Source organism: Carya illinoinensis, chromosome 16, assembly GCF_018687715.1.
Source record: "Carya illinoinensis cultivar Pawnee chromosome 16, C.illinoinensisPawnee_v1, whole genome shotgun sequence".
NCBI lineage: Eukaryota > Viridiplantae > Streptophyta > Magnoliopsida > Fagales > Juglandaceae > Carya > Carya illinoinensis.
This window is the reverse complement of record NC_056767.1, coordinates 2,733,126-2,805,214: the sequence shown is the minus strand read 5'-3', so window position 1 is coordinate 2,805,214 and position 72,089 is coordinate 2,733,126. Positions and strand designations below refer to the sequence as shown.

The 72,089-nt window shown below is 33.5% G+C and overlaps 6 protein-coding genes and 1 long non-coding RNA gene across 7 annotated transcripts; 6 read left to right on the top strand and 1 right to left on the bottom strand.

Moving 5' to 3' along the window:
• Positions 1-18,353: 18,353 nt before the first annotated feature.
• Positions 18,354-20,381, bottom strand: LOC122298371. Its single transcript, XR_006239398.1, has 2 exons — positions 20,017-20,381; positions 18,354-18,603 (listed from the first exon to the last, which is right to left on the bottom strand). It is a non-coding gene; the product is annotated as an uncharacterized LOC122298371 (long non-coding RNA).
• Positions 20,382-31,927: 11,546 nt separating this feature from the next.
• On the top strand, positions 31,928-45,707 carry LOC122299909 (basic form of pathogenesis-related protein 1-like). Its single transcript, XM_043110392.1, has 3 exons — positions 31,928-31,938; positions 40,006-40,009; positions 44,813-45,707. The coding sequence occupies exon 3, from the start codon at positions 44,834-44,836 to the stop codon at positions 45,311-45,313; it is 480 nt and encodes a 159-aa protein (XP_042966326.1). The 5' UTR covers positions 31,928-31,938; positions 40,006-40,009; positions 44,813-44,833; the 3' UTR covers positions 45,314-45,707.
• On the top strand, positions 39,540-40,451 carry LOC122299623 (probable serine/threonine-protein kinase dyrk2). Its single transcript, XM_043110011.1, has one exon. It carries the CDS (start codon positions 39,540-39,542, stop codon positions 40,449-40,451), a length of 912 nt encoding a protein of 303 aa, XP_042965945.1.
• Positions 41,691-43,098, top strand: LOC122299908 (pentatricopeptide repeat-containing protein At3g13160, mitochondrial-like). Its single transcript, XM_043110391.1, has one exon. The coding sequence runs from the start codon at positions 41,789-41,791 to the stop codon at positions 42,926-42,928; it is 1,140 nt and encodes a 379-aa protein (XP_042966325.1). The 5' UTR covers positions 41,691-41,788; the 3' UTR covers positions 42,929-43,098.
• Positions 45,708-60,789: 15,082 nt separating the features above from the next.
• Positions 60,790-61,656, top strand: LOC122299750 (basic form of pathogenesis-related protein 1-like). The gene has a single exon (XM_043110180.1). The coding sequence runs from the start codon at positions 60,835-60,837 to the stop codon at positions 61,312-61,314; it is 480 nt and encodes a 159-aa protein (XP_042966114.1). The 5' UTR covers positions 60,790-60,834; the 3' UTR covers positions 61,315-61,656.
• A 3,523-nt stretch (positions 61,657-65,179) lies between these two features.
• LOC122299744 (basic form of pathogenesis-related protein 1-like) lies at positions 65,180-66,106 on the top strand. Its single transcript, XM_043110176.1, has one exon. The coding sequence runs from the start codon at positions 65,225-65,227 to the stop codon at positions 65,702-65,704; it is 480 nt and encodes a 159-aa protein (XP_042966110.1). The 5' UTR covers positions 65,180-65,224; the 3' UTR covers positions 65,705-66,106.
• A 3,451-nt stretch (positions 66,107-69,557) lies between these two features.
• LOC122299748 (basic form of pathogenesis-related protein 1-like) lies at positions 69,558-70,316 on the top strand. Its single transcript, XM_043110178.1, has one exon. It carries the CDS (start codon positions 69,604-69,606, stop codon positions 70,081-70,083), a length of 480 nt encoding a protein of 159 aa, XP_042966112.1. The 5' UTR covers positions 69,558-69,603; the 3' UTR covers positions 70,084-70,316.
• The last annotated feature ends 1,773 nt before the right edge of the window (positions 70,317-72,089 follow it).

Sequence of the window (72,089 nt, the reverse complement as noted above, 5' to 3'; positions counted from 1 at the left end):
AGTGAATAAAAATTCCTTAGAACCAGAGGACCACAATTAATAGGGTGAGGAAAAATTGTTGGTTTCCTAATAACTATTTTTTATGTCACCGTCAATTTCTTAACTAAACCAAAAAGTTTCAAAGAACTAAAAACTTTAAAAGATAAGGAATTAGTACTATATATTAACAGATAAATAATAGTTATAATTATGAGTGTATAAATGTTGCATAATTATTTTGAATAAATAAATAAATATAAGATTCATATAAAAAATATTAATTTTTAATAATAAATTTCACTATTTTTTAAAATAATTATATGATAATTACACAATTTATAACTGTATGTAATATTACTGATACTAACGTCTTCCCACTAAACAAAAACATATTACTAATTACTGCATGTTTTGATTAGCCAGCTAGCCTACTTTGATTGAAAACTTAACATAACTTGTTATTTGTTATCAATTATTTTCTTTAAAAATAATCATTTTTATAAATGAGTTTTTTATATCATTATAAATAATCATTTTGATTGTAAACAATTGGACATAAATATTATTTTTCTTATCGTGAGGTAGAATGAATTAATACTAGCTAATCTTAATTAGTAGGCAAAAAATTTAAGTTTTTCCTTTCTTTTTTTTTTTTTTTTTTCTACCAACGGATCTCCTTTCTTTTGGTTGACAATAAGATCTAATATATTGGTAATTTCTCCCTAATTAATGTGAGTATTAATTAATTATTGTGCTAGCTAGAAGCCGACGAGAGAAAGGCTGGCTACCTTTGTTGCTGCTGCTGCTGCTTCTGAACCGATTCAGAAGGAGTACTTTGGAGTACTTGGGAATCTGGGATAAAGGTTATCAATAAGGAAAATGTTAGATGAATAGATAAAAATGGTTAATAAAAATAATGGATTAAATTATTCATTTATTTTTAAAACCTTTTTATTAAATATTTAAGAAAGTAATTATTAATAAATTAATATTTTTTATTTTTTAAAAATATTTGCAATTGTGTAAAAAATAATTAAAATAAAAAAAATATTTTTACACATCGATTCACTTTCATATGTTATGTATCAATTCCGTAGCACTGACCAATCAAGAGGGAGGCTAGCTAACCAATTAATTAACAATTATCTCGCCTAATTCATTATAGATAATCTGGGAATTGGTGTCTTGATGATTGACCTATGTCCGTCGTTATTACGTACACGTGCATGCATGGGACCATTAAATTCGACTAATTTAGGTGGTTGAGAGTACCTCAACATTTTTTAATATATTTTACTGTTATTTATTATTTTATTATTATTTATAATTTATTTTTTATTATTATCTATTACAATTCAATACTATATTATTATTTTTTACTTAATTTTTTATTACTATTCATAGTATATCTCAACACTTCTTGACACCCAAACTCAATCTTATGTACCCACTGGCTAAATTAATTATACATACTAGCTATCCTGTTTGTATTCAGAAAATATTTCATTTTATTTTATTTTATTTTATTATTATAATTTTTTAAATTTTTACATAAAATATAATAAACTATCTTTCATGTTTAATCTAAAATTATATCGTATTATTTCATCTAATCTTATGTCTAAATCTAAACTAGCCCTTAGTCGACCAAAAATACAATTTCTTCCTTTGCTTACTCCCAATTAAGGTCCTTAATTTACCCCTAATTAATCATTTGAGTATTAATTAATTTTTGTGCTACAAGCCGACGAGAAAAAGGATAGGATCAGTGAAATGGCTACCTTTTCAACTTATTCAAAGGACTTTGGAGTACTTTGGATAAAGGTCTTTAGTAAGCGAGCTAGCCAATTAATTAACAGATTATCTCACCTAATCCCCATTATAGATATCTGGGAATTTTCTTGATGATTCCTTATGTCCGTACGTCGTTATTACGTACACGTGCATGCATGAGACCATTAAATCGAACAACAAATAATATATGTAAGATTATGGGAATTAAGTTGTTGGTCTTGTCCGAACATATATGACCATCATAATTAAATAAAGTAATAGGATTTTTTCCCCGTAATTATAAACTTACTATTAATAACCCGACACTTGTATATTCTATTACATATTTCTTGCTATAGAAACGATCAATGATTTATATAAATTTTAAATAAATAAATATTGTACATTTCTTTTATAAACAAATAAACTATATCGTAAAAATATGTAAAAAAAAATCTTTTTCCTTCTTAGTAGAATCAACTTTGACTTATTTATTTTGAATTTATATCTAGTATAAATCGATAAATATATACCGGCCTCCAACTGAAAAGGACGACTATAAGAAAAAAAAAAAGCATTGTAAAATAATTAATAGTCTTTAAACTAAGTAGTGGTGATTAATTACTTGGTGGATCGCGAAATTATGGTACGTAACCTCAAAATATATAGTTAGATTATGTTCGGATGTCGAGTTGAATTTAGCTGAGCTCAATTTTTTATGAATAGTAGTAAATTGAGATGATGAAATAAGTTTTGTGGGCCCATCTAAGATGAGTTAATATGTATTTAGATGTTAGTATGAGTTTAGTACTATTTATGAAAAGTTGAAAAAGATATAACACATTCCAATGATTGAAAAGTTGTTGTAATGATTGAATAATTAATTTATTAAATATTTTATTAATAAATAACATAAATCTAAATTGCAACAAAATAAAAATATAATATTCCTAGTGCTATAAAAACAAAACTTTCTTATTCCAAATTTATAAAAATAAAATAATTATCAATAAAATTACATTCTTATTATGTCCACATTTTATTCTATTATTTATTTATATATTATTTAATCAGGGTTAAAAAAATGCATTAAAAAGCCAAAATAAAATTTGAGTTGCCCAACGCTGGAAATATTTGTCAATCTCTCGAGCGTCGACTGACTTGAGCTGGCTTGGTCTGGTTTGCTACGAATGAAAAAAATTGGAAGTAGATGTTTTTGTTTTTTTTTTTTGTACTTTTTGCTTGTTGAAAGGAAATAGGAAGAGAGAGAGTGGTATGGTCGGATGGTTTTGACTTTGTCAGTTGTGGCTTAATTTTTGAGATAGTTATTTATAACTTTTAACGCTTCACTAATATTAATCCAAATAACACCAAAAAAAATAAAATGGATATATATTAATTTCTGCCATATAAAGCTTACTGATCTGCTTTTCATTAATAATAGATGGTTTTGGTGGTGGAAGGTTGCTTTTCAACAGAGGGAGAGGTAGCTAGGTATTCTGAGGACGGAAAATTTTGGCTAGGGTTTGCATAAAGGACTCAAGCATTAAGCTCTTAACCAACCTTCTTTTCTTAGGGAAAACGCTTCCAGCTTTAAGCTGCTGCAGCTTGAACGACCGCGGCTTCATGACCTCCAGCTTTAGGCGGCATACCCGGATTCCCGGTCCGGAATCCGGATGAACAGTCCGACAAAAAATCCCTTCTTTCCTCTGAGACTCTGAGTCTATAGTCGACATCAGTATGGTCTTTCGACAGATCGAGCCTCTAGGTTTCAAAAAACCTTGCCCAACTGTCGTGGGTAGGTGTTCTTCATCTGATGGAACGCCTCCCAAGTGACGTTGCATCCTCATAAGCTTAATATCCCACCTGCCAACGAACTAAGACTTGGTTGAGCGGTAAATTTCCTTTCTTTCAAACTCATCTGTCAAGCATGGTTTCTGGCTCTGGTTTTATTGTTCCCAGGGAGTCTACCGGTGGTAGATGGGTCATCGGCTTAATGCTTCGCCCCACTTTCTTATTCAACAAGCTCACATGGAAGACTAATTTGACTGGTTAATTTTCTTCAACATAAATCGTACCTCTATGACCAATTAATTATTTCCGAATTTAACCGAGTCCTACGTACGACCTCCATGATGCTGAAATATTGTCACCAAGCTATGTTTTTTCACTGTTTTTTATTTCATAAATATTTTGTTTTGTACGAAGAAGATGATTTTGATTTGGGTGACCATTATAGGACGGACCACGTTGTCACGTCCTCATCCTAACTCCTTATGAAGGACCATGGAATAACAATACTTTATACCTATCATCCAAAAGTTAAACCAGACAAATCGATCTAAAGAAGAGAATCGGTGAAAATCGAGAAGCGAATAAGAAAAAATTAAAGATAGTACAAGGTTGCTTTAACTTAATTGGTTGGAGGTCCCAGCTAGCCGGAGTCGCCATGAATACCCCTCCATCTCTCTCTCTCTCTCTGCTTCTTGTATTTCAGTATTAGGTCGCTGAACACAAAAACGGAACAAAAAATCTAGATCGTTCGGATCGTTGCCCAAAATGATTTATATCAAATCCCAAACCTCTCACAAACTACTCGGAGTCTGTATAGACAAGCAAAAAGAAAAGTCCCGGCTTTAATCCAGGCCGATCTGAAACAGCACATGGAGTCCCGTGAAGACTTGATTATTTTAACTTCTAAGACCCATAAACCGAAACCCATGAAGACAGATTATTCTAACGTCCAAGACCCAAAAACAAACCAAACCAAATAAGTATATAAGCAAAGAGCACATGATGTTTATAATACAGTGAGAATTACAGAATCACAAGACGTCAGGACTAGCCGTCGTCTGCTACTCGGCCGGCACGACAAGTGTTGGTAAACGATTGGATCATGTCATCAAGCATCATACGCTTGACCAACTTCCTCTTCTTCGGAAAGATGCTTCCGGCTTTAGGCTTGAACCGAGGCTCCGTCTCCGTTCTGGTCACTTGATCTCCATCTGGGTTTAGCTTTCCCACCTCATCCTGCTTCTTCAACACCTTGTCCCCTACCTCTTTCCCGTCATGGTTATGTTGCCTTATCGCCATCTCTCTCTCTCTCTCTCTCTCTCTCTCTCTCTCCGCGTTTTCGACATCATTAATTGGGAAAGTCCAGGTTTTCCTTTATCATTTAACAGCGGCAAGTGGGAAACGAACCTTGTTGGGGTAATATTCTTGCTGGTGGGATTTTTGCGATTTTATTTGTAATCTATCATAGATATTTTGTTCAAGTTGTTGGTCAGTACAAAAGTTAGGGCAATGCTTGGAAAATAGAGTTTTAAAGCTGGAGTTTGAAATTTCACCATTTGTTGGAAGAGGATACTCGTGTCAATCCTTATTTATTAGAACGGTAGATGTCCAGTTAATGACGCATTGAACGTAAGCCGAACCTTTTATTTTTTTAGAAATATTATTTGTCTCGAATTTTTTTTTTAATTTAATGATTAAAAAAGTATTTTTAAATAATATTGTAATTTTTTTTAAATATTTATAATGATTAAAAGAATGAATAAAAAGAAATAATAAAAAAATAAAATATACCTTTTGAGACAGTTTTTGAGTACTTTTTTGGATAACTGCAGAAGAAATCTAGTCTGGACCGTCGTGGTTCACATTCAAGCTAGGCGGCAAGAGCAGATGTACTTTCCTTTTCGGTTTCCTCGTTTTTCTTTAGGAAAAATCTATTGGTCAGTCTTCCTGTATTCTTTTCACTTCGACCCGAGCTTCTGCATTCAGACCGACCGTTATGGTGGTTGGATTATTTAAAAAAAAAATAATAGAATAATTACTACTATACGATTTGTTTACAAATATGTATTAAAATAGAATATTTTTTAAAATTTTACTTTGACTTTTATTTTAATTTGATGGATTTAAATATTAAAAAAATATTATATTATTAAGAATTATAGATAAATAGTAATTAGTTGGAAGGGTATCACTTCTCTAATTTAACTATTCTCTCAGATTTGATTTTGACTTATTTACAAGTTTTGTTCTAGAAAAATGATAGACTCTTTTATTATTTATTTACTATTTTTTTATTTAATTTTTTTATTTTCCTTAATCATTAAGGTAGTAACTATTAATAAAATTATATATATATTTTCAACTTTTTCTTTGTGATCAAAGATGTTAAAAAAATACTTAAAAAAATGATAAATAAATAAAAAACTTCAAATCTTTTATAAGTAGTAAATAGGTAGTAATAAAATAATAACCCTATCACTATCCTTTGTTCTAATATAATTTTTTTGTTAGTCCTACGTGGTAAAGATAAGTAAATTTTTAATGATTTATAAATGAATGAGTTTCACAATATATAAAATAAAATATAAGGACAGACACACCATAGCACTGTCACCTAATTGGAAACATTGACTGCACACGCATGCGATGCATTAACGCTTTAGATGCAATTAGCACGTAAGTATCATTGTACGTGACGGAATTAATTTAATTCAAATGAATTGATGTGTTTTTTGAATTTTTGATAGTTATTCTTCAATTTTTGGCAGTTATTAATAACTTTTAATGAGAATTATTTTCACACATTTTCTAATATAAACTGTTTTATTTAAATTCAAATGAAATATTGTTTCTACTGCTATTACATATGTTCATTCTAAAATTAGTATTCAGAATTTACAATTTAAACATTATATAAATAGTATTGTATCTTGAGAATATAATTGTCAGATTCTCTTTTGTAGAACTCAATTCATGAGTGGGAGGTAATATTTATCTAAAAAATAAATTAACATTCGTATCACTGTTTGCAATTTTTAATCTCTATTTTCTATTATTTTTTCTAACAACGGCACTACCATTCCACTTGCTATCTTTTAAGAATAATTCTTCTTAGTATTACACACGCCATATATTACATCTTTTTTGGTTAAAAAATTGAGTTATAATAGAAAGGATGATAATAAGTAATATGTTTTAACTAGGCAGCTCTCTTTTGGCAGCAGATTCCTTTAGCATGAGCAGCTCTCGTATAGCCTTTCCTCAAGTTTTCCAACAGATTAGGTTGGTTATCTTTGTCAACTTGTTGCATGCCTATTATCGTTAATTTCCTCGAGTTTCTTCATGTCTTCAAAGTGTTTTATTTTATAATATGTCATTTATTGAATTTTAATGCTTTTATGGGTTTTAATCAAATGCATGTATCATGTTAATTTTTAATGTATGCGATTTGTTTTATACATTTTTTTCCCCTCCTTATATATATAAGACTATTTGGGGCGATCAAAGTGGGAAATTGGTGGGGGAACTGCTTTGAATGGAGGCTCTTATATTGTGCATAGGATGTACTTGCCAGAAATCTCTCCGGTTCTTTGGCGATCTTTGTGCTCTTGTTTATTCTAGTCGAGGATCAAGGTCAAAGGATGGGTAAATCCTTTTTCTTTCCACTATCTAGCTTAGATGATCTTCATCTATCATCAAGCAATTAGCTCATGCAAAATGCAAAGTTTGTCTTTAGGTTATGAAATGTTGAATTCTCTTCTTTTTATGGCTGCTGTCTTCATGGGATAAGTTCAACTTCTTCAGTAATGACCTAGCTAGGCCTTGTTTAGATTCGGAAATAATTTCATCTCATCTCATCGTTATAATTTTTTTAAATTTTTCACACAAAATATAATAAAAAATTCAATTTTTTCAAATCCCAATTTAATTTTTTCAACTCTCAAAACAAAAATAACAATATTTTACTCTGCTTTAATCTAAAACCATCTTATCTCATCTAATCTCATCTCATCTTTAAATCTAAACCAGGCCCTAGTTTAGCATGTATATTGAATCAAGTGCTTTAGACAGCGGCATTTCTCCCTCTGTTTTAGGATAAGGGTAATTTTGCACATGGCCTGCTGCTATAGGAATTAAAATTCTTGTATGTTGAGTGTAATTAATATGATTTTTTTCCTGTTAAAAACTAATGCAACTTCTTGGGTAGGGTTGCTGCTTTTACTTATAAAAAAATACTCTGAATAAATACAATTGCAATAATATGTTATTCTATTTTTTAAGCTTTTCATGAAGAATTAACATATTATTGTATTTTTTAAGGAAACCTTTGTTGTTAGGCAAGACCAATCGACATGGGAATATATACCACAAGATTTCATGCAGCTGTAGATTTTTTAGAAGATTATTCTTTTATCACGGTCTTCAATTTATGAAATTAATGTGTTATTTAGGTTTCTTATATGTTATTATTAGCACAATTTAACATTTGTGAATTATTTTATAATTGTGAATTTGTATCCAGGGTTCGTATATTTATGTTTCGGCATATATTACTACATTAGGCCATTTCTTTTAAACATTTTGGACTCATTTTCATTTTCATGATTTTACAATTAAATATATGTGTTTTGAATTTTCTAGATTTTGCAGCGTATTTAACTCGTAGCAGATACTTTTTTTAACTCAAATAATTATTTCAGCCAAATGAGTTATTCGCAAATAGACGTTTGCGATGAAAGCCTTCACCGGAATGACTAGTTTCCAGTGAAACAAGTTGGCTGCAAATAATTCTTTCTGGCAACTTCATGTAACCTCAAATAAGGTTTTCCGACCACATATACCATCACTTGAGGTTTTTCGTGACCAATATTTAGGTTTTTGCCGCGAAAACATTCCTCGGAAAAATCAGTATTTGCCACCAAGACAACATGAGTTCGCGAGAAAATGCTTTTTGCGCTAACAACTTGCACGTACAATAGTTATGAGACAAAAATAATTGCTGGGTGATATAAAAAAGGTTCATGTCGATCACATACACATCATAGAAAACTAATCTATCACCTCATTTCCTTTTGCCGCAATAATATTTGTGGCTCAATTATTCTCAACTCGAGTATATGCAATTTTCTGACCCTTCCTAGGTGTAAAGTGACTGTTGGATCAATTGCCAAGATCGAGATACGTGATATGACATAAAAAGATAAAATATTCTCTTTTTTGGTTCTGTTTTTGCCCCTAAACTATTGTTGGCCCAACAAAGAAATATTTTAAAAGTAGCTTTCATGCTTTCTTCTTTGGGGTAAAGTGATTGATGGAAGTGCCAAGTCGACATACTCGATACGATAGGGAGTGATAAAAATTACCAATTCCATTTCAACTAAAAAACAAAGGAAAAGAGAAGCAACTTTTGACAAATTGGGCAAAATTTGAAATAAAATCGATTTAACATCATCACAAATGAGCAATACTATTATATTTTCAATTTATACTATTTACTTTACATTACGAATATTTTTATTGCTCAACAAGCTTTATAACATCTCTTAAAATATAATCGATTGAATGCAAAATAGAATTTTTTTTATATCCATAAGATTCTATTGTTGAGATAAAGCTTTCCAAGTAAGAAAATGAGCTGCTTTATTGCTAATTCTTCTAATGTATTTAACAGATCAATATGCAAAAGAATTAAGCAAAGCTATGGTATCTTATATTAACCAACTTGCTTTGATCCGATTTGTGTATGCACTTGAAAGATTATTCAATACTTGTAAATCATCTCCTTTTAAAATGAGAGAATGAATATCCTTGTCTTTACAAAAGTTGGTTGCCACCATCATCACTATAGAATCAGCAATCTTGGAGAAACATCTACATCTCTGGGAGCACAAAGAGACCCAATCACTTGTCATCCTCTATCTTGGATAATGACCTAAATGTCAATATTTTCATATCCCTTATTGGAAGTAGTATCCCAATTTTTTCATTCTCCAAGGATGGTTATAGAATCAGCCATCCTCGGAGAAACATCTACATCTTGTGAGCACAAAGAGACCCAATCACTTGTCATCCTCCACCTTGGATAATGACCTCAATGTCAATTTTTTCATTTTCCTTATTGGAAGTAGTATCCCAATTAGCTTTAAAAACTAGATAAGGAGGTTTCATCGATCTTTATTGGACTTGTGCATGTTGTTGTGGTGGAGGCTTGTTTGGGATTTGGGCATGTTTAAAAGATTGCTAGTTCTCCATTGCCTTGACGTGATATACCATCACTTTGCATGACGTGATTCCACGTGACTTATTAAAAATATATATATATATATATATATATTTATAAGAAAACAGTACTAAAAAACACAAAAAGAAAAAGGAAAAATTCTAGATTTGCTCTATTTTTTTATGTTTATGTTTTTATTTTTTTTTATGGGTCAGATGCACCAAATTATAATATCACATCAAAAGAATAAAATGAATAATATAAATTAAGAGGCATAATGAGATTTCTCATCACAAGGTGATACTTTATGGGAAAGGCAGATTTAAATCAGTTTCAAATTAATTATTAAGTTCAAGGTCTAGATTAAAAAAAATATTCCAAAGTGTGCTCAATTGACCATCAAACACGCCTCAACAGTAGAAGCATGTCACGTAAGTTAAAATAATAAAATCATGTATTTTAATATCTTTTAAATTACATAATAAAGAAAAATTCTACTCATCAATTTCGCACACCATATATATTTTTTTATTTTTTATTAATTTTTTTCTCTTACCAAATGTGAAGTGTATGAATGATGAATAGGAGACTTCAATTAGTTTAAGAAGAAAAAAAATTAAAAAATTAAAAAATTTAAATAAATATGATGTGTGTGGATGATGAGTATCAAACATAATAAATGACGTGCTTATCCTCTTAATTCTAAGCTATGGAACTCTTTTAAAATAAAATTTTTAAAGGATATACTTCTTGTAGCGTAAGAAAAATGATATGTACAAGTCTTAAATAGATAAGTATCGTATAAATATTTATAAAAAAAAATAAGTAGATCTCATCTTGAAAGATTGTAAAAAAACTATTTATATTAGTGTAATCTATTTTTTTGTATAAAGAGCTAAAATAAAACTTGTCAATTTAAAATTTATATTTAATATTACTCGTAATGTAATAACGTATAGATCCCAGGTGCCTGAGCTTATGTGCACACATGGACTGGACTTGGGAAGGAACTGACATCAGCCCATCAAGCCCACACCATGTGGTCCAATTTCACTCTTCTGAACTTGGGTTGGGCTCGAACAAGCCCGTAACTTTTCAAAACAATCAACACGAAGGGATGGTTAAAAAACATGGCAAAAGTGAAGCCATACAGGCTTATAGTACCAAACCTTGGCCATTAAAAATTTTTATTTCAAATTTAAAAATTTTATCTTATTGTTATAATTTTTTTTAAATCACTTTACAAAATATAATAAATATCTAAATTTTTTCTTAATTTTTAAAAATTTTTAAATAATAATATTAATATTTTAATATTTCATCTTAAAATTTAAAATTCTCATATTAAAATTCGCAATGACTAAACCGAACCTAAATCTATAAACTGACGTAGTTTTATATGATATGTTATATATATTTTATAATAAAAAAACTGACGTAACATATCAAATTACATTAATTTATAAATTCATTTTTAAAAAATTTCTTTATAACTAAAATATTTCCATCACAGAAATTTGATAACACGGACAGAAAATGAAAAAAAGAAAGAAAAAAAAAATACATCAAAGGATTAAGGGCTTAGAATTCTTAGGATATAATAACAGTACGTAGTGCATATTTTTTGTCTCAAATCCCAAGTTTTGTTTCCAAATTCATCGTAAGGACTCACTTGGGCTCCACCATTAGTTATGAGCTCGAGTGTTCACAAAAAGGAAAGTTTTTCCTCTTGCCTTCTTCCTAAAAGGCTTTTAATCAACTAAACGCAGTTTCCTCTATGTCAATTTCGTCGTTTTGCGTCTTTTAGTGGCAAGCTAATTTAAGAGCAAAACTTGAGTCAAAATGGGTACGCCTGCCAATATTGATTGAAGAATAAAATCGTCAAACTATATCTTGATGTAATCTCATGTGGATCTCACAGAATAAGGTTGCGTTTAACACTACACTACCCAAACTAGCTGCATCATATTCTGATATTCCTTCTCGATTTCTTATGAATGGTACCTTCCTTCTCGAATTCCCTCGATTTCTTATGAATCAGTTTGGACCGTCGTTTTCCTGGTTCACATTCAAGTTAGGCAAAAGGTGATCATGATGTACTTTCTTTCTCGACTTCTTCGTTTTTCTTTATCTATTGGTCAATCTTCCTTCATTCTTTTCACTTCGACCCGAGCTTTTGCATCCAGACCGACCACTACGGCACTACCAGTCCACTTGCCAAGAATAATTCTTCTTAGCATTCTATATACCATATATTACATCTTTTTTTGTTAAAAAATTGCAGTTATAACAGAAAGGATGATAATAACTAATATGTCTACTATGTTTTAGCTATCTTTTAGCAGCAGATTCCTTTAGTTTACCTTCCATAACTGGGGAAGCAGATGATTTCACAGGTTTTTTTTATAGCCTTTCCTCAAGTTTTCCTGCAGATTAGGTTGGTTATCTTTGTCAACTTATTACATGCTTATTATCTTTCCTCGAGTTTCCCTTGAGTTTTTTCATGTCTTCAACGTGTTTTATTTTATAATATGTCATTTATTGAATTTTAATGCTTTTATGGGTTTGAATCAAATGTATCATGTTAATTTTAATTTTAATGTATGCGATTTGTTTTCACACAATTTTTTTTTTCCTTCTATATATATAAAAGACTATTTGGGGCGATCAAAGTGGAAAATTGGTGGGGGACTTGCTTTGAATGGAGGCTCTTATATTATGCATAGGATGGAGTTGCCAGAAATCTCCCAGGTTCTTTGGTTATCGATCTTTGTGCTCTTGTTTATTCTAGTTGAGGATCGAGGTCAAAGTATAGGTGGTAAATCCTTTTTTCTTTCCACTATCTAACGCAGATGATCTTCATCTATTATCAAGCATAGCTCATGCAGAATGCAAAGTTTGTCTTTAGGTTATGAAATGTTGAATTGCTTTCTTTCCATGGCTGCTCTCTTCATGGGATAAGTTCAACTTCTTAAGTAATGACCTAGCTAGGCCTCGTTTGGATTCGAAAATCGTTTCATTTCATCTCATCATTATAATTTTTTTAAATTCACATATAAAATATAATAAATAATTCAATATTTTTAAATTCTAAAATAATAATAATAATATTTTATTCAACTTTTATTGAAAACTATCTTATCTCTGAATTCAAATCAAGCCCTAGTTTGGCATACATTGAATCAAGTGCTTTAGACAAGGGCATTTCTCCCTCTGTTTTAGGATAAGGGTAATTTCGCACATGGCCTGCTACTATAGGAATTAAAATTCTTGTATGTTGAGTGTAATTAATGTGATTTTTTAGCTGTTAAAAACTAATGCAACATATTGGGTAGGCTTGCTGCTTTAACTTATAAAAAAAATACTCTGAATAAATACAGTTGCAACAATATGTTATTCCATTTTTTAAGCTTTTCACGAAGAATAACATATTATTGCATTTTTTCAAGAAACCTTTGCTTTTTAGGCAAGACCAATCGACCTGGGAAAATGTACCACAAGATTAGAATTAGCCGGCATGTAGATTTTTTAAAAGATCATTCTCTTATCATGGTCTTCAATTCTGTAATTAATGTGTTATTTAGATTTCTTATTTGCTGTTATTTTGATAATGTTGAGTTGGTAAGCATGTTGGCACAATTTAACATTTGTAAATTATTTTATAATTGTGAATTTGGATCAAGAGTTCGTATATTTATGTTTGGGCATATATTAGACCATTTTTTTTAAACATTTTGGACTAATTCTAATTTTTATGATTGTAAAATTAAATATATATGTTTTTTGAATTTTTTAAAATTTGCAGCGAATTTAACTCGTACACATACATTTTTTGACTCAAATAATTATTTCAGGCCGAAAGAGTTATTCGCAAATAGACGTTTGCGAGCAAAAGCCTTCACCGAAAATGCTCGTTTTTAACGAAAAAAGTTGGCTGCAAATAGTTCTTTCTGGCGACTTCATGCACCCTCAAAGTTTTTCCAACTAAATATAAGGTTTTTAGTTAAATATGACAATATTTTTACTTTTTGCCGCGAAAATATTCCTCGGAAAAGTTAATATTAGCCACCAACACAACATGTCGCAAGAAAAGGCTTTTCGCGATGACAACTTGCACGTACAATAGTTATGAGACCAAAAGAATTACTGTGTAATATAAAAGTTCATGTCGATCGAGATACGTCTGACCCGTCTTCTTTGGTGTAAAGTGATTGTCGAAGTGCCATGATCAGGATACGTGATGCGACATAAAGAGGTAAAATATTCTATTTTTTGGTTCTCTTTTCGCCCCTAAAATATTGTTGGTCCAATAAAGAAATATTTTTAAAATAGCTTCCATCCCTTCTTTGGTATAAAGTGATTGATGGAAGTGCCAAGTCGAGATACTCGATTCGACAGCAAGTGATAAAATTACCAATTCCATTTCAACTAAAAAAATAAAGGAAAAGAGAAGCAACTATCAACTTTTGACAAATTGGGAAAAATTTGAAATAAAATCGATTTGACATCATCACAAACGAGTAATACTATGATATTTCTAATTTATACTATTTACTTTATAATACCAATAATTTTATTGTTCAATAAGTTTTATAATATCTTTTAAAATATAATTGATTAAATACAAAATAGAATTTATTTTCATATCTATAAGATTTTACTGTTGAGATAAAACTTTTCAAATAAGAAAATAAGCTGCTTTATTGCTAATTCTTTTCATGTTTAATAGATCAACATGTAAAAGAACTATTAAACACGAAAAGAATTAAGCCGATCAACATGCAAAAGAATTAAGCAAAGCTATAATATCTTATATTAACCAGCTTGCTTTGCTCTTTGTGTATGCACTTGAAAGATTATTCAATACTTATAAATCATCTCCTTCTAAAATGAGAGAATGAATGTCGATGTATTTACAAAAGTTGGTTGCCACCGTCATCGCAATAAAATCAACCATCTTTGGAGAAACATCTATATCTCTGGGAGCACAAAGAGACTCAATCACTTGTCATCCTCCATCTTGGATAATAGCCTCAATGTCAATTTTTTCATTTTCCATATTGGAAGTAGTATCCCAATTAGTTTTAAAACTAGATTAGAAGGTTTCATCCATCTTTATTAGACTTGTGCATGTCGTTGCTGTGGAGGCTTGTTTGGGATTTGAGCATGTTTTAAAAATTGCTAGTTCTCCATTACCTTGACGTGATACCATCACTTTGCATGACATGATTTCACGTGATTTATTAAAATAAATTATAAAAAAAAAAAAAAACTAAAAAACACAAAAAGGAAAAGGAAAATTTCTAGATTCACTCTATTTTTTTTTATTTTTATGTTTTTATTTTATTTAATAGGTCACATGCACCAAATTATAATATCACATCAAAAGAATAAAATAAATAATATAAATTAAGAGGCATAATGAGATTTCTCATCATCTTTATGAGAAAGGCAGGTCTAAATTAGTTTCGAATTAATTATTAAGTTCAAGTTTCTAGATTAAGAAAAATATTCCAAAGTGTGCTTAATTGACCATCAAATACGCCTCAACGGCATAAGTATGTCACGTAAGTTAAAGTAATAAAATCTTGATTTTTAATATCTTTTAAATTACATAATAAAGAAAAATTTTACTTATCAATTTCACACATCACATATAATTTTTTTATTTTTTTATTAATTTTTTTCTCTTATCAAATATGTAGTGTATACAAATAATGAGTAGAAGAATTGAATTATTTTAAGAAGAATAAAATAAAAAAAAAATTAAAATAAATGTGATATGTGGAGATGATGAGTATCAAATATAATAAATGACGTGTTTATCCTTTAAATTCTAAGCAATGGAACTCTTTTGAAATAACACTTTTAAAAGATATAATTCTTGTAATACCGTAAAAGAAATAATTTGTACAAGTATCAAATAGATAAATTTTATATAAGTTTTTATAAAAAAGTAGGTAGATCTCATCTTGAAATATTGTAAAAAAACTATTTATATTAGTGTAATCTACTATTCTTTTTAGAAAGAACTAGAATAAAACTTGTCAATTTAAAATTTATATTTAATATTACTCGTAATGTAGTAACGTATAGATCCTAGATGTCTGAGCTTATGTGCACGCATGGACAGGACTTAGGAAGGAACTGACATCAGCCCATCAAGCCCACACCAAATGGTCTAATTTCACTCTTCTGGACTAGGGCTGGGCTCGAGCAAACCCATAAGCTTTTCAAAACAACCAACACGAAGGAATGGTTAAAACAAACGACAAAAGTGAAGTCTTACGGTGTCATAAGAAAATTTTATAAAATTAAATTTATAAATTGACGGAGTTTTATATAGTATATTAAATTTATTTTATAATAAAAAAAAATGATATAATATATCAAATGATGTCATTTTGTAAATTTAGTTTTATAAAATTTCTTTATAATTAAAATATTTCCATCACAAAAATTTGATAACCCATAGACAGTAAATGAAAAAAAAAAAAAGAATAAAAAAAAAAGTACATCAAAGGATTAAGGGCTTAGAATTCTTAGAATATAATAATACTACGTTATTTCTTGTTTTGTGTAATGTTTTTATTTCATGTCTTGTCTTTATTTTTTAAAAAATAAAAATTCAAAAAATTGGTACCTTTTAGACCTTAGTCGGAATGGAGTGATCCCTCCCTCCACTTGGCTGTGCATATGGTGGGGTTGGTGCTCCATACTCTGCTTAGTCAGAATATAAAAATTTGATAACTCTGTCATAGATAGAATTTTACTATCTCTCTTAGACTTAGGTCTTTAAAAATCTATTATCTGAATTAGACCATACCAATCACGGAAGTGTATTAAAAAGCTACTATTATTTGTAACTAATTTGTTGTTAAGTTAAATTGATCAAATGTAATCCGTTATTATATATATATATATATATAAAAGTAGGAGACAAAAAGAATTGCTGCCTAATATAAAAGTTATGTCCATCACATACACATCATAGAAAATTAATCAATCACCTCATTTCCTTTGGACGCAATAATATTTGTGGAGTACCATCCTATTACTAATCATTTATTACTTATAAGATTTTAAGATTTTTTTTTTTACTTTTTTTATCATTTTCTTTTAATTATTTATTTAACATACTTAATCATTAAGAAAAAAATTAAAAAAATATATAATTTTACTAATAATTACTTATTTAACTATTAAATAAAATAAAAAAATTAAATAAATAATAAATAGACAATAAAATAGCAATAACCTTATCAATTTTTTATATCTGTGGCTCAATGATTCTTAACTCGAGTATTTGTAATTTTCTGACCCTTCTTAGGTGTAAAGTGACTGTTGGATCAAAGGCCAGGATCGAGATACGTGATACGACATAAAGAGATAAAATATTCTCTTTTTTGGTTCTGTTTTCGCCCCTAAAATATTGTTGGTCCAACAAAGAAATATTTTAAAAATAGCTTTCATCCCTTCTAGATGGCTTTTCATCCCTTCTTCTTTAGTGTAAAGTGATTGATGGAAGTGCCAAGTCGAGATACTCGATACGACAGCAAGTGATAAAACTTACCAATTCCATTTCAACTATAAAATAAAGGAAAAGAGAAGCAGCTTTTGACAAATTGTCCAAAATTCGAAATAAAATTGCTTTAACATCATCACAATTGAATAATATTATTATATTTCTAATTTATACTATTCACTTTACATTACAAATAATTTAATTATTAAACAAGCTTTACAACATTCCTTAAAATACAAATGGATTGAATACAAAATAGAATTTTTTCCATATCCATAAGATTCTATTGTTGAGCTGCTTTATTGCTTCAAATGTGTTTGACAGACAAATTTGCAAAAGAATTAAGCAAAGTTTTAGTATCTTCTATTAACCAACTTGCTTGGCTCTAATCAGTGTGCACATTTGAAAGATTATTCACTACTTATAAATCATCTCCTTTTAAAATGAGAGAATAAATGTCCATGTCTTTACAAAAGTTGGCTACCACCATCATCGCTATAGAATCAACCACCCTTGAAGAAACATCTACATCTCTAGGAGCACAAAGAGACCAAATCACCTGTCCTCCTCCATCTTGAATAATGACCCCAATGTTAGTTTTCTCATTTTTCTTATTGAGAGCAGTATCCCTATTAGCTTTAAAAACTAAATTAGGAGGCTTCATCCATCCTTGTTGGGCTTGTGCATCCTTCTGTTGTGGAGGCTTGTTTGGCATTTGAGCATGTTTAAAAGATTGCTAATTCTCCATTACCTTGACGTGATACCATCACTTGATGAGATTCCATGTGATTTATTATATATATATATATATATATATCTTCTATATATAAAAAGCATCTATAAAATGGAATTTCTTGTTTTAACAGAAAATCTTATTTCACCGTTAATTTTATTGTTTCCGTTAAATATCTATTAAATCACCGTTTTTGACCATTTATATTAGTTTTATTGTTTCCTTAATTAGCTATTAAGCCACCGTTTGTGGCCATTTATCTTGACTGCTTGCATTCCATTATCTAATAATTTAAAATTTGAAAAAAAAAGTACCCAATTACAAGTATGTCCGTGGCCATTTGTGTATGTTTGAATTCTATTACATAATAACTGAAAATTTTGGAGAAAAACTGTGGCAAATTAAATTCGCTGACTCTAAGCAGAGATACTATTGTCTTTTCCTATACATTATAATGGCAAAACATTATAATAAGTTATAATTTGGAAAAACTAGAGTCCTATTTGCTCTTATTTTTCCCCTTTTGTATGTGTGTCAGCTATTGAATTTTTGAATATTGTCCATGCATTGGAATGGAAGCTGCCAAAAAAGAGAGAATATAAATTATAAATATGTGAAGGCAGATTTTAATCATGTAATAGAAATTTATAACAAATTTTTATAATATACAATATAAGTTATAATTTATAATAAGTTACTTTTTATGTCCATACGTATAGGCATGGATAAATTAGTAATTTCAATCACTTGATGAGGCAGCCTAATGGCCAAGCAGTGTAATAGTCATGTTCAAAGTTTGAATACCAAGAGACATTTCGTAGGAACTCAAGAGGCATTGAATGGGGTTTAAGAAAACCGTTCTATTACTTTCAGTGCAGTGGTGCAAACATTTAAAAAGTGACTGATACCTTCTATTAGTTTCAATGCATTGGTGCTACAGTTTCAAGAAAGATTGAAAAGTGAGTAACTTTCTTTTGTGTGTTTATAGTATAAGGCTATCTATGCATTACATATGTTTGTTCATGTTTATTCATGCTCTGTCTCTCTCAAATCAGGTGTGAAGTAGTGCAGTGGTGCAAAGGTTTGAAGATACATTAAAAAGGTCAGTCTTACTGCCTTTTGTGTGTTTATATTATATATAGTCTATCTATGCATTTGATATGTTTGTTCATATTTCTAACAAATTAAACAATTAATATCATAAAACTTAGAGATCCATAAAATTTATTAAAAAACTTATACAAAAACTCAAGAAGAAATAAAACCTAATCTCTATAGTCAAGCAATAATAAGAAGAAAAATGTGACAGAAATAATCATAAAATCAAGCTCAAAAATTGAGGTAATAAAAACTCAAAAAGTATCTGGAGAAGTGGTTCATCCTATAGTGATAGATTGTAGAACCATGAAAATAGCACTATTATCAACAATATTATTTGCAAATTAGAATTTGATGTTTGGAATCTGGCTCAAAAGTCAGCAACTTAAATACTTATTTATACATGCTCTCAACAGATTATATTCTTAATCAGCATATATACTGTTGTGTCTTTGCCCAGTCCATGTGCCAATCAACATTTCAAGACTTATCAAATTATTAGTTTAGGATACAAAGATAAAAAAAATCCAAACACACAGAACTCACAATATGCAAATCCACAAAAGCAAAAAATAAAAATAAAAATAAAAAAACCCCATCAAACGACCACAAAAATTATATATTTTAAAAAAAAAATGAAATGAGAACCAAAAAACATCCAGTCAATCGAACGAAAAATGTTAAAAAAAAAAACCCAAAGACAAAACTCAAAACATGCAAACCCATGTTTAACATAAGAAGCTCTAAGATCTAAAAAATAAAATGAAAACTAAAAGATCTAAATGAACACATATAGATCTGATGTTGTTTGCAAGAAACCAAAAAAAAAAAAAAAACAGAGAGCTTCTAAGCGGGAGAGAAAGAAAGAGGTGTAAAATAAGTTAAGGTTTTTACCTTACTTCTTAACTCCTTCTCAAGATGAAAAATGGATGGCCGAAAATGGGTTTAGAGAAAAAAATACAGTTTGCCATCGAGATTATTGAAATACAAGAACAAAGAAAGAGATTTGGACGGAAGTTGAAGTTGTTTGAGAGAGAGAGAGAGATCGAAAGAGAGGTGGGGAGGGAGAGGAAGAGAAATCAGAATCGAAGAGGGATAGAAATATATGTGGGCGTAAAACTTATGTGAGAAAAACAATCCCTGTCAAGATATCACATCATGCAAGCTGTAAAGCACCTTGAAAACGACAATATAGCTTTAAACCTATGGTTTGGGTCTTGTTGTCCGTGGTTAGATGCTAATTGAGACTACTTAAACAGCAGTCCCAGTTTATTTAGAAATTTTAAAATATCCTTTTACTTTTCTACTTGCTTGTGGATCTATGCCACCTTAGAATCCATTTGAAGACCTTTTTGTTCCATTGAGTTATGGTTTCGGAGTTACTGTACTCATTTGCTTCGTTACATGTTAGAAGCGATTGTCCCAAGAAAAGCCTTTTGCATTCTGGAGAAGATTATGTTCGGAACAGTGTTTTTGTTTTTTTTTTTAAATTTACTTCTGAATAGATATTAGCCTGATTGTTCTTATCATATTTTTTTCATAGATTTAAAGGTGTTAAATAACCAATGTCTCAAAAAATTTAAATAGTTGGGAAATGGACGATTTTAATATTTAATTAATATTCACACACTGCCCCTCACTTATAGCTCTAAACTTTCTCTCAACAAGTGAGGTTGGACACGTAAAATATTTAAATAAAATGCAGAATGAAGAGCGGAGACAGTTTGAACTTCAACTGTTGGAAATGAGTAAATGTTATCATATGAGAGTAGCAGTCTAACAAGATATCACATCATGCAAGCTGTAAAGCACCTTGAAAACGACAATATAGCTTTACACCTATTTAGTTTTACTCAAATTTCATACATGGTAATTATATGGTGAAAAAGGTTGTATGCGTACGTGTGCACGTGAGAAAATGCACTGATCTCTCGCTGACATCATTTCTTGTAAGCCTCTCCCACCTTGCATGCTCCAAAGAAAATATAATTTTCTTTGCTACTTCAAGTGGTAAGTATTTAACTAGCTAGCTACATGGGGCTTCCGATTATTGAGTCGGTTGTGAGTCCGCTTATTAGAGCACTCATAACGACTATTGTAAAATAGGTATTTTTTTTAAATATAAAAAAATGTGTTCAAAAGAGGCCTTCATTAGATTATGTACTTTATTTCTAATATACATTTTGTTACAGTAATTCTTTCACATTTATAGAATACTATTCACATTTTATAAATTTTTAATTCATTTCTCTTTCTTCTTTTTACTTTTTATTCATTTCTTTTTTTATTTTCTACTTTTTACTTTATTTGAAATGAATAAAATATATTAAAAAGTATAATATTTAAATAATATAAAGAAAAAATAGATAAGCTGATATATGGTATATTGTAAAAGTTAATATGTAAAATAGAAAAAGTATATTTTGATGATATATTTTAAAGAATAGGATGAAGAATCTATTGGGAATGCTCTAACACCACACGTTTTTTGCCCTTCGGAATTCAGAAACAGTAAATAATAAATATCATGCATCATGCATATAATTACTTATAAATCATTGAAATTCTCTATTTTTTGCCATTTAAACTAAACATCAAGTGCCCTGCATAACCTATATTTGTTGACATGATGAGATCACATTTGATACATGGCCAAATAATGATGGAATTAATATTAAATTAATTCCAAATATGAATAATATTGGTCGACACTCATGAAGCTTAACTGCATAAATCTAGCTACTACATGTGCATGGTTACTGGGTTTATTAATAATATTCCAGCAACATATAATTATATATATATGGCCCTGCCCTGTTGATTCCAATCTTAATTAGGAAAAGGGATGTAAAAAGAGGAGGGCATTAGCACATATTCTTCACTACTTTGCCTTTTATTTTTATCTTTCTAATATTCTCTACATCACATCAGGATAGCCACCACACATGCATGCATGTCATTTCTCTAAACTACTAAATAGGTGTAAAACTATATGCACACCTATTTCGATTTGGTATAATTAGCATTTATTACTATACATTATTTATTTGTAATTTTTTCTTTTTTCATATTTTTGCTCAGTTGAAGTGCTTTGAATTTTTAATTTCATTAAATAACATATTAATGTCTTCACCAAAATAGGTGTAGTGAAGCAGTCCAGTGGTGCAAAAGTTTGAAGGTATATTAAAAAGGTCAGTTTTACTGCCTTTTCTGTATTTATATTATATATAATCTATCTATGCATTACATCAATCTCTAAGTTTCATGAATTCATAAAACTTACTAGAAAAGCCTATACCAAAAAACAGAATACAAAACAACAAAATTGATGTTGTTTTTCAGAATTGAGGCATAAAGCAACTCATGGGTAATTAGAATTGAAATCAATATAAAACAAATACAGTACTATTATCAATAATATTATTTACCAAATCCACCTATTTTTTTGCTTTTACATTCTAATTGGTATATTATAATTAGGCATAGATTCAAACAATGCAAACACAAATGCATTAAATTGGAGAAAAAACTGTCAAAAATTTTTTAGATAGTCTCTTTTTTTAAGTCTTGCAAATAGGTTGGTTTGGTTTAGTATACTCAAGGTCTAGGACTGATAAAAAACTTAGCTACATCAAAATAAATATCAACTGAACAATTTCAGTAAGAAAAATTTGCCTACCAATGAAAAAATAATAATAATAATAACATGCAAACCAATGGCTAGCTTTTTGCCAACTCACTACAACTTTTGAACAAATTATGGTACGTATGTGTCATGGCTAGCTTTTTATTAATTAGGTGAATATGTGTGGTGTAAAATTTTGAAAATATCAGATATTATTGAAGATAAGCCAATAATACTTGCAACAAAAATATCTGTTGGATCATATAACGGTATTTATAATAATAAAACAGTTTAGATATTTTTTCATATCATATATACCAGCACTAATATTGATCTCAATTTCAACAAAAGATTGTCTCTACCATCACGTCTATCGAGTACCTTTATAATCAATCCTCTTCTTCCTGAGGCAGCTGCAATGAAGCAATGGTAATTCTTGAAAATTAACAATTACATATTAATGCATTTTTATTAGAGTTATTTATGTGATTTATGTAATTTACATGTATATTTCATTTCCTTACATTATTATTCTTTTCTGAATTTTAAGAGCGGAGAATAACGATTTGATAATTAGAAGTATTATTGCAAGATCCTTGACATATCCATCTGCACCACTGTCATCTGTTGGTATTCGGGAAATTGTGAAGAATTGTGATATTGCTGGGTTGATTAAGGGTTTACAACCCATGGCGGTAAATATTATTTTATTAGTAATAAATTAAAATATTTACACAAACATTCATTCTAAAAATTGATTATAATTTAATGCAGAAAGCAAAATTCTAGATAAAGGCGAAGGTAAATGTTATTGACATCACCCAAGTTTTTTATTACATGTCATGCATTGGCTGTAATAAAGGAACTGGATATAAATACAATGAAAGCTTCGTTTGTATGTATTGCAAAAACCAAGGGGTCTGCAAACCACGGTACGAATCTTACAATTTTATTTTAAAATTGATGTCTGATTTAATTCATAATTTAAAACTATTCAAATTTAAATTAATATATTAAACGCATTTAAAGTGTTAGGGCATATGTTGAACTGGATGATAACACTGGAAAGCTAGCTGCTACTATGTTCGGTGAAGGAGCAGAACAGACACTTGGTTGTTCAGCAGTTGAATTGATGGAACGTGCTGGAGAGGTATCTCTTTAATTTTTCTTCAAAAGTTTAGTTTTGTTATAATGAATTAATTACAAATCCACCGTATGTTAAACGCATTGCGGACAAATTATCAAATAAATTTTGGAAGATTCAAGTCTATGCAGATCCAGAGAAACTAAAGGAGAAAAAATATAGGCAATTTAATGTCCTCTCTATTGAAGCGGTGGAAGATGAAGAAAATGCTGGGTCGTCATGTTAGAATCAAAATGATCTCAAATAGCTTTCATAGAACTATGAGTGATGTTTATTTATAGTTTCATGTTATAGATTCTATTAATGCTCTTATTTTTTAATATATCACAATGTTTCATTATCTATCAATTAAATATAAATTAAGTAAACGTGCATTGCACGTTGCTTTCACCTAGTATATATATATATATATGTAAACAGTAAAAAACACAAAAAAGAAAAGGAAAAATTCTAGATTTCCTCTATCTTTTTATGTTTATGTCTTTATTTTTTTAATATGTCACATGCACCACATTATAATATCACATCAAAAGAATAAAATGAACAATATAAATTAAGAGGCATAATGACATTTCTCATCACAAGGTGATACTTCTTTATAGGAAAGGAAGATCTAAATTAGTTTCGAATTAATTATTAAGATCAAGTTTCTAGATTAAAAAAAATATCCCAAAGTGCGCTTAATTGACCATCAAACACGCCACAATGGCAGAAGCATATCACGTAAATTAAAATAATAAAATCGTGTTTTTTAATATCTTTTAAATTACATAATGAAGAAAAATTATACTCATCAATTCTACACACTAAATATAATTTTTTATTTTTTTCTCTTATTAAATGTGTAATGTATGCATGATGGGTAGAAGAATTCAATTAGTTTAGGAAAAATAAAACAAATAATAATAATAATAATAAAAGTATAGTGTGTTGGGGATGATGAATATCAAACATAATAAATGAAGTGTTTATCCTCGAAATTCTAAGCAGCGAAACACTTTTAAAATAAAACTTCTAAAAGATATAACTCTTGTTCCGTAAGAGAAATGATTTGTACAACTCTCAAATAAACAATTTTTGTATAAGTATTTATATAAAAAAGTAGATATCATATTGAAAAATTGTATAAAGCCTATTTATATTAGTGTGATCGACCATTTTTTTTTTAAAATAAAGAGCTTGAATAAAGCTTGTCCATTTAAAATGTATAATTAATATTACTCGTAATGTAATAACGTATAGATCCTAGGTGCCTGAGCTTAAGTGCATACATGGACTGGACTTTGGAAGGCACTGACATCAGCCCATCAAGCCCACTCCAAATAGTCCAATTGCACCCTTCTGGGCTTGGGCTCGGCTCGAACGAACGATGATCCTTTGTTAAAAACCCATAAGCTTTGCAAAACAATGAACACGAAGGCATAGTTTAAAAAAAAAGAAGACAAAAGTTAAGTCGTACAGGCTTATAGAGTCATAGGAAATTTTTATAAAATTAAATCTATAAATTGACATAATATATTAAATTTATTTTATATTAAAAAAATCTGTTATAACATATCAAATTATTTTACTTTATAAATTTAATTTTATAAAATTTCCTTATAACTAAAATATTTTCGAGACAGAAATTTGATAATGCATCTACAGAAAATGAAAAATAGAAAGGAAAAAAAAAAAAAAAAAAGGTACATCAAAGGATTAAGGGCGCAGAATTCTTAGGATATAATAACAGTACGTGGTGCATATTTTTTGTTTCAAATCCCAAGTTTTGTTTGCAAATTCAACGTAAGGAATCTCACTTGGGCTCCACCATTATTCATGAGCTCGAATAGTTACAAAAAGAAAAGTTTTTTCTCTTGACTTCCTAAAAGTTTTAATTAATTAAATGCAGTTTCCTCTCTGTCAATTTCGTCGTTTTGCATATTTCAGTGGCAATGGAAGCTTTAAGAGCAAAACTCGAGTCAAAATGGGTACGCCTGCCAATAGTGATTGAAGAATAGAATCGTCAAACTATATCTTGATGTAATCTCATGTGGATCTCTTTAGATTGCAAAAATCTTTATTAGAATGTATATAAAACCCATGCGAATTTCTATTAGTTTGGAAGATTCTTTTTTAAGGTAATCTCATGAGAATCTCTTACTTTGGAGGATACTTTCAAGGTAATCTCACTATTATCTCTTACATCTTTTAATAATGTGGTCTCATGTTGATCTCTTAGTTTGGAAGATCCTTTCCATGCCAAACAGTTTGTTTCCCAAAAGTCTTTGGTGATAGGGTTTCCCGAGCACGGTAAGTTGTGAGGTCGTGGGTAATACTGTGGTTATTGTTTAAAGAAAAATAATTTGGTATACTCAGAAGGATTGATAGTATGGTATTAAGCATTAGTTTTGAATGACATGTCATATTGTAATAGGATGAGAGTATAGTATTTTGAAACTATTTAATAATTACCCTAGTTCCAATTTGGTGCGTGCTTTTAATTGACGAAACACTTTTAATGTTTGGACAATTTTGATTAAATGATCTCAAGATTATGCTTGGTTTGGACAGCAAAATCCTCTTAATTCATCTCATCTTAATATCCAAATATCACGAAAATAAATATTTTTCATTTACGAATTTTTAACTTTTTCATTTACAATTAATTAAGTATTATAATTTTTTCAAGCATCCAAATAAAACACAAAAAAGAATTCAATTTTTTCAAATAAAAAAAAATTATAGTAAAAAATTATCTTATAATAATATTTAAACTTTATAATATTTTTATTCAACTTTTTCTTTATCCTTTTCCAAACCCCATAAAACATATTAATTCAAACCATTTCACTATTATTAAAAAATCATCTTATCTCATTTTACCATCCACATAAAGCAGCTCCGTTTGGATACAAGAAGTGTTGATGGGCTCCAAGGTATTGGGGTTCACATCAAGTGTTTTATCTCATCTCATCATATTATTGCAATTTTTTCAAATTTTCATATAAAATATAATAAACAATTCAACTTTTTCAAATCTTAGAACAATAATAATATTAAAAAATAACATTCTAATAATATTTTATTCAACTTTAAACTTTTATGTCAACTCATCTTATCTCAATTTACTATCCTAACAGCACCTAAATCATATCAAACTTTTGATAATATAAAATATGATCATCCGTTTAGGGATTAGAATGAATTAAGCATTTTGACACTAGATAATGATAGGCTTATTATTTCCTACCACTTATTTACTGCTCTTTATATTTTTTTAAAATTTTATTATTATTACTTATTATTATTTTTCTTAATGATTATGAAATTGAATGCGAATATTGGTCATGTGTGTCAATTATTTTACCATCGTTATATTACTCTAACTGATGTATATGCAGCCAATAAAAGTGGGACGTTTGGTGATAAGCAGCAAGCCTTATCTCTATGCAGTGGTGTGGACGTGCTGGGCACGTGAGGATTAAACGATGGCATCTCTGATATAGATGAATGAGAGCCGCTGGATCAAGACACATGTTGTAATTTGTTGGGCATGTATGTATATGTAATGTTGCTATGTTAGGATAAGCGTGGTTTTCATTTTTGCATCCTGGTTTTGTGAGTTTAAGAGAGAGGTGAGCTAGGGTTTTATCGAGGGAAGAAGAAAGCCATTTCTTTTGGCTCGGTATTAATTCAATCTTGTATATGAGACATAGGCTTTGAAGATTCATCAATAAAGAATGATCTTTGAGGCTGTTCCTACCGTAGATGTAGACCATTAGGGCCGAACTACGTACTATCTATGTGTATTTCTGATTTTTCTATTCTTTTCTTATTTCTTGTTGATTTACTGATTGATCTTGCTGATCTTGTTATCTTTATCTCAGTTAATTGTATTTCTTGAATTGGATTTCGGTAGTGAGTCCTTTAGGCTATAAGAGACTCTGGTTGTGTTTCTAATAGTGACTACTAATGAAATCATATATATATTTTAATTTTTTTCTTAATAATAAAAGATGTTAAAAAAATATTTAAAAGAAAAAAAAAATTCAAATACACAATAGATCAGTAATAAATGGGTAATAAGAAATAATAAGCTGATCATTATCTTTCTGCACCTACTCATTTGAAACCACAAAAGGCCAGCACAAATTTCTCCAATTATATAGTCTACAACTTAATCAATTAGAATCTTTAACGTCTTTCTATCTTTCAACTACAAAAGCCTTTCACTATGTTATAAAATATTCTTGTTCAAACATGGCTGAAATTTGTTTTATTCTCAAATACAGATTTCTAATATCTTAGGAGTTCAGAATTTTTAATGATGTTTGCGTCTTAATTTCATGTGGATATAAATCTAATTCTTAGATAATGCATTAATGCCATGTTTGTGGATACAAGAAACGTTTCATTTTATCGTTACAACTTTTTCAAATTTTCACATAAAATATAATAAACAATTCAATTTTTTCAAGTTCTAGCTAAAACAATAATAATATTAAAAAATAATATTTTATTTAACTTTTAACTTTCATTTCTATTAATTTTATCTCAAGTCATTATTCAAACCGCACCTAAATCTAACCTACAATTTATCCCTATGACAATTTTGTAGTATCTTGGTATTGCATATCATTGAAAAAAAAAATTATTTGAAAATCTGCTAATTGTGATATATAACAAATTATTATTGATGTGGAAACATTCCACTTATAAAAAATGTAAGAGATCTAGTGTCCATTTGAAATTGTGTTATGAGTATTAAAAAGTACTTAAATAGGATTAAAACCTCTTTAATAGAAAAATTGGATTATTTGGGTGTTACATATTAGAGTACTTTTTATTCTCAAATAAGCTAAAAAATACATTTTAATGCTTTTCCTAAAATATGATTTTCTAAATAATGCAGAATGTAATTTAAATTTTAAAAAGACTATCATTAGACAAAAATACTCATACAACTTTAAGATAATTACAATTTTCAAACTTTCAATGATATGGTCATAATTTTTAAGAAATCAAATAATTATCATTTCTATCTTAGAAAATATTTTTTAATTTGTTCCCAAACAAATATAATGTGTTTAAAAGTGTTTTAAACATATTGTTATCAAATAATAAATAATTTTTTAATAATAGAATTTATTATTTGAGCAACTTATATTTCACACCGCAATTCCAAACATGCTGATGCACTTAGTCTTTTTATAATTATAATTTGTACCACAAGAAATAATGTATTTACAATTCCAATTAGATGTAGATAAATTATGTCATTAATGTTGTTATCTACCCTAACAACGTTTTTGTGCCAGCAAATCATTGGTAATTTGCGATCATTGGTCATAAAAAAAAAAAAGAAAAAAAGAAAAAAAACTGTTCCAATGAGTATTACTTTATTCTGTGAAAATGTGGATTCTATGATAAAAAAAGTGAAAAAAATAGTTTTTATTTTATTTTTATGAAAGAATATCCATTTTGTTATGGCAATTTAGTTTTGACTTTGGGGCCGGCCTTAACGGTGACAATGTGATTTCTTTTAACGTAAAATTATAAAATAGTTGTAAATTTATAATCTGAACATATATGTCACATCTATACATGTCTTGTCTCATATACACCCCCCCCAGAGTAATGGACACAATTAGAAATTAAGGGTGATAATATGTTACATGACTTGTTAATCCAATACGAACACAACACGATAATAGCGAGTTAAGGTCAAAACGGATTTACCCATTAAGACATGATTGCTTAATGGGTTGATAATGGGTCAACTCATTTTGACCCGTTATGATACGTTAAGAAAGTTAAAGTTACGATTATACCCTTCTACCCAAAAGTAAAATTGTTAGAATTTTAATTTCGATATTTTTATTATTTATATTGTAATTTTAGATTTGTAGTTAGTTTTATAATTTTTATAGATATTGTGATTTTAACATTTATAGAAAAATTATGTTAAATTTAATCAACTCAAATAGGTTAAATTGAAACGGGTCGTATTGTGTCGTATCAACCTATTTAGTAATATTCATTAATGGGTCAAAACGGGTTGACACGACACGACATATTATGTTAATGGGTCGTGTTAGGGGTTGAGATTTTGACACGATAAGCTTAATGGGTCGGGTTAGGGTTTACCTATATAGTATAATATACATGCTTTGACACGACATGAACATGACCCGTTGACACGATTTGACACCCATACTAGGAACTACAGCATGCTTGAAAATTTCATTTTCTTTACAAAATTTCTATGTCTAATTATTTTTATATAATTCATTAATATAATTAGTTGAGTATTAAAAAATATTAATGGAGTTAATCATATCAGTGAATTGTATATAAAGTATATAAAAGTGACTATATGTAATATTACTCTTTTTTTTATAAGGATATCAATAATCTATTTTGCAAGGCTTCTATTTTTGAAAAATATTATTTGAATTGATAAAAATGATCTATAAAAGTGATTGATTGTAATTTTTTATTTTTTTATTTAATGATTAAGAAAATGAGTATTAGTGAATTGATATTTTTTTATATTTTTTTAAAAGAATTTAAAAATATATAAAAAATAATTGAAATAAAAAGAAAAAATTTAAAAATATTAAATTACACTCATCGGTCAGATTTCATCGGTCATTTATCTGTTCTTGTCGCATCACCTTTTATTTTTATTTGGTGCTCTTTACTTTTGTTATCAGTTTTGGTGGACTGGCCAGGGTGTCCTATGATTCTGAACTGTCAAAAAGACCGAGAGTTTATCTGTCTCTGAGTGTTGAATTTAAAATGTCTCATCTCATGTCTGCAGAAGGCTACTTCCCTTTTGTTTTTTTCTCAGCAGCTACTTCCCTTTTGTTACATTCATTAAAAAAATACGCCCCCCTTTATATAGAAATTACATAAATCAAGCTTGTTGAATGCTTAGAGAGGATTATAAGTAAAAGATAAATTACTTTTGAGTTTTTTTTTCACAATATATAATTGTTAATTATATATAAGTAAAAGATAACTTTTTTTTTTTTACAAAAGAATTATATATAAATAATCTGATATAATTTAATATGATTTATTATATATTTTTTATGAATTTATTTTTGAATATTCTATTTGTTACTGAAGTATTTTTCAATTGCCAACTGTGGAGGATGCTTCGAAACATTTGAAGGTAAAAAGCCAAGCCATGAATTATAAACGTCTAAACACTATAAGAAAACTATTTAGTTATGATTAGTTATAAAAATGATTATTTTCTATTAAAATAAGTATGTTTTGATCGTAATTTTCGTCCTCTATAGACTATAATGGTTCACAAATGGTAATTTTTTTTTTTTTTTTTGTAGTGATATCCATGCAAAAAGATGTTAAAGCAACCTGATTTTCATTGAGGTGCCCTATCAATGCCTAATCCACTTTATATTCTTGATTTTGTCCGCTTCTAAACGACTTTGAATCTCTTACGCGTTATCCCCCCCCTTCTACGCGTTTTTCATGGCTTGAAAAGTTAACGACTATAAGTTGAAGCATAAGGTGATAGGGGGAGAGAGACAGAGAGAGAGGTTTAAAACTTTGTAAGAGTCTTTGAGAAGAGGCCGAAGATAGGCAGAGAAAAGCCAGGAGAGAGACTGTTGGTGAAGCAGAACCAGAGTGAGGAAATGAAGGCCAAGACAACGGGAGAGGTGGTTGAGGCGGTGAACTCAAGTAATCATGAGGAAGAAGCGGTTGTGGCCAAGACACAACCATGGTTTACACCAAAGAAAGGAAGTGTGATTCCAGCAAAGAGGAGGTTAGTTAAAAGAATGATGTTTGATTCCATTGTCCAGTTCATTGCCTCTCTTCTCTGTTCTTGTGGTGGTTCTTCCTCAGGAGTTTCCATTACCAAGCCTAAAAACTACTCTAGCATCTCCTCAAAGATTGTGGCACAACCCAATTCATCATACGGCAGAAAGAATGCAGGCATGTAGTACGTACCACCGTTGCCTTGGAATCCACCATCCTCAGAGACGATCTTACTGTTGGCAATGCATTTAAAGCTGCCTCCTACGTGTTCTCTGTTGTTTCTGTCATGTTTTTCGTCATTTTCTTGTTATGGTAGATGTTGCTGTTACTAGTCATTATAAATGAATTTCCTTAAAGTTTGCTTGGATTTTGATGTTTGATGTGTTTTTATGGCAATTCAAGGGTCCTATTGTCAGATTCATTTACTTAAAATTCTTGCACTGTTCATGAATATTATAAATTAAATACACATGAGACACCATGGTGTGTGTGGTTTATGCACCATTACTGTGTTCGACAATTGGAAAAAGAAAGTCTAGTGTGTAAAATGGTAATTATATAATCATCCTCGATTGGTGTGACACATGGAAGTAATTTTTAATTATGCCCATATTCGTGTTATGCCCATATACGTGTTATGCCTGTTGGACTTTTTGCTCCTTTGGTTAGTTCCACATGGATGGAAAATGGGAAGGAGTAAGCTCTCAAGGTTTATAAATAAAAGGCTTAGTCTCTTAATTTAAGTGCACCAATCAAATGCTTAGTTAGTAACTTTTGACTCTAGTTAAATTCCTCTGTTGTCCATTTTTGTAAAATGGGAAGAGCTGTGAGTTAAAGTTTTTCTAGTGGGGAAAGCTTTGTGGGTGTGTTTGGGGTGAGGAGAGAAATTATGTGATTGTAACAATTTTTTGCATAGTGAATTTTCTTCTCTGGGTCTAGTGGTTTTTCTCCTGTTTTGGAGTTTCCACGTAAAAAAAAAAAGTTTCCACGTAAATTTCTTGTGTTGTTATTATTTCTCTATTTTTTTTTGTTACTCCTGCAAAGGGTAGATCTTAGGGGAGTGAATTTGGAAGGTCCAAATTCCTAACAATGCCCATATAGGTAAACGCAATGCATATATGGGCATTGTCATATAATTCAAGTGGTCCAAAACTCTGGTGGTCCTCCAATAGTGACTTAACTCCTCAGTTTGTTGTGGGGCCATACAATCTTCTGCGAATCCTAAAGTGTCGATAGGGACAGATATAGAAAGGGAATTGAAAAACTTCGATCGATGTAAACACATGTTTGGGGGGGGGGGGGTGTGGCGTGGGTGAGGGGGGAGGGGCATCTTCAATAGTTCAACTGATGTTCACATTTACTCATATGGGTGTGTTCACATTTACTCATGTGGGGCACTGAGAAAATGAAACCCTAGGGTTATGGTTTATTTTCATCTGATACCACGATGAAAGAAAGGCAATATTCAGTATAGAAGAATCGAGAAAGTGAAAATTGAGAATATTATTCCATCATAAAAATAAAACAAAGTATTTATATTTACAGTGTTTAACATCTTAACTATGCTGCACGTACTTACATGTGATCAAGAAGATTTAAAATAATCTTATACACTAATAGTTATCAGAGTTTGCACCCAATGTTCTTCACCAATGATTTGTGGAAATAGGAGCCAAAAGGTGAACATTCTTGATGATGGCATACTTGCACTGCCAATTTCGAGTGCCTTTTGTCCTGCAACTATTTCCAACCATGTCATATTATTCAGGACGTGATATGATGAAGAGAATATATAAAAATAAATTTACGAAAAAATGTGATTTGATGTAATACATTAAATTGTAAAATTATTTTTATTATAAAGTAAATCTAACGGATTATATGAAATCATGTTAGTTTGTAGGTTTATTTTTATATAATCTTTTTTATATTTGTAGCAATTCTTATTTAAAATCTCAACATGATCATTGAGTTAAACACATATATGCATGGTTAGTTCCATGGATTCCACATGATATGAGATCAAACCTATTAATGCACTCTCTCTTTCATTACTGAAAATATGTCAATCGTGATCTGTTTGTAATAATTTCGAGTCATGATTATGGGCTTATAGTCGTATTTTTGCTGCAAATTAATTACTTGCTTTGTTTAGTTAACTATCTTGCATAAACTTGGAATAAGAAATCTAATGACGAATGTAATGAGGTTGAAATCGTTTGCAAAGTAGGACGCACGTGGGCTTGCTCATGTTTGAGGTTGAAATCGTGTTCGAAGTTGTGACATTTAGACGCAAGTGGGCTTGTTCATGTTTACTAAGGTCTTCTGGACAATGACATTGGAGATGCCATGAGACAGCAGCCCATGGTTGGACCACCTGAAATCTTACTATCAAATCGGTAAGTGGTGTAACGATTAGCTGTAACACTGCAGGAGAGAGAGAGAGAGAGAGAGAGAGAGAGGCCAATGGGAGTTTGAGCAGGATACGCACAAGTGGCAGAACAAGTTAATTAGCTGTAACACTGCAGAAAAGAAGCAAAAGAAGAAGATGAAAAGAAAGAAACAAGCGGGCCCAGCTTTTCAAATCTCATTCTATAGATCATGCCCAAGAAAGGACGGCAGTAGGATAGATACCTGAGACGAATCAAAATCCTTTTGGACCCCCCCACCAAAAAAAAAAAAAAAAAAAAAAGAATCTAAATTTCGCCAAAAGATAAGATTGATTAAAAAAGTCTCATGGGCATATAAGATTGTATTGATTACACTGTCCGTTTAGGCGGTGAGAATGTTTCATCTCATCTTATTATTATAATTTTTTTAAATTTATACATAAAATATAATAAATAATTTAATTTTTTTAAAATTTAAAATAATTTAAAATAATAATAAATTAAAAAATAATATTATAATAATATTTTATTCAACTTTTAACTTTTATCTAAAACTATCTATCTCATTTCACTATCTAAACCACACCTAATTGTCACTTTTCTGCCTCGGAACAAACTAGATGATGAAAAAAACTAGGTAATCCCAATAATCTAAAAACCTTTTTTTTTTGTTTTTTTGGTCAAATTGAATAGAAACATGTCATTTTGTTAGCACCAAACCTAAATAATCAAAATCTATTTTTTTTCCCATTAGTTTAAATTTTTGAGACATAATTATTTTATATAGTACAGGAGTAGAGATTTTTTGAATTAACTTTAGAGATAAGTGCTAGTTTAACATGTTTTTTTTTATCTGTAAATTTAAAAGAAAGATATTTAAATTAAATTATACTATGACAGTAGCAATTGCATATTATTTGTGCACGCCTAGGATGTGCAAGCCATTTATTATTATTATTATTATTATTATGAGTTTCATTTCTTTTCAAAAAGACTGAGAATGTGATTTGCACATTTTATTTTTTTAAAAGAAAAATGAAACATTTTCAATACGATGAAAGCTTATAGTTGGCATTACTCTTCTCAACATCCAACCATTTTACAGGTTAAAAAAATTAAATATCATACTAAAAGGCCCGATTGGGATGTTAAGCCTGCAGCAGAACGGGCTAAGGTTCAGTTATCATGAGAAATGGGCTGAGGTAACAGTTATAATGAAACATAGCCGAACCCTTGATAAAGCCCACATCACATATACGAAGCCTCTAAAACAATCTATATATTTAGCTAGTTTTTGTTTTTATTTTTAATTTCTAGGCCCATAAACTTAGAGATATGTGCATGGACCATAGTATTTTCTGATAAGGAAGCCTTCATTGAAAAAAAAGGAAAAGAAGAGGAAAACGAGTCAAAATATTGCAATTCAAAAGAGAAAGTGATTTGGCACACCAAAGTGTCGAGACTCTAAACAGATAATCGTTTGCTTGCTTCTGCATATTTCATCACTGAATTGGGTCATAAATCTAGGTTCTAATTGGTTGTAGGAGTCTTTGAGAAGAGGCCGAAGATAGGCAGAGAAAAGCCAGGAGAGAGACTGTTGGTGAAGCAGAACCAGAGTGAACAAACGAAGGCCAAGACCATAGGAGAGGTGGTTGAGGGGATGAACTCAATTGATCATGAGGAAGAAGCGGTTGTGGCCAAGACGCAACCATGTTTTACACCAAAGAAAGGAAGTGTAATTCCAGCAAAGAGGAGGTTAGTTAAAAGAATGATGTTTGATTCTATTGTCCAAATCATTACCTCTCTTTTCTGTTCTTGTGGTGGTTCTTCCTCAGGAGTTTCCATTACCAAGTCTAAAAACTACTCTAGCAGCTCCTCAAAGGTTGCGACACAGCCCAATTCATCATACGGCAGAAAGAATGCAGGCATGTAGTACTACCACCATTGCCTTGGACTCCACCATCCTCAGAGACGATCTTACTGTTGGCAATGCATTAAAGCTGCCTCCTACCTGTTCTCTGCTGTTGCTATCTTGTTTTTCGTCATTTTCTTGTTATGTTACGTAGATGATGCTGTTACTGGTCATTATAAATGAATTTCCTTGAAGTGTGCTTGAATTTTGACGTTTGATGTGTTTTTATGGCAATTCAAGGGTGTCTTGTTCAGTGTTTGTAGTTGTTTCTCAGGCTTTTCCACAGGACAAATCCTTGTATAGTTTGTGTTGTATAGAATTGGCATTTTAATGATTTGTTGTCTACTGCTATTGTCAGATTCATTTACTTAAAATCCTTGCACTGCTCATAAATATTATAAATTAAATACACATCATACACCATTGCGTGTGTGGTTTATGCACCATTACTGTGAAAATGGTAAATTATATAATCATCCTCAGTTACGCCAATTGGTGTGACACGTTGAAGTAATTTTTAATCATGCCCATATACGTGTTATGCCCATATAGGAAAACGCAACACACACCCACAAATATATATTTTATATATATATGGGCATGTCATTTAATTCAAGTGGTCCAAAACTCTTCTGGTCCTCCAAAAGTGACTTAACTCCTCAGTTTGTTATTGGGCCATACAATCTTCTACGAATCTAAAATGTTGAGGGCACATAGAAAAGGATTTGAAAGTTAACCGATGTTCATACTTTCATGTGTTTTGTTTTTTGTTTTTTTGGGCGGGCGTGCCCCGGGGGGGGGGGGGGGGGGGGGGGGGGGGTGAGGAGGGAGGAGGGGGGGTGGTGTTTGGGGAGAGGAGGGAGGAGGGGCATCTTCAACAGTTCAACTGATGTTCACATTTACTCGTATGGGTTTGTTGGCAGTTGTTTGTTCATTATCACAGAGTTCGCACCCAATATTCTTTGTTAATGATTTGTTGAAATAGGAGCCAAAAGGTGAATCTTGATGATGGCATACTTAGCCTGCCAATTTCTATTCCTTTTGGACGTGATGTGATGAAAAAATTATATAAAAATAAATTTACTAATTGACGTGATTTGATATAATACATTAAATTGTAAAATTATTTTTATTATAAAATAAATTTAACGGATTATATAAAATTATATCAATTTATAAGTTTATTTTTATATAATCATTTTGAGTATGTAGCAATTCTCATTTAAAATCTTCTTTTGAGTTATAACACATATGGTTAGTTCCACGGATTCCATTTGACATGAGATCAAACCTATTAATGCACCCTTCCTTTCATTACTGAAAATATGTCAATCTTGATCTGCTTGTAATCATTTCGAGTCATGATTATGGGCTTATAGTCGGTATTTTTGCTGCAAATTACTTGCTTTGTTTAGTGAACCATCTTGCATAAACTTGGAATAAGAAACCTAAAGACGAATAGAATGAGGTTGAAAACTTGAAATCGTATCCGAAGTAGGACATGTTAGACGCACGTGGGCTTGTTCATGTTTGAGGTTGAAGTCGTTTTCGAAGTAGGGACATGTTAGACGCAAGTGGGCTTGTTCATGTTTGTGGTTGAAATCGTTTTCAAAGTAGGGACATGTTAGACTTAAGTGGGCTTGTTCATGTTTACTGAGGTCATCTGGACAATGACATTGGAGATGCCACGAGGCAGGAGCCCAAGGTTGGACCACCTGGCATCATACTATCAATCGGTGGTGACATTAATGCCTATTGCCTAATTTGCCTGTGGTCTTTTTTTTTTTGTTCTTTCCTTTCTTCTTTTCTTGTTAACCATTTCCAACGTGAAATGAAATGGGTATCTTTGATCAGATTTTGGATACCCTCATATGCATTTTTCGATCAATGTTTGGCAAAGATTACATCTACTCAGAATTAAAAGGTGTTCCATCTTAGAGAGAGAGAGAGAGAGAGAGAGAGAGAGAGAGAGAGGGAGGCCAATGGGAGTTTGAGCAGGATACGCACTAGAAGTGGTAGAACAATTAATTAACTTGTAAAACACTGCAGAAAAGAAGCAAAAGAAGAAGATGGAAAGAAAAGAAGCAAGCTGGCCCAGCTTTTCAAATCTCATTATGGCTCATGCCCAAGACAGGACGGCAGCAAGATACCTGAGAAGAATCGTACTCCTTTTGGTCCCAAAATAAAAAACAAAAGAATCTAAATTTGGCTAAAAGATAAGATGGATTTTTTATTAAAAAAAAAAAAAAAATCTTGTGGGCAGATAAGATTGTATTGATTACACTAATTGTCACTTTTCTGCCTCGGAACAAACCTCAGATGATGAAAAAAAACTAGGTAATCCCAACTGAAGTAATGTAAAAACCTTTTTTTTTTTTGTCAAATTGAATAGAAACATGTCATTTTGTTAGCACCAAACCTAAATAATCAAAATCTTTTTTTTTCCATTAGTTTAAATTTTTAAAATAAATAATTATTTTATATGATATAAGAACAAAGATTTCGAATTAACTTTTGAGAGAAGTAGTAGTTTAATATGTTTTTTATCAGTAAACTTAAAAGAAGGATACTTAGATTAAATTATATATGACAGCTTAAATTGCATATTATTTTTGTACGCCTATGTTGTGCAAGCCATTTTTTTTATTGTGAGTTTCATTTTTTTTCAAAATGACTGAATATAATTTGCACATTTTATTTATTTTTTAAATTAAAAATAAAAATTTTCAATACGTTCTTAATTTATACATAGCATTATTCTTGTCAATATTCAACCCTTTTACCGGTTAGAAAAAACTGAAAAATTAAATAGCAAACGAAAAGGTCCTATTTGGATGTTAAGCCTGCGGCAGAACGGGCTAAGGTTCATTTATCTTGAGAAATGGGCTGAGGTAACAGTTCTAATGAAACATAGCCGAAGCCTTGATAAGCCCACATCACATATGCGAAGCCTCTAAAACTATCTATATATTTTGCTAGTTTTTGTTTTTATTTTTAATTTCTAGGCCCATAAACTTAGAGATATGTGCATGGACCATAGTATTTTCTGATAAGGAAGCCTTCATTAAAAAAGAAAAAAAAAAAAAAGAAAAAAGAAAAGGAAAACGAGTCAGAATATTGTAATTCAAAAGAGAAAGTGATTTGGCACACCAAAGTGTCTAGACTCTAATCAGATAATCGTTTGCTTGCTTCTGCATATTTCATCACTGAATTCGGTCATAAATCTGGGTTCTAGTTGGTTGGTGCAGAAGGCTAAGCTCAAAGGAAAGGTGGCTCTTACTGAAATACAATGAGCCACCCTTTAATCTTCTATTCCCACTGGGAAATGATGAAAGTTAAGAAGCGAGCATCATTTCCCCTTCACAAGACAACCGTTGTGCAACGGGTTTCATACCCGGCAATCAAATTCAAACTGTCTGAAAAGTAAAAGCCATCCTTCCACTTTTTTTTCCCTTTCCCTTTTCAAATACAAATCCGGGCTTTTGTATATATAAATTTGTCACTTTGTTCTACATGCAGGCCTGCGGTACTCATTTTTCTCGTTTGCTAGCATCTGAATCAAAATCCATCAAAATGGGTTCTTGCATTAGCACATGTAGACCCAAGAAACATTCCCTTGAAGAGTTCAAGCATGTCCAAGACAAGCTTGTGATCTCACAAGCTCCTAAAACTCCCATTCCTCATCAGTACTCTAACAAGATTTCTCCGTCTCCCCCTTCCCCTCCTACTTCAACATCTTCCACTTCTTCCCTCTCTTGCACCGCCGGTAGCACCACTGCCAGCTCGTGCTCATCGTTGTCATCGAGTGCATCTTCGGTCTTGAGCTCGAAAGACAGATCGTTCTCCAGCGAGTTCTTGTGGTCGTGTGTTAAGGCGAACCCACATATTGTACGTATCAATTCAATCAGGGAAAATGCTATTTTGTTCTCGCCTGCTAAAGTTTATGCCCAAAAGCCAGACTTGGTGTCAAAACCAATGGTGGCACCGGTGAAACATTCAATCCCAAAGAAGGTTGCTAGCTCTACACCACAGAAGAGAGTCCGGTCAAGCTCACCAACACCTCTACCCCGGCAGAAGAGTTTTCGGAGGGAGCCCGAGGGGTCGAGTCCTGCATATTCTGTACCAAACAGAATTCAGAGGTCACCCTCTCCAAGCTGGAGATACAATGGTGATAGATATAGAGCTTTTTTGACAAACACCTCTATAGAAAGTCATTCAAAGCGTATGGTTGGCTTGAGGTCTAACACTGTGAGTTCTGTGCCATCATCTGTGAGGAATGAAACACTTAGGCCAGCAAGTCCAAGCAATTCAAGCCGCCGACGCCCTTATTTGAGGAATAGGGAGATGCAAATCCACAGAGTTGGTTCCAAAATTGATGAGGTTGCAGTTGGAAAAGCAGTCTCTGATCATGACATGGACTCCATTCCCATGGAGGAGGACATTGACAATCCTCTTATCTCCTTGGATTGTTTCATCTTTCTGTAGATTTGAGTGTGTCAGCATATAGCATGGTGTTCATAGCATTCTTTTTCTCTCTTTCATCACTTATCTTCTGCCTTCATTCATGATCAGGTTTTGAAAATGATCAACTGGATCAATTTCCCCATTTTGTCTGTGGTTATGGGTCCCTTTTTTCCCCTTTGTATTTTGTTTGTTGTGTATGAATTTGTTATTTTCACACCAATATATAATTAATGAAGTTTTAAGTCTTGTTGTTTGGGAGCAATGGAGCATGTTTCTGGGTAAGCGCTGGGCACATGATGGCATTGGTTTGGTGTTTGTAACTTCGTTATTACCAACTCTAACTCTGTTTCCCTGTGTCTCTAGTCCACTTAGCCCATCATTTTTGTATAAGAACTACTACAAATACAAAAAAACTATAAGAAAGTACATTCACAAACTAATATGATTTCATAAAATTTGTTAAACCTAGTTTACAATAAAAATAATTTTACAGTATGATATATCATATTAAACAGTTTGTGGTTTACTTTTATGCAATTCTTTTGTGATTAAAATATTTCTCTTTTTATCCATCTAAATATATAAAAATTGATTTCGATAATATTTATAATTATTCTAGTAATTTTCTTAGATTTTATTAATTGGTCAATAAATATTATAAAATCTTGTTAGGTACTAATTTATTTAACTCTAGAGTTACAATATTTATAGATCAAGTTGATCTCAAGCATATATTGCCACTATAAACAGCCTCTAGGTTTGGTTTGGATACTTAGGTGATCTCAGATGATTTGTAAATAGTAGTATTTTATAAATCCTATTAAGATATGTTTGAATGTATAAAATAATTAGAGATATGTGTTTGGATGTATAAAGTAGGTTGAGATAGGTTTAACTTTCAACTGTTGAAGATTATATTAATGATTGGTTTGAGATTAATTGTGATGATTTTGAAATTCAACATAGTTAGTTTTTACTATTTGAAGAGAGGATTTTGAATTGTAATTACATATAGATTAGAGAAGTGGTGAAGAGAGTGAAGTATAAATAAATTTCACAAAAGTCAATTCTTAAGTTGATATTGATTTCCGTAATATATTAAATTTATTATATAATAAAAATTACTTTATAATGGTAATATGATGTACAATATTAAATTATATTAATTTATAAATTTATTTTTATGAAATCGTTTAGATTATTTTTGTGAATTAAAAGTATTTATCCTTGGATTATATAGCTAAGAGAATCGTGATAAAAAGGAAAGAGAGAAATAGCCGAAATCCTTGCCTCATTTTTAGCTCCTTCCGTCCGCTTCCTGTCTTCCAAACCCCAAAACTCCCCAACAAGCATGAACGATGTGGTTTTCTGGCATTGTTCGCCGCTCTTTCTCCACTTTTCTCCAACCTGAATCAACAACTAGCATAAAATCCATTGCAAATGATCTCTACAGAGAACGCAACCTCGAGCTCCTCGTCCACAAGTTCAAGAAGTCCTCCGAGCTTCGTCGTTTTCGCACCCGAGCTGGTATTTATGAAGACATGGTCCGCCGGCTCGCCAAGGCAAAACGCTTCAGATGGATCGAGGAGATCCTTGAAGACCAAAAGAAGTATGAGGATATCTCTAAAGAAGGTTTCACGGTCCGGCTGATCTCATTATACGGAAAATCAGGCATGTTCTATCATGCCAAAAGACTGTTTGATGAAATGCCAGAGAGAAGTTGCAGCCAGACTATTCTTTCGTTCAATGCACTTTTAGGAGCTTGTGTGAACTCGAAGAAGTTTGATTTGGTTAATGAGCTTTTTAAGGAGTTGCCAACGAAACTGTCCATAGAACCAGATTTGGTCTCCTATAATACAGCTATTAAGGCATTTTGTCACATGGGTTGGTTTGATTCGGCCGTTTCAATGCTGGATGAGTTGCAGACGCATGGTGTGGAGCCAGATTTGTTTACTTTCAATACGCTTTTGAATGGGTTATACGGAAAGGGTCGTTTTTTGGATGGTGAAAACATATGGGATAGAATGAAGAAGACTAACATTGATCCTGACATTAGGAGCTATAATGCAAAGTTGATTGGATTGGCATCACAGAAGAAAACCATAGTGGCAGTCGAGTTAATGGAAGAAATGAAGACCAGAGAAGTCAAGCCCAACGCGTTTAGTTTCAATGCTGTGATTGAAGGATACGTTAACGAGGGAAACTTGGAGGAAGCTAAGTGGTGGTACGATAATATAGGAGAGAGAAAGGGTGCCCCAGGTAAAAGGACTTTCGAGATAGTTGTTCCCTATATTTGTGAGAAGGGTGAGCTGGGCCTCGCCTTTGAATTGTGCAAGGAGATTTTCAGAAGAAGTTTCTTGGTTGATGTTTCGTTATTGCAGCTGGTGGTGGATGGACTGGTTATGGAGTCCAAAATGAAGGAAGCTAAGAAGCTCGTGCAACTTGGAAAGACAAATAGTTACTGTCGGTATGACCTGACATTGCCTTCAGTTGTTTAGTGCTATGGCTTTCCTATGTTTATGTGAAAATTGCATCCAGGTGAAAGCGTGCAGTTGTTTTCCTGTTCATGTATATCAGTTCAGCAGCAAGCAAATCAAGAACCTCAAATCGCTGCAGCATAATTCCCATTACAGTTTTAACATATATATTGAAATTCTTTAAATCATAAGTGAGAGGAATCCCACTACTCGTAAAAAAAAAAAACCTAAGAAAGAAAGCAGCTTTATAAGGTTTGAAGTTTTGCAACTGATCTACATATGAGAAACCTATGAAGCAGGGCGACTCAATACAAACTGAGGCCTAAGGCAATTTTTCTTTTGTTGAAAAGTAACCTCGTATATTCATCAAAATTAAGAATCACCAGTACAATATGACTCCTTACAAACTTGTATAGATATAAAGTTTGGACACTCATCAATCCAAATCTGATCCTGCTCAACTAATAAAGCTTTTTTTGCTAACAAATGTGCAACTTCATTTCCTTTCTCTTTTTATAAACTGAATCTTCCATGGCCTTCTTTCTCTTAACACAGCTTTGACATCCTCTACTATATGCCCACCAGGCGAAATTTAAGTTAGTCATTCATAATTATAATACAATAAAATATAAATTATTATATAGAATATTTTCAAAATTTTCAACAAAATGAGATTTTATTTAAAATTTTTAAATAAAGTTTTTTTTTGAATTTATATTTAATACAACAACTTAAAATGAGGTCTCAATGTAAATTTTGTACCTCAATTTAGCAAGATCTTAAAAAATATTTAAAATAAAAATAATTCATTGTATTAAATATTAAATTTAGTATTATGGGGGCCTGCACACATTGAAAAATATTAAAGTTATTTAAAATTTTATTTAATGAAATGGTTTTAAAAAAAAAAAAATCTCATTTTTAATTTTGGGGGCCTTACATAGGGTGAGGGCCTTAGGCAATGACCTAAATGGCCTTACCATTGAGCTGACCCTACTATAAAGATGAGAGAATTAAGCACTTCGCATCCCGGTTAGATCTCTGCATGTGACAGACCATCAAGATCGACAGCCTTAAGGCAGGTAAACTAGTCTAACAAAGTCGTAAGCTGCAAATTGCTCAAGGAATTGTTAAATTTATTAAATAAAAAATACTTTATGTAATTAAATTAGCATAGTCTCATATATTATGCAATAAATAAAATTTTGGTTGAGCAACTCGATCTTCTATCCCTTACTCTCCTTTATTGCTTATAAGTTATAACGCAGATTCATAATCTAGTTTGATTGCTGATGGGGTTGTGGTTTTGCTGAAATGTATTCTCCTGATCAATGAAGGTAATTGCATCTTTTACTTGGACATCATGAACCTGTACCGATTTATTCTTGTATGCGATTTCCTAAATATCACTCTTGGATTTTGAGTGAATAATTTGTTTATGAGAAAAGGTGTTTAATCATGGTACATCACACAAGCAAAACCCTACGTAAACTTGAAGGGAGAAAATGAAAAAAAAAAAAAAAAAAAACTGTTTTTAAGACACCTGATAAAGCCTCGAATAATCCTATCTAGCTTGAAGTTAGCTTTTATTTGCATTGTACATAATTAGAAGTCTGGAACAGTATATAAGGGATAAAAATAGCTTGGGAGATAAGGTCATCAGACAAACCATTTCCCATAAATACGACGATGATATGACTATTTCTCCCCAAGAACCTAAAATCCTGAATCTGGAAGTGCCTTCAAAATGCCTATAATTAGGCTAAGGCTTTTCTTAGCATTTGCATTGTGAATAATTAGAAATTTGTGACACATTCGGGAGAAAAATAAGGAGATAGCATTTACTAGATATTGCCTATAAATACCGCAACCAACCATATGTTTCCATTCAACCTAATAAACAAGACCCAGTGAAATACCTTTGAAATGGGGTTTTCAAGCAAGATTTCTCTGTTCCTATGCCTGGTGGGGTTAACCCTAGCTCATGTTTCTCTAGCTCAAAACTCTATCCAAGACTTTGTGAACGCACACAATGCGGCTCGTGCCGAAGTGGGTGTCGGTCCAATTTCTTGGAACAAGACCCTTGCAGACTATGCTCAGAATTATGGTAACAAGAGGAGGGACTGCGTGTTGGAGCATTCAATGGGGCCGTATTCAGAGAACATTGCTTCAGGCTGGAGTGGCTTTACAGCATTAGAGGCTGTGAAGATGTGGGTAGATGAGAAGCCATTCTATGACTATAAGACTAACAAGTGTGTGAAGGAAGAATGCTTACATTACACTCAGATTATCTGGCGGGACACGACGAGTCTGGGCTGTGCCAGGGTAAGGTGTGACAGTGGTGGTATATTTGTGACTTGTAACTATTCTCCTCCAGGAAATAACGAGGGGGAAAGGCCTTATTAGGTCTTGCTCAGATACCCAAGAATACTCAAATTCCCCGCTGATTATGCTACCAAGCTACAATATAAGTTGAATTTGTCATTATTCTCAATGACATTCTTTTGTTTTTTGAATTTGGCATTATTCTATTCCCAAATTTCTCATAATAATTTTATGTAGTCTTTTGTTTCTAACATAAGTACTATAAATTCAAAATAATCATGCAAGGCAATCGATTATTTATATAAGAATTGCTATATTATATAGCAAATTTGAATGTGCCATAGCATGTGTCTTGATCGAGGGATGTATATAAAGGTTTTGGTTGTGTGGGCTATATTACAATGTTAGTGAGCTTTGACGTGCGTCCTTGTTGCCCTATGAATATAGATTGAATAATATTACTTCTCATTCTAAATCTTGTTATATATAGTCATATTAGTCGGTAATATGGTACATTTTGAATAATTTCATATGCCAACTAATTAACTATGTAGTGTGTGTGTATATATATATATATATATATATATTTATGTGGAACTCAAAACAATTATGACATTTATCATGAATTCACGAGTAGTGGAGAAAGAGAGCGGATTACTAAGGGAGAAATTCATAGATATTGTATTGATTATAACCCTATAAAGTTAAGTCAATAGAAGGTATAGTGGTGAATCGTGATCCTAATCAGATAGTTTTTGGCTTGATTGTGACGCCCCCAAATCCCCACACACGGATGCGGGAAAATCGAGACGTCCGGATGGTGACAACCCGGGTCACCACCCTAAGGACGGGTGCCAAGTGTGTGCAAAGGCAACATATGTGCACGAAAAAACACGTAGTGGATAACGAATGTCATATAACTAAGTACCAGAATTTTTCTTAACGTAATACAAGCTGTTTAAAACATACCTAAATAAAATATTACAAAACACTAATATAGTTTTAAACCAAATATAAAGCATAACATTAGCAACCCGGAGGAGCCGCATCCTCGGGCTCAGCCACCTCTTCCTCATCCTCAAAACCTGCACCAAAAGCTACGGAATCAAAAATGGTACCGCAGGTAAGTAAAACCCAAACACCACCAGATAAAAAGACATAGAACTCAAACAAAATGCATGAAGCATGCCCAATGCACAAAACCCAAAAACATAATTTTTCACACCCAAAAACCCATTTGGCCCACAAAAACAAATCTTTTCCAAAAACCACGCCAAAAGTCACATTTGGCCTTTATAACCGTCTCAAACCAAAATCCATTTTTATCCGTATGCGCCATGACCTCCCCTAGGGGTCATCCGCACACCCTGGCTCCAGTGCCACACCGCAGAGTATCACTACGCATGTGACACCTAACGAGCGATGCCCAGTTCCACGCCCCACGTGTTTGTAGCCAAGCATCCTCTAGCCCTCGCCAGCGAAGGGCCACAGAGTCGGTGCGTAGAGCGATGCCCAATTCCGCGCCCGGCGCGTTAGTAGCCAAGCAACCCCTAGCCCCCGCTCCCGTCGTCGCCTAGCAACAACCCAGGGGACATCACTCAGTTTATTCCGCTCCCAAGTGACCAGAGGAGCTCCACCGGGATAATATCCCATCCCGGCTTGGGGTCGTGATACACACGCACCCGTAAGTCCACTTACGCCAATACACAGGCTTTTCATACTTAAACAAGAACACACGTGCATGCACCATGTAATGCCATATCAATGCACAAAATAAACCTTCAACATAAATCAAATAAATAAGCAACTTCGTCCTCCATCTATCCGACCCCCGAACTCCTCGGACTCAGTCCGGAATCAACCAACCAGCAGCAATAATTTATTGAATGAGCAATATATTTTTAAATCTGAAAATAGGGTTTGGAAAATACTTATAGCGCTATACGGCATTTTTAGAAAACACTCGGTGTTGCAAACGGCGGAGGAAAAGCAACGTAACAGTGAAAATTCACTGTGGCCGTGGGTTGTAAAATACCCACTTTTGAACGGGGACAAACCAGGGCTTGGGATTGATAGGGAATGGTCTAGAGATGATTATGAAGCTATTGGAAGTGGTGGTTGGCCGTGGGTGGCGGCAGAAACGGCGGAGAGAGGTCGGATTTTCCAAAAAGGAAAACTAGCTCATGGGAGCTGTTCCGGTGACCATTGGAGGCCGAAAATGGGTGGGTTAGGACGGCAAGGGACCGGTGATGAAGTGGTGAAAAAATGGTGGCCGGAGGTGGAGCGACGGCGGCGGGTCGAGCCAAAAACCGTGGGGCTTTGATGGTGTTTTCCGGCCAAACGGCTGGCCGGATGGGGCTGAGATTTGGTGGGGAGGTGCGCCAGAGGGAGGGGGTTCGAACGGTATGGGCGGTGTGCCGTACGGACGGAAAAAAGGTAGAGAGAGAAAACAGACGGAAAAAGGGTAGAGAGAGAGAGTCGGGCGGGACGCACGGGGAGGAAGAAGAAAAGAAGAAAAAGAAAAGAAAGAAAAAGAAAAAGAAAGAAGAAAAAGAACGAGGAAAAAAAGAAAAAAAAGGAAAAAAGAAAAAAAAGAGATGTAGGAAAAAGATGAGGTCTAATCTTCATTCCGGGAAAACAAAACACATCCACCGAAACGAGATTAAAAACAGTAAAACGACTAAAATAAAATAAATAAAACATAACATCAAATAATTTAAAACCAAGTTTTAAAACGCAATAAATTAAAATAAATAAACTAATATATTAATTAAAATAAAAACAACCCTATAGTGAAAATACACGCAAAAGCGGGTCATCACATCCTCCCCCCTTAAAAACAAATTTCATCCTCGAAATTTGCAAGATCAACCACCAACTTAAAGAAGCCACATAAAAACACACAAACCATCTGTGACCAAGATTAGGATACATACCTTCATCCTTCAAACAAATATGGGTACTGCTCCCTCATGTCCGCTACTCGCTCGCAAGAGAAGTCTTGTGCTAACGGATCTCCCCAAGCCACCTTAACCAAAGGTATCGTCTTGGACCTCAACTATTGCTCCTTCCAATCCATGATCTGCGACGGAACAACTTCATAAGTGAGATCCGGTTGCAACTGAATACCCGCTGGGTCGACGAAGCGTGGCTCTTGCTGTCCAAAGCTCTTCTTCAGGGATGATACGTGGAAGACATCATGAATATCCCCAAAATACTCTGGTAAAGCAACTCTATAGGCGATGGACCCTACCTTCTCCAGAATCTGAAAAGGGCCGACATACCTCGGATCCAACTTCCTCTTCTTACCAAAACGCTTAACACCTCTCATGGGAGAGACTTTGAGATAAATCCAATCACCAACTTCAAAAGACAACTCTCTCCTCCTGGTATCAGCGTAGCTTTTCTGGCGACTCTAAGCTGCCGCCATTTTATCTCTGATGACCCGGACTTGGCTTTGCATCTCTTGAATTATTTCGGGTCCAATAATCCTACTCTCCCCGACTTCATCCCAACACAAGGACGACCTGCACTTTCTCCCATAAAGAGTTTCATAGGGAGCCATCTGAATGGTTGCATGGAAGCTATTATTATATGCAAACTCGATAAGCGGCAAATGATTTTCCCAACTCCCTTGAAATTCCATGACACATGCCCGCAACATGTCTTCAAGGGTCTGGATGGTGCGCTCTGATTGGCCGTCTGTCTGCGGGTGATATGCAGTACTGAACTTCAACTTAGTACCCAAAGCTGCCTGCAAACTCTTCCAGAACTGCGACGTAAACCTCGGGTCTCGATCTGACACTATACTCTTTGGTATGCCGTGCAGCCGCACTATCTCCTTGACATACAAGCGGGTCAACTTACCCAAAGAGTCGGTGTTATTAACAGGCAGGAAATGAGCACTTTTCGTTAACCGGTCAACAATCACCCAAACAGAATTTTTCCCACTAGGCGTTCTCGGCAAACCCACTACAAAGTCCATCGTGATGTCATCCCATTTCCACTCAGGAATAGGGAGGGGTTGGAGCATACCTGCATGTCTCTGATGCTCGGCCTTCACTTGACGGCATGTGTGGCATTTCTCAACATATAAGGCAACATCCTTCTTCATTCCATTCCACTAGTAATTTTTCTTCAAGTCCCGATACATCTTTGTACTGCCGGGATGAACTGAATAAGGGGCCACATGAGCTTCCGCCATGATCCGCTCCTTGAATTCTGAATCTTTAGGGACCACTCTGCGATCTCGGAACCGAAGTATCCCATCGTTATCCATGCTATAATGCAACGGCCCTCGAGATTTTCTGACTCTTTTTCTGATATTCAACAGTTTCGGATCTTTTCTTTGAAGAGTCTTCAATTCTTCAAAATCGGTTACCCGAATATCCAGAACTGAAGATAAAATCTCTTCTTGCTACGAACTCTCAATAAGGAGCCTTCTCATCCCACAAAGCAGCGAATCCAATTCTGACGGCTCGGCATCATCTTCCAAGTGCGACTTCCGGCTCAAAGCATCAGCAACTATATTAGCCTTCCCCAGATGGTACTTGATCTCACACTGATAGTCACTGATTAGCTCAAGCCATTGCCTCTGCCTCATGTTCAGATTTTTCTGGGAAAACAAATGCTTCAAGCTCTTGTGATCGGTAAATACCTCGCAAGCTTCCCCATACAAGAAGTGCCGCCAGATCTTGAGAGCAAAGACAATCGCAGCCAATTCTAAATCGTGCGTCGGATAATTCTTCTCATGGTCCTTTAGCTAACGAGATGCATAGGCAACAACCCGTCCCTCCTGCATAAGGACACAACCCAACCCAAACTTAGACGCATCACTGAAGACTACGAATGGCTTATGCGGTTCTGGGAGCGCTAACACTGGTGCCGTCGTCAACCTGTTCTTTAATTCTTGGAAGCTTCTCTCACACTTATCTGACCAAACAAATTCTGTATTCTTCCGAATCAAAGCTGTGAGAGGTTCGGACAGGCGAGCAAAACCCTCTACAAATCTTCGGTAGTATCCGGCGAGTCCCAAGAAATTCTGGATCTTGCGCACTGTAGTCGGGCGCTGCCATGACAAAATGGCTTCTACCTTACTAGGATCAACAGCCACTCTGTCCCGGGAAATTACATGCCCAAGAAATTTAACTTCTTCCAACCAGAATTCACACTTGCTGAGTTTGGCGTACAACTGGTGTTCTCTCAATTTCCCCAGTACCAGACGAAGATGATACACGTGCTCTTCAACATCTCGGGAATAAATCAAAATATCATCGATGAATACTACCACAAATGAATCCAGATAAGGTCGAAATACTCGATTCATTAAATCCATGAAAGCAGCAGGGGCATTAGCTAACCCGAACGACATCACCTTAAATTCATAATGCCCATACCTCGACCTGAAGGCAGTTTTAGGCACATCCTTGTCTCTGATCCTCAGCTGGTAGTATCCCGACCTCAGATCAATCTTAGAGAACACGGCTGCTCATTGAAGCTGATCAAATAAATCATCTATCCGCGGGAGAGGATATTTATTTTTGATGGTCACCTTATTCAATTCCCGATAATCTATGCACATACGGAGGGTACCATCTTTTTTTTTAACAAACAAAACTGGTGCACCCCACGGTGAAGTACTAGGCTGAATACATCCCTTTTCTACTAGAATTTTTCTTAACGTAATACAAGCTATTTAAAACATACCTAAATAAAATATTACAAAACACTAATATAGTTTTAAACCAAATATAAAGCATAACATTAGCAACCCGGCGGAGCCGCATCCTCGGGCTCAGCCTCCTCTTCCTCATCCTCAAAACCTGCACCAAAAGCTACGGAACCAAAAATGGTACTGCAGGTAAGTAAAACCCAAACACCACCAGATAAAAAGACATAGAACTCAAACAAAATGCATGAAGCATGCCCAATGCACAAAACCCAAAAACATAATTTTTCCACACACGCCAAAAACCCATTTGGCCCACAAAAACAAACCTTTTCCAAAAACCACCCCAAAAGTCACATTTGGCCTCTATAACCGTCTCAAACCAAAATCCATTTTTATCCATATGCGCCATGACCTCCCCTAGGGGTCATCCGCACACCCTGGCTCCAGTGCCACACCGCAGAGTGCCACACCGCAGAGTACCACTACGCATGTGACACCTAACGAGCGATGCCCAGTTCTACGCCCCGCGTGTTCGTAGCCAAGCATCCTCTAGCCCTCGCCAGCGAAGGGCCACGGAGTCAGTGCGTAGAGCGATGCCCAGTTCCGCGCCCGGCGCGTTCGTAGCCAAGCAACCCCTAGCCCCCGCTCCCGTCGTCGCCTAGCGACAACCCAGGGGCCATCACTCAGTTTATTCCGCTCCCGAATGACCAGAGGAGCTCCACTGGGATAATACCCCATCCCGGCTTGGGGTCGTGATACACACACCCGTAAGTCCACTTACGCCAATACACAGGCTTTTCACACTTAAACAAGAACACACGTGCATGCACCATGTAATGCCATATCAATGCACAAAATAAACCTTCAACATAAATCAAATAAACAAGCAACTCCGTCCTCCATCTATCCGACCCCCGAACTCCTCGGACTCAGTCCGGAATCAACCAACCAGCAGCAATAATTTATTGAATGAGCAATATATTTTTAAATCTGAAAATAGGGTTTGGAAAATACTTACAGGGCTATACGGTATTTTTAGAAAACACTCGGCGTTGAAAACGGCGGAGGAAAAGCAACGTAACAGTGAAAATTCACTGTGGCCGTGGGTTGTAAAATACTCACTTTTGAACGGGGACAAACCAGAGCTTGGGATTTATAGGGAATGGTCTAGGGATGATTATGAAGCTATTGGAAGTGGTGGTTGGCCGTGGGTGGTGGCAGAAACGGCGGAGAGAGGCCGGATTTCCCAAAAAGGAAAGCTAGCTCGTGGGAGCTATTCCGGTGACCATTGGAGGCCGAAAATGGGTGGGTTAGGACGGCAAGGGACCGGTGATGAAGTGGTGAAGAAATGGTGGCCGGAGGTAGAGCGATGGCGGCGGATCGAGCCAAAAACCGTGGGGCTTTGATGGTGTTTTCCGGCCAAACGGCTGGCCGGATGGGGCTGAGATTTGGTGGGGAGGTGCGCCAAAGGGAGGGGGTTCGAACAGTATGGGCAATGTGCCGCACGGCGGTCGGCGGCGGTGGTTCTGGGCGGAGAGAGAAAACGGACGGAAAAAGGGTAGAGAGAGAGTCGCACGGGACGCACGGGGAGGAAGAAGAAAAGAAGAAAAAGAAAAGAAAGAAAAAGAAAAAGAAAGAAGAAAAAGAAAGAGAAAAAAAGAAAAAAAAAGGAAAAAGGAAAAAAAAGAGATGTAGGAAAAAGATGAGGTCTAATCCTCATTCCGGGAAAACAAAACAAATCCGCCGAAACGAGATTAAAAACAGTAAAACAACTAAAATAAAATAAATAAAACACAACATCAAATAATTTAAAACCAAGTTTTAAAACGCAATAAATTAAAATAAATAAACTAATATATTAATTAAAATAAAAACAACCATTCAGTGAAAATACACGCAAAAGCGGGTCATCACATCGATCCTTTGTATTGCATATGCTTTGAGCTTGTGTGAACTCGAAGAAGTTTGGTTTGCTTAATTAATGAGCTTTTTAAGGAGTTGCCAATGAAACCGTCCATAAAACCAGATTTGGTGATCTCTTATAAATGAGCTTTTTAAGACATTTAATTTGTAACGTGTTGGTTTGATTTGATAGTTTCAATACTTGATGAGTTGGAGATGCAAGGTGTGTAGCCAGATTTCATGTTTAATTATAACTTTCAATATGCTTTTGAAGGGTTATACAGAAAGGGTCATTTTTTGGCTGGTGATCAAAACATATGGGATAGAAAACCAAAGTTGATTAGATTGGCATCAAGAAGCTAGAAAACCAAAGTGGAAATCGAGTTAAATCGAAGAAATGAAGATTAGAGAAATCAAGCTCAATGTGTTAAATGATGGAAACGGTACTAAGAAGTTTACTACGTATGCAGTGGAGAAGCCGCAGTGGATTAGAATACGAAGTGGGTTGAAGTTGTGTTTTATTCTAAGAAGAGTATTATTTTTTTTCTCAGAAAATGACATTCGTTAATAGGCAAAGTTTAAGCATTATAACTATTTACGAAAATTACAAGCACTAGTAGTTTAAATTGTTATAATTGGTGGATCATTCTCACTGTGAAAGTCCAATAAACACGATAGAATTTTGATTAGTGATTTGCTTCTAATTGCATTATTGGATGTTTTCCATTGTGCAATATCATGTGCGTATCGATTCTAAGAACAATGTATTTTCATTGCTTCCAAGGCCACAAAATTGTTCAACATTAGTCTTGTGTCTCTTATGATGCATTTTGCAATCCAATCTTGAGTATCTTCTGGTTCTGTCAATGCTGATATCGTTCTTTACGAGTCTCCTTTAACTATGATATTTATTATATGTTTGGAATGAGCTTGTTTAACTTTTATGAACGCTATCATTGCTTCCCCTAAATTTGGATTGCAGCTGAGGGAACATCTTTTTTCGACCTCATTTTTTTGTTCTTTTGAATCTCATGCATTATAGTTGTCCCTATATGAATGGCTTACTCTTCAAACAAATTATTCTATACAAATATTTAGAGAGTTACACACAATCTGATTTCTATAAAATTATAGATTATCCATTGTGATCATAGCAAAAAGTTAAAACTTCTGGACTTCAGTATCTAAGATTTGAAGGTTATGAATAGGGTCCAATATACACACAACCATGATGGAGATTTGGTCCAATGCAAGAGATGTTAAGGGGCGAAGAGGATTGTCTCCAAAGAATTCTAGAGTAAGAGCACTCTAAGAAAAGATGATAGGCAGTTTTCTCTTTAGAGTTACATATAGGACAAAGACTTTGATCCTCAGCAAGGGAAATATAGTTTTTCAGAAGTGATCTCGTTGGAAGGATATTGTTGAATACTTTTTAAATAAAAATTTTGAGTTTGTCTCAGATTTTTAAAGACCACATTTTTTTCCAAGTTGACGAATTTTGGACATTTGCCACTTCAACATTAATATTTTATTATGGCTATTTAGTTGTTTTATTTCTTTAAACTAGTTCATGTCTGTTAGGATTCTCAATGTTATTCTAATTAGAATAGGAGTAGGATTGTTATTTTTATTAGAATATGATTAGGTTTCCATACATGGTTAGGAGTGCATGGCTATAAATACTAGGGTCTATAACTTATTTTCAATCATCAGAAAGAATATAAAACTTGCAGTTTGTTCCTACCCTAAGTGGATCACAATTTATCATTTTCATTGTAGTGAGATCTTGGTTCTATCAGTGGTATTAGAACATAACTACGACTAAGGAACATCTTGAAAGCTTGGAATACAGTTTGCATGAGATACGAGAAGGGGCCAAAGACACCAGTTCACGACTTCAAGTAATGGAAGATAGTTTGAAGGCAATCAAGGAGTTTTTTGAGGCATCATAGGAGCAACCTTTTTGTTGGCCAGACAAAGACTCTTCAAAGTACGAAGAAATTAATGGGGTTTATTAGAATTGAAGGCTTTGATGTGCCTTAGTTATGTATAGGCTATGCATTTTAAGAAACACATTATTTATAAAACCGCAGACAATAGGTTTGTTATTGTCTATGGTTACCATAATAACTTTTATTCCTTTTTTGATTCCTTTTACAATGTATATATATACACATACAGACATCGATATCAATACAATGAGGAAATTCTCCATTTTTGGCATGCTCTTTTTTCTTCTATTTTGCAAAGCCTAACATGGTATCAAGAGCCGTTGAATAATCGTCCAAGATCCATGGCTGACATTCCTCCTCCTCCTCCTCCCCCTTCTTGACCTTCCCTTCCAAATCCTACCATTACTTCGTCCTTCTCTCACATTGTCACTACCAAATTAACCTCCGACAATTTCCTTCTCTGGAAGGTCCAAACATCAGCATATCTTAGAGGTCAGGACCTCTTCTCTTTCATTGATGAATCTTCTCTTCCACTTCTAGAATTTCTTCCCAGCTCATCTGCTAAACTCTCGAAACCCAACCCAAATTTTCATACTTAGTGCAAGACAGATAAACTCGTACTGAGTATTCTTTTCTCATCCCTTTCTGAATCTATCTTAAACAATGTCCTTTCCTCCACTACTCTCACCAGTTATGGACCTCCATCTCTTCCATGTTTTCTTTCCAATCTCAAGTCAAAGAGTTTCAAGTGCATTTTCAACTCACGAATCTGTCCAGGGGCTACCAATCTGTTTCAGACTATTTTGGCAAGGTGTGTCAATTAGCTGACTCTCTTGCCTCCTTTGGCACGCCTCTGTTTGAGAAGGAGATGATTACTTACCTTCTCAATGGTCTTGGCTCCTACTATGAGTCATATGTGACCTCCATTACCATGCGCGGAGACCCCATTTCCTTCTATGAACTCTATCAATTGCTGCTTATTCATGAAACTTGCATTTCCCATAATAATGATTCCTCACTTACTTCTATCGAGTCATCTACTCATTTTAGCTCAGTTTCACATGACCAACGTGGTTGCAGCTCTTTTTGGGGAGGTCATTAAGGATGTGGACAAGGACGTCATTTCTCCAACAATGGTGGTGGACGCACTCAATCACCACAATACTCATGTCCACAGTATCAAACACAATAGTATCAATAGTACAATTCACAACGTTCGATCTGCCAAGTTTGTCAAAAGACTGGGCATGTTGTGCTCTAGTGCCGCCAATGTTTCAATCACTCTTACTAGTATGAAGCACCAAAACCTTCTCAGCAAATTACACAGCATATACGTCTTCCTCTGAATCGGTTTGGTACCCTTATTCCACTGCCACTCATTATCTTACTCATGATTTGTCTAACTTGAACTTGTCGTCTGAGCCTTATGCAGGAAATGAGACCATCAGAGTGGGTGATGGTGTTTGCATTTCCATCGAAAATTTCAGTGATTCCTCTCTTAAATCCAACTTCTCTCCCTTTCTTCTTTGTAATCTACTTTATGTCCCCTCTGTTAACAAAAATCTTTTTTCCGTTCTTCAATTCTACACTGATAGCAATTGCTATTTTTAATTTCATGCCACTCATTTTTTTGTGAAGGACAAGGAGACACAGAAAACCCTTATTACCAGGCTCACCCGTGATGGTCTTTACACCTTTCGCACCACCACTCCTTCTCCACTTTCCCCATCTGCCCATGTTGGTGAACGAACTTCGGTTGATTAGTGGCATCGGTGGCTTGGGCATCTATCTTTTGCTTTAGTTTCTAGCGTATTGCACTCCAAGCGCTTTCTTTATTTTCTAGCAAACTCAGTCTTCTTTTGCTCAGCTTGTCCACTTGCAAAATGTCATCAGCTTCCATTTCAATCAAATCTAGCCCATTATACTAGGCCTTTAGAGTTAATGTGTGCTGACATATGGGGCCCGACTCACTATGTCTCCCACAATGGCTATAAATACTATGTTTCATTTGTTGATTACTATACTTGTTTCAATTGGAATTTTTTGATGAAATTAAAATCAGATGTGCATCATATTTTCTCAACTTTTCTACCATTTATTGAACGATCGTTTAATTCTAAGTTAATTACATTACAAATTGATGGAAGTGGTGAATTTAAACCTCTCACCTCTATATGCAAACAACTTGGGATTACTTACCGTTCCTCATGCCCCCCCATCCATCAACAAAATGGGCTTGTAGAATGCAAACATCATCCCATTGTTGAGTTGGGCTTGCCCTTCTAGCCCATTCATCTCTTCCTTTTGCTTATTGGGCCGAAGCTTTTGAAATCGCAGTTTCTCTTATTAATTTACTTCCAACACCCAATCTTTAAAATAAAGCCCCTTATTCTATGGTCTATAAATCTGAACCTGATTATAAATTCCTCAAAGTATTTGGTTGTGAGTGCTAGCCAAATTTAAGACCTTACAATTCTCATAAAATCAATTTTCGGTCCACATCCTGTGTGTTTCTTGGTTATAGCTTGGCCCATAAAGGATACAGATGCATGGACCTCCAGACTCACAAACTTTATATTTCTCGTGATGTAATTTTCAATAAACGATCCTTCCCTTTCTCACGCAAGTAGCCCACTTCATCCCCACCTCGGTTCCTGCCCAAGCCATCCTACCCATTTTTCCTGTCTTGCAGACTGGCCTATTACCACATACATCTTCTGATAATTCTAGCCCATCTATTCTTGGCCCAGCCTTGACTCCTTGCCCAGCCTCAAATCCTTCCTCATCGATCCCACCCCTTTCATCCTACACTTTACCAATTTCAAAACCTAATTCAACACCATCGTCTATTTCTGCTCGTGTTTCACATTCTTCAATCTAAGTTCCACCACGATCCCCTATAATTACATGAGCCCAAACAAATTCCTCCCGTTCTTGCTGTTTTAACAATGGAACTGTTGCCTACCCCACTCGACATTATCTCACCATCTCTGCACAGGTTCCAGATGATCATTTGAGTTTCACTCATTCCTTTCAATTCTGAAAGTGGAAACAAGCTATGCAGGTCGAGTATGATGCTCTTTTTCAAAAGTCGACATAGACACTAGTTCCTCCTGCTCCTCACAGAAATGTCTTAGGCTGCCGATGGGTTTATCGCACCAAGACTCATGCGGACAACTCATTTAAAAGAAGGAAGGCTTGTTTGGTAGCAAAAGGGATCACCAACAGCCTGTGATTGATTTTCAAGACACATTCAGTCTGGTAGTAAAGCTAACTACCATTCGGTTTGTGTTCTCTATTGTCGTCTCCAAAGGATGAGCTATGCATCAAATTGATATTCAGAATACATTTTTACATGTCATATTATCGAATGATGTTTATATGCAGTAGCCCTAGGACTTTGTTGATCCAACCCGGCCTCATCACGTTTGCAAGTTTCAGAAGGCGATTTATGGTCTTAAACAAGCTCCAAGAGCTTGGTTCGCTCATCTAAGTACATGGCTTCTTGACTATGGTTTTGTTGCTTCTAAGGTTGATCTAACACTTTTCATTCTTACACATCTTGATACTCAGATTTACTTGTTAGTATATGTGTATGACATTGTCATCACTTCCTCAAAAACCGTCTGCTATTACTTGTTTGATTAATGACCTAGGCCATGCTTTTCCTGTGAAGAAACTTTCTTTTTTCCTTGGCATTGAAGTGGATTATCTTAAGGATGGTATTATGTTGTCTCAATGTAAATATCTTAAAAGTCTTCTTACTCGAAGCAACATGCATGCTTCAAGCCAAGCCAATGTTCTCTCCAATGACTGCGTCTTTAAAACTGTCTAAGCATGATGCTCTTGATTTTGAAGATGTCACACTATATCGGAGTATTGTAGAGGGGTTACAATATTTGTCCATCACCCGCCTTGAAATTTCCTTCTCAGTTAATAAGGTTTGTTAGCTTTTACATGCACCGAAACTTCCCCATTGAAGTGCAGCCAAGAGAATTATGAGATATTTAAAATCTAACATCAACCATGAATGCTTTTTGTGTCTCAATCTGGTCTTACTCTTCAAGCCTACTCTGATGCCGATTGGGGGGATTGTCCGGATGATTGTCTCTCTACTGGCGGATATTGCATTTTCTTGGGAAAACATTTGATCTCTTGGAGCTCCAGAAAGCAGTCCACTGTGCCCAGGTTATCAACTAAGGCAGAATACAAAACCATTGCATCATTAGCCACAAAACTCATATGGCTACAAACTCTTATGCGTGAGCTCGGTATTCCTCTATCTCAGGCCCCAATTTTATGGTGTGACAATCTTGGGGCCACTTATCTTTTAGCAAATCTTGTGTACCATTCTAAGACAAAAAAAAAAAAAAAAAAAATTGGATATTGACTACCATTTTGTAAGGGATAGAGTGGCTAACAAGACTTTGAGAGTTTCTTTGAGAAGCTCACAAGACCAAGTTACTTATGTGCTAATAAAGCCTCTTGTAGTTGATAAATTCACTTGTTTCAAGTCGAGTGTCAATGTTGTTGACACACCCTTGAACTTGAGGGGGGGTATTAGAATAGAAGGCTTTGATGTGCCTTAGTCATGAATAGGCTATGCATTTTTACAAACACATTATGTGCATTCTTTGTAAAAAAGCAGACAATAGGTTTGTTATTGTCTATGGTTACCATAACAACTTTTATTCCTTTTTTGATTTCTTTTACAATATATATATATATATATATACACATACAGACAACGATATCCATATATTGAGGGAATTCTCCATTTCTGGTATGCTTTGTTTTCATCTATTTTGCAAAGCCTAATAGGGTCACACTCACGAATTATGCACCAAGGAGATGGAGGACACCAACAATTCCATCCATGACACTTAAAAATGGACTTTCCATGTTAATTACTCTGGCGATGATCCAATGACATGGGTAGACCGAGTGGCGAGTTCTTTGATTTTCAGAGCATTGCAGAGGATCGTAAAATGCGATTAGCTTCTTTTCACTTACAAGATGAAGCCAATATATAGTGGCAATGGGTTTAGTGAGTCTACAAGAAGGAAGAAAAGTTCATCACTTGGGATGACTTTGTGCAGGAATTGTTAAATTTATTAAATAAAAAATACTCTATGTAATTAAATTAGCAACTTGAGAGATATTATGTAATAAATAAAATTTTTGTTGAGCAACTTGATCTTCTATCCCTTACTCTCCTTCATTTCTATGTCGGTGATGAGGAATCTCGTAAATTTTGTTTGAGTGGAGTAGACTAAAATGACATAAGTTGAAGAAAACAAAAATACACGCATCAGAAAATCTAAAAGACTATTAATTTCATTTTAACCCAAAATGATATTTTATTTAAATATATAATTTTTTGTTCCATATTTAATAGCTTATATCACTGCTAATACATAATATAGTTTGACTGCTAAGAGGCTGCATGTGGCTTTGCTGGAATATTATATTCTACTGATCATTAAAGGTAATTGCATCTTGTACTTGGGCATCATGAACCTGTACTTATTTATTTTTGTATACGATTTCCTAAATATCACTCTTGGATTTTGAGCGAATAACTTGTTTATGAGAAAAAGTGTTTAATTCTGGTACATCACACAAGCAAAACCCTACCTAAACATGAAGGGAGAAAAGGGAACAAAAAAAAAAACTTTTATTAAGACACCTGATAAAGCCTCGAATAACCCTATCTAGCTTGAAGCTAGCTTTTATTTGCATTGTACATAATTAGAAGTCTGGAATAGTATATAAGGGATAAAAATAGCTTGGGAGATAAGGTCATCAGCCAAGCCATTTCCCATAAATACGACGATGATATGACCATTTCTCCCCAAGAACCTGAAATCCTGAATTTGGAAGTGCCTTCAAACTGCGTATAATTAGGTTGAGGCTTTTCTTAGCATTTGCATTGTGAATAATTAGAGATTTGTGACACATAAGGGAGAAAAATAAGGAGATAGCATTTACTAGATATTGCCTATAAATACAGCAACCAACCATATGTTTCCATTCAACCTAATAAACACGACCCAGTAACTGGAAATACCTTTGAAATGGGGTTCTCAAGAAAGATTTCTATGTTCCTATGCCTGGTGGGGTTAACCCTAACTCATGTTTCTCTAGCTCAAAACTCTATCCAAGACTTTGTGAATGCACACAATGCGGCTCGTGCCGAAGTGGGTGTCGGTCCAATTTCTTGGAACAAGACCCTTGCAGACTATGCTCAGAATTATGGTAACAAGAGGAGGGACTGCGTGTTGGAGCATTCAATGGGGCCGTATTCAGAGAACATTGCTTCAGGCTGGAGTGGCTTTACAGCATTAGAGGCCGTGAAGATGTGGGTAGATGAGAAGCCATTCTATGACTATAAGACTAACAAGTGTGTGAAGGAAGAATGCTTACATTACACTCAGATTATCTGGCGGGACACGACGAGTCTGGGCTGTGCCAGGGTAAGGTGTGACAGTGGTGGTATATTTGTGACTTGTAACTATTCTCCACCGGGAAATAACGAGGGGGAAAGGCCTTATTAAGTCTTGCTTGGATACCCAAGAATACTCAAATTTCCCGCTGATTATGCTATCAAGCTACAATATAAGTTGAATTTTACATTATTCTTAATGGCATTCTTTTGTTTTTGGAATTAGGCATTATTCTATTCCCAAATTTCTCAAAATAATTTTATGTAGTCTTTTGTTTCTAACAGAAGTACTGTAAATTCAAAATAATCATACAAGGCAATCGATCATTTATATAAGAATTGCTATATTATATAGCAAATTTAAATGTGCTATAGCATGTGTCTTGATCGAGGGTTGTATATAAAGGTTTTGGTTGTGTGGGCTACATTACAATGTTAGTGAGCTTTGACGTGAGTCCTTGTTGCCCTATGAATATAGATTGAATAATGTTACTTCTCATTCTAAATCTTGTTATATATAGTCATATTAGTCAGTAATATGGTACATTTTGAATAATTTCATATGCCAACTAATTAAATATGTAGTGTGTGTGTGTATATATATATTTATGTAGAACTCAAAAAAATTATGACATTTATCATGAATTCACGAGTAGTGGAGAAAGAGAGCGGATTACTAAGGGAGAAATTCATAGATATTGTATTGATTATAACCCTATAAAGTTAAGTAAATAGAAGGTAATGTGATGAATCGTGATCCTAGTCCGATAGTTTTTGGCTTGATCCTTTGTATTGCATATGCTTTGAGCTGGTGTGAACTCGAAGAAGTTTGATTTGCTTAATTAATGAGCTTTTTAAGGAGTTGCCAACAAAACCGTCCATAAAACCAGATTTGGTGATCTCTTATAAATGAGCTTTTTAAGGCATTTAATTTGTAATGTGTGTTGGTTTGATTCGGCAGTTTCAATGCTTGATGAGTTGCAGACGCAATGTGTGGAGCTAGATCTCATGTTTAATTATAACTTTTAATACGCTTTTGAATGGGTTATACAGAAAGGGTCATTTTTTGACTGGTGATCAAAACATATGGGATAGAAAATCAAAGTTGATTAGATTGGCATCAAGAAGCTAAAAAACCAAAGTGGAAGTCAAGTTAAATCGAAGAAATGAAGACCAGAGAAGTCAAGCTCAATGTGTTAAATGATGGAAACGGTACTAAGAAGTTTACTACATATGAAGTGGAGTAGCCGCAGTGGATTAGAATACGAAGCGGGTTGAAGTTGTGTTTTATTCTAAGAAGAGTACTTTTTTTTTTCTGCCTCAGAAAATGACATTTATTAATAGGCAAGGTTTAAGTGAATACAACTATTTATGAAAATTACAAGTACTAGTAATTTAAACTGTTATAACTGGTGGATCATTCTCATTGTGAAAGTCCAATAAACACGATAGAATTTCGATTAGTGGTATGCTTCCAATTGCATTATTAGATGTTATCCATTGCACAATATCATGTGAGTATTGATTCTAAGAATAATGTATTATCATTGCTTCCCAGGCCATAAAATTGTTCAACATTAGTCTTGTGTCATTTATGATGCATTTTGCTATCCAATCTTGAGTATCTTTTTGTTCTGTCAATGTTGATATAGTTCTATAGGAGTCTCATTCAACTATGATATCATTATATGTTTGGAATGAGCTTCTTTAACTCCTAAGAACGCTGTCATTGCTTCCCCTAAATTTGGATTGCAGTTGAGGGTCCATCTTTTTTCGACCTCATTTTTTTGTTCTTACGAATCCATACGTCACACTGGTCCTTATATGAGTGGCTTACTCATAAAAAAAAGTCGTTCTATAGAAATATGCAAAGAGTCACGCACAATCTGATTTCTATAGAATTATAGATTATCCATTGCAATCATAGCAAAAATTTAAAACTTGTGGACTTCAGTTTGTAAGATTTGATGGTTATGAATAGGGTCCAATATACACACAGCCCAATGATGAAGATTTGATCCAATGCAAGAGATGTTAAGGGGTCAAGGGGATTGTATGCAAAGAATTCTAGAGTAAGAGCACTCTAAGAAAAGATGATATGCAGTTTCCTCTTCAGAGTTACATGTAGGACAAAGACTTTGATCCTTAGCAAGGGAAATGTAGTTTTTTATAAGTGATCTCATTGGAAGGATATTGTTGAATACTTTTCAGACAAAAAGTTTGAGTTTGTCTTGGATTTTTAAAGACCACATTTTTTTCCAAGTTGAGGAATTTTGGACATTTGATACTTCAGCATTAATGTTTTATTATGGCTATCAGTTGTTTTATTGCTTTAAACTAGTTCAAGTATGTTAGAATTGTTAATATTATTCTAATTAGAACATGAGTTGGATTGTTATTTTTATTAGAATATGATTAAGTTTCCGTACATGGTCAAGAGTGCATGGCTATAAATACTAGGGTTTATAGCTTATTTTCAATCATCAGAAAGAATATAAAACTTGCAGTTTGTTTCTGCCTTAAGTGGATCATAATTTATCATTTTTCATTATAGTGAGATATTGGTTCTATTAGTGGTATTAGAACATAACTACAACTAAGGAACATCTAGAAAGCTTGAAATACAGTTTGCATGAAATATGAGAAGGAGCCAAAGACACTAGTTCACGACTTCAAGCAATGGAAGAAAGTTTGAAAGCAATCAAGGAGTTTTTGGAGGCATTACATGAGCAACCTGTTTGTTGGCCCGACAAAGACTCTTCAAAGTACGGAAAAATTCAGGGGGTCACACTCACAAATTACGCACGAAGGAGAAGGAGGACACCAACAATTCCATCCCCATCAATTAAAATTGGACTTTCCATTTTAATTACTCTGGCAAACATCCAACGACATGGGAAGACTGAGTGATGCAGTTGTTTTATTTTCGGAGCATTGCCAAGGATCGTAAAGTGCGATTACCCTCTTTTCACTTAGAAGGTGAGGCCAATATATGGTGGCAATGGGTTTAGCAAGTTTACAAGAAGGAAGAAAAGTTCATCCCTTGGGATCACTTTGTGCAGGAATTGTTAAATTTATTAAATAAAAAATACTCTATGTAATTAAATTAGCATCTTGAGAGATATTATGCAATAAATAAAATTTTGGTTGAGCAACTTGATCTTCTATCCCTTACTCTCCTTTATTTCTATGTCAGTGATGAGAAATCTCATAAATTTTGTTTGAGTGGAGTAGACTAAAATGGCATAAGTTGAAGGGAAAAAAAAAACATGAATTAGAAAATCTAAAAGCCTATTAATTTCATTTTAACCCAAATTGATATCTTATTTAAATATATAATTTTTTGTTCTATATTTAATAGCTTATATCGCTGCTAATACATAATATAGTTTGACTGCTGAGAGGCTGCATGTGGCTTTGTTGGAATATTATATTCTACTGATCATTAAAGTTAATTGCATCTTGTACTTGGGCATCATGAACCTGTACCTATTTATTTTTGTATGCGATTTCCTAAATATCACTCTTGGATTTTGAATGAATAATTTGTTTATGAGAAAACGTGTTTAATTCTGGTACATCACACTAGCAAAACCCTACGTAAACTTGAAGGGAGAAAATGAAAAAAAAAAATGTTATTAAGACACATGATAAAGCCTCTAGCTTGAAGCTAGCTTCTATTTGCATTGTACATAATTAGAAGTCTGGAACAGTATATAAGGACTAAAAATAGCTTGGGAGATAAGGTCATCAGCCAAGCCATTTCCCATAAATACGACAATGATATGACCATTTCTCCCTAAGAACCTAAAATCCTGAATCTGGAAGTGCCTTCAAACTGCGTATAATTAGGCTGAGGCTTTTCTTAGCATTTGCATTGTGAATAATTAGAAATTTGTGACACATAAGGGAGAAAAATTAGGAGATAGCATCTACTAGATATTGCCTATAAATACCGCATCCAACCATATGTTTCCATTCAAACTAATAAACACGACCCAGTAACTGGAAATACCTTTGAAATGGGGTTCTCAAGCAAGATTTCTCTGTTCCTATGCTTGGTGGGGTTAACTCTAGCTCATGTTTCTCTAGCTCAAAACTCTATCCAAGACTTTGTGAATGCACACAATGCGGCTCGTGCCGAAGTGGGTGTCGGTCCAATTTCTTGGAACAAGACCCTTGCAGACTATGCTCAGAATTATGGTAACAAGAGGAGGGACTGCGTGTTGGAGCATTCAATGGGGCCGTATTCAGAGAACATTGCTTCAGGCTGGAGTGGCTTTACAGCATTAGAGGCTGTGAAGATGTGGGTAGATGAGAAGCCATTCTATGACTATGAGACTAACAAGTGTGTGAAGGAAGAATGCTTACATTACACTCAGATTATCTGGCGAGACACGACAAGTCTGGGCTGTGCCAGGGTAAGGTGTGACAGTGGTGGTATATTTGTGACTTGTAACTATTCTCCTCCGGGAAATAACGAGGGGGAAAGGCCTTATTAGGTCTTGTTCGGATACCCAAGAAGACTCAAATTTCCCGCTAATTACGCTACCAAGCTACAATATAAGTTGAATTTGTCATTATTCTCAATGGCATTCTTTTGTTTTTGGAATTAGGCATTATTCTATTCCCAAATTTCTCATAATAATTTTATGTAGTCTTTTGTTTCTAACAGAAGTACTGTAAATTCAAAATAACCATACAAGGCAATCGATCATTTATATACGAATTGCTATATTATATAGCAAATTTGAATGTGCCATAGGATGTGTCTTGATCGAGGGCTGTATATAAAGGTTTTAGTTGTGTGGGCTACATTACAATGTTAGTGAGCTTTGACGTGAGTCCTTGTTGCCTTATGAATGTAGATCTAATAATGTTACTTCTCATTCTAAATCTTGTTATATACAGTCATATTAGTCAGTAATATGGTACATTTTGAATAATTTCATATGCCAACTAATTAACTATGTAGTGTGTGTGTGTATATATATATATATATTTATGTGGAACTCAAAACAATTATGACATTTATCATGAATTCACGAGTAGTGGAGAAAGAGAGCGGATTACTAAGGGAGAAATTCATAGATATTGTATTGATTATAACCCTATAAAGTTAAGTCCATAGAAGGTAACGTGGTGAATCGTGATCCTAGTCAGATAGTTTTTGGCTTGATCCTTTGTATTGCATATGCTTTGAGCTTGTGTGAACTCGAAGAAGTTTGATTTGCTTAATTAATGAGCTTTTTATGGAGTTGCCAACGAAACCGTCCATAAAACCAGATTTGGTGATCTCTTATAAATGAGCTTTTTAAGGCATTTAATTTGTAACGTGTGTTGGTTTGATTTGGCAGCTTCAATGCTTGATGAGAATGAGACGCAGGGTGTGGAGCTAGATTTCATGTTTAATTATAACTTTCAATACGCTTTTGAATGGGTTATACAAAAATGGTCATTTTTTGACTGGTGATCAAAACATATGGGATAGAAAACCAAAGTTGATTAGATTGGCATCAAGAAGTTAGAAAACCGAAGTGGAAGTCAAGTTAAATCGAAGAAATGAAGGCCAGAGAAGTCAAGCTCAATGTGTTAAATAATGGAAACAGTACTAAGAAGTTTACTGCGTATGAAGTGGAGTAGCCACAGTGGATTAGGGTTGAAGTTGTGTTTTATTCTAAGAAGAGTATTTTTTTTTTCCGTCTCATAAAATGACATTTATTAATAGGCAAGGTTTAAGTGAATACAACTATTTATGAAAATTACAAGTACTAGTAATTTAAACTGTTATAACTGGTGGATCTTTCTCATTGTGAAAGTCCAATAAACACGATAGAATTTCGATTAGTGGTATGCTTCCAATTGCATTATTAGATGTTGTCCATGGCACAATATCATGTAAGTATCGATTTGTATTTTCATTGCTTCTCAGGCTACAAAATTGTTCAACATTAGTCTTGTGTCCCTTATGATGCATTTTGCTATCCAATCTTGAGTATCTTTTTGTTCTGTCAATGTTGGTATAGTTCTTTAGGAGTCTCATGCAACTATGATATTCATTATATGTTTGGAATGAGCTTCTTTAACTCCTATGAACCCTATCATTGGTTCCCTTAAATTTGGATTGCAGTTGAGGGTCCATCTTTTTTCGACCTCATTTTTTTGTTCTTTCGAATCCATACATTACATTGGTCCCTATATGAGTGGCTTACTCTTCAAATAAATTGTTCTATAGAAATGTGTAGAGAGTCACGCACAATATGATTTCTATAGAATTATAGATTATCCATTGCAATCATAGCAAAAATTTAAAACTTGTGGACTTCAATTTGTAAGATTTGAAGGTTATGAATAGGGTCCAATATACACACAGCCCAATGATGAAGATTTGATCCAATGCAGGAGATGTTAAGGGGTCAAGGGGATTGTCTGTAAAGAATTCTAGAGTAAGAGCACTCTAAGAAAAGATGATATGCAGTTTCCTCTTTAGAGTTACATGTAGGACAGAGACTTTGATCCTTAGCAAGGGAAGTGTAGTTTTTTATAAGTGATCTCATTGGAAGGATATTGTTGAATACTTTTCAGACAAAAAGTTTGAGTTTGTCTTGGATTTTTAAAGACCACATTTTTTTCCAAGTTGACGAATTTTGACATTTGATAATTCAGCATTAATGTTTTATTATGGCTATCAGTTGTTTTATTGCTTTAAACTAGTTCATGTCTGTTAGAATTCTCAATACTATTCTAATTAGAACATGAGTTGGATTGTTATTTTTATTAGAATATGATTAAGTTTCCGTACATGGTCAAGAGTGCATCGGTATAAATACTAGGGTTTATAACTTATTTTCAATCATCAGAATGAATATAAAACTTGCAGTTTGTTCCTGCCTTAAGTGGATCACAATTTATCATTTTTCATTGTAGTGAGATCTTGGTTCTATCAGTGGTATTAGAACATCACTACGACTAAGGAACATCTAGAAAGCTTGGAATACAGTTTGCATGAAATATGAGAAGGAGCCAAAGACACTAGTTCATGACTTTAAGCAATGGAAGAAAATTTGAAAACAATCAAGGAGTTTTTGAAGGCATCACATGAGCAACCTTTTTGTTGGCCCGACAAAGACTCTTCAAAGTAGGAAGAAATTCATGGGGTCACACTCACAAATTACGCACCAAGGAGAAAGAGGACACCAACAATTCCATCCCCGTCAATTAAAATTGGACTTTCCATTTTAATTACTCTGGCAATGACCCAACAACATGGGAAGACTGAGTGGTGTAGTTGTTTTATTTTCAGAGCATTGACAAGGATCGTAAAGTGCGATTACCCTCTTTTCACTTAGAAGGTGAGGCCAATATATGGTGGCAATGGGTTTAGCAAGTTTACAAGAAGGAAGAAAAGTTCATCCCTTGGGATCACTTTGTGCAGGAATTGTTAAATTTATTAAATAAAAAATACTCTATGTAATTAAATTAGCATCTTGAGAGATATTATGCAATAAATAAAATTTTGGTTGAGCAACTTGATCTTCTATCCCTTACTCTCCTTTATTTCTATGTCAGTGATGAGAAATCTCGTAAATTCTGTTTGAGTGGAGTAGACTAAAATGGCATAAGTTGAAAAAACAAAAAAAAAAACACGCATTAGAAAATCTAAAAGACTATTAATTTCATTTTAACCCAAATTGATATTTTATTTAAAAATATAATTTTTTGTTCTATATTTAATAGCTTATATTGCTGCTAATACATAATATAGTTTGACTGCTAAGAGGCTGCATGTGGCTTTGTCGGAATATTATATTCTACTAATCATTAAAGGTAATTGCATCTTGTACTTGGGCATCAAGAGCCTGTACCTATTTATTTTTGTATGTGATTTCCTAAATATCACTATTTGATTTTGAGTGAATAATTTGTTTATGAGAAAACGTGTTTAATTCTGGTACATCACACTAGCAAAACCCTACCTACACTTGAAGGGAGAAAATGAAAAAAAAAAAAAATGTTATTAAGACACCTGATAAAGCCTCTAGCTTGAAGCTAGCTTTTATTTGCATTGTATATAATTAGAAGTCTGGAACAGTATATAAGGGATAAAAATAGCTTGGGAGATAAGGTCATCAGCCAAGCCATTTCCCATAAATACGATGATGATATGACCATTTCTCCCCAAGAACCTGAAATTCTGAATCTGGAAGTGCCTTCAAATTGCATATAATTAGGCTGAGGCTTTTCTTAGCATTTGTATTGTGAATAATTAGAAATTTGTGACCCTTAAGGGAGAAAAATTAGGAGATAGCATCTACTAGATATTGCCTATAAATACCGCAGCCAACCATATGTTTCCATTCAACCTAATAAACACGACCCAGTAACTGGAAATACCTTTGAAATGGGGTTCTCAAGCAAGATTTCTTTGTTCCTATGCCTAGTGGGGTTAACCCTAGCTCATGTTTCTCTAGCTCAAAACTCTATCCAAGACTTTGTGAATGCACACAATGCGGCTCGTGCCGAAGTGGGTGTCGGTCCAATTTCTTGGAACAAGACCCTTGCAGACTATGCTCAGAATTATGGTAACAAGAGGAGGGACTGCGTGTTGGAGCATTCAATGGGGCCGTATTCAGAGAACATTGCTTCAGGCTGGAGTGGCTTTACAGCATTAGAGGCCGTGAAGATGTGGGTAGATGAGAAGCCATTCTATGACTATAAGACTAACAAGTGTGTGAAGGAAGAATGCTTACATTACACTCAGATTATCTGGCGAGACACGACAAGTCTGGGCTGCGCCAGGGTAAGGTGTGACAGTGGTGGTATATTCGTGACTTGTAACTATTCTCCTCCGGGAAATAACGAGGGGGAAAGGCCTTATTAGGTCTTGTTCGGATACCCAAGAAGACTCAAATTTCCCACTGATTACGCTACCAACCTACAATATAAGTTGAATTTGTCATTATTCTCAATGGCATTCTTTTGTTTTTGGAATTAGGCATTATTCTATTCCCAAATTTCTCATAATAATTTTATGTAGTCTTTTGTTTCTAACAGAAGTACTGTAAATTCAAAATAATCATACAAGGCAATCGATCATTTATATTTTGATTACTATATTATATAGCAAATTTGAATGTGCAATATCGTGTGTCTTGATCGAGAGGTGTATATAAAGGTTTTGGTTGCGTAGGCTACATTAAGACATAGTGAGCTTTGACGTGAGTCCTAGTTGCCCTAAGAATATAGATTGAATAATGTTACTTCTCATTTCAAATCTTGTTATATTCATGTGTCATATAGTCGGTAATATTGGTACATTTTGAATCATTTCATATGCCGACTAATTGTATATATAGTTATTCAAAGTATATCACATCGATCGTGTATTTGACTTTCGATGAAAAATGAAAAATTTAAGATAGAGATAGACATTTATATGATGTCATGTTATTCTTAGAACTTAGGAAGCTGATCACCTCGATCTTCATTCAATGGAATTATGAGCAGTTTGAATTCTTGAACGGTAAAAAGAAAAAGAAAAAGAAAACAGAGAGAGACATTTTGGAGTACTTGATTCTTTTCATTGATTAGGATGGGTAAATTGAGGAGATTGAATATGCATTTAATCAGTTTCAAAGCTTTCGACGTGATATGCAGGAATTGTTGAAAAAAGGTTGGAAAGAACATATATCTTGGGACATGACTGGGACATGGCCTTATTTTTTGTCACTATTTTTTCCATCTTCTGTCTCTGTAAGTAGGTTTTCATTTTTCCTTTAATAGGGTTACATTGTCTGATTGAAAATACAGTACTTAGGGGTAATTTGACCTTTATAAATGAAAAAGGTATACTTTCTAATTTTGACATATTTCAATTGTTAATGTGATTACCAAAGTTAATAATTTGGGGAATGATTAAAATAATAGAAATAGTATTTTTTTTATAGAGTGTGCAATCATTTTGAAAAAAGTGGGTAAATATGAGATTCACATGAAAAAATTAATTTTTTATTACTAAACCTCACTCTTTCTCAAAAAGAATGTGCGACACTTGTATAACGCATAATTGTATCTAACATTACTATTTGTAAGTGTGGTTGAAAGCAAAACATATATAACTACTATTTATAAGGAAATTATATAGATATGAAAGAAAAATGCTAAACTGACAATTAATCTACCACTATTTTACAACTTTACTTAAGATGAATGGTAGTCATGAAAAATTGAACAATTATATTGGTTGATTTAAAATGAATAGTTAAAAAGATGTAAAAAAGTCGTTGTAGGCCGATCATTATCCGAATTGAAATTAAGGTAAATATTCACGTCATTAAGAAAACCAAATCTCTTGATTTGATAATTATAAAAATTAAGTCTCTTTTACTTATAATTATGAAAACCAAATCTTTTGCTTTATATAATATCAAATCAAATTCTCTCACAACACCTATAACTCCAACAATTGTACGCCTTTCCCATTACAAAAAATCACATGCGCGCGCACATGTGTATATAAAAGTTAACGACTCCATTAACACCCAAATTAAGTTGTCTCAATAATGATAGTTATAATTAATTAATTCATACCCGGAGGTACATTTGAGATTAATTGGTAAAGCATTTTGCAGCCAAAAAATTGACCCTAACAAGAAGATCATCAGCAGGCACTGAATTTATGGGAAGAGAAATGCTACATATCATCCCACACCACATACTTTATATATTAAAATATTATTTTTTATTTCATTTTATTCTTATTAAACTAATTGAATTATTTTATTTATCATCCACACACTACATATTTATTATAGAAAAAATGAAAAAAAAATTAAAATAAGTGTGGTGTGTGAAGTGTGAGGATGACAAGAAGAATTTTCCTATATG

Excerpts from the sequence above, each read along its gene's own strand:
- LOC122299744 (XM_043110176.1), top strand. The coding sequence starts at position 65,225 with ATGGGGTTCTCAAGCAAGATTTCTCTGTTCCTATGCTTGGTGGGGTTA.
- LOC122299750 (XM_043110180.1), top strand. The coding sequence starts at position 60,835 with ATGGGGTTCTCAAGAAAGATTTCTATGTTCCTATGCCTGGTGGGGTTA.
- LOC122299748 (XM_043110178.1), top strand. The coding sequence starts at position 69,604 with ATGGGGTTCTCAAGCAAGATTTCTTTGTTCCTATGCCTAGTGGGGTTA.
- LOC122299623 (XM_043110011.1), top strand. The coding sequence starts at position 39,540 with ATGGGTTCTTGCATTAGCACATGTAGACCCAAGAAACATTCCCTTGAA.
- LOC122299908 (XM_043110391.1), top strand. The coding sequence starts at position 41,789 with ATGTGGTTTTCTGGCATTGTTCGCCGCTCTTTCTCCACTTTTCTCCAA.
- LOC122299909 (XM_043110392.1), top strand. The coding sequence starts at position 44,834 with ATGGGGTTTTCAAGCAAGATTTCTCTGTTCCTATGCCTGGTGGGGTTA.